The sequence below is a fragment of the Notechis scutatus genome, chromosome Z (genome assembly GCF_049901735.1).
Source record: "Notechis scutatus isolate UNSWTSFEM ecotype Mainland chromosome Z, rNotScu1.2, whole genome shotgun sequence".
Classification (NCBI taxonomy): Eukaryota; Metazoa; Chordata; class Lepidosauria; order Squamata; family Elapidae; genus Notechis; species Notechis scutatus.
The window spans coordinates 2,593,359-2,665,447 of NC_142025.1; the positions used below are offsets into that span (position 1 = coordinate 2,593,359).

At 42.7% G+C, this 72,089-nt stretch overlaps 1 protein-coding gene and 1 long non-coding RNA gene across 2 annotated transcripts; one reads left to right on the plus strand and one right to left on the minus strand.

Annotated features, from left to right (window-relative positions):
- Positions 1-6,684: 6,684 nt before the first annotated feature.
- On the plus strand, positions 6,685-30,593 carry WNT3A (Wnt family member 3A). Its single transcript, XM_026682946.2, has 3 exons — positions 6,685-6,919; positions 28,235-28,500; positions 29,182-30,593. Exons 1-3 carry the CDS (start codon positions 6,793-6,795, stop codon positions 29,659-29,661), a joined length of 873 nt encoding a protein of 290 aa, XP_026538731.1. The 5' UTR covers positions 6,685-6,792; the 3' UTR covers positions 29,662-30,593.
- Positions 30,594-45,846: 15,253 nt separating this feature from the next.
- On the minus strand, positions 45,847-47,095 carry LOC148128748 (uncharacterized). Its single transcript, XR_015745626.1, has 3 exons — positions 47,004-47,095; positions 46,642-46,800; positions 45,847-46,052 (listed from the first exon to the last, which is right to left on the minus strand). It is a non-coding gene; the product is annotated as an uncharacterized LOC148128748 (long non-coding RNA).
- Between the last annotated feature and the right edge of the window lie 24,994 nt (positions 47,096-72,089).

Below are 72,089 nucleotides of genomic sequence, written 5' to 3' on the forward strand. Positions count from 1 at the left end.
CAAAGTCTCAGTTTGGCCTTTGTTTGCAAACATTTATGAATATAAACATAGATAGATAGATAGATAGATAGATAGATAGATAGATAGATAGATAGATAGATAGATAGATAGATAGACAGACAGACAGACAGACAGACAGACAGACAGACAGACAGACAGACAGATAGATAGATAGATATAGAGATATAGAGATATAGAGATATATATATATGTGTGTGTGTGTTTTCTTAAGTTTTCGCGGATATTTATATATATGTTATTCAGCTTTGTTTGGGTATTTTCTCACATCATTATAGTTGTGCTTTTAAAGATGTTGTGCTTTTATAATGATCTGGGAAAATACCCAAACAAAGCTGAATACCATACATATAAATACCCATGAAAACTTAAGAAAACATATATATATGGATCGATGTCTGGGTTTGGCCTTTGCAAACATCTAAATTTATGATATATATTTATATTAATATTAAATATATATATATTAAATGTTTTTATAAATAAATAATATATTTAAGAATATTTATATGCATAAATGTAAGTGGGTCAATGTCTGTGTTTTGGTCTTTGCTTGCAAATATTTATACTTATGAATACCAATATACTTATATATTTTAAATATTTTATTTATAAATTAATAAATATATTTACTTACAGTAAATATATTTATGGATATTTGTATTTAATATAAATATAAACAGATCAATGTCTTGGTTTGGCCTTTGTTTGCAAACATTTATACAGGTGATCCTCGACTTACAACAATTGAGCCCAACACTTCCTTTGCTAACCAAGACAGTTGTTAAGGGAGTTTCCCCCCCCCATTTTGTGACCTTTCTGCACATTTTAAGTGAATCACAGCAGAAAGACCTAACTAAGACCTTGTATAATAACCTTGTTTGGCCAATGATGGTTTGTGTTTCTGTAATGGCTTAATATTTGGTTCCAATCCAGGCTGTTTGGTTCATGTCTGGAGCTGTGCATTGGACGACCCCAGAAATGGGTTATTGCATTGATCGATTGATTGATTGATTGATTGATTCATTCATTCATTCAATTTCTAACTTTCAACTTTCACCCCAAGAGACCAAAATAGCATCAGTCTATTCTTTGCATTTTATTTCGCCCAAAAAAAAGGATTATTGCATTCAGCTATTCGTTTGTTTGTTTGTTCGTTCAACTGGCCTCATTTACGACTAAAATTCCTTTCAAATTCTGAGAGATCAAAACAGCCCAAATGAATTTTGCTTTCCCTGCATTTTATTTTCACCCAAAAAGTAATTGCAATGCTGCATTAAGTGACTCACTCGCTTGCTCGCTAACATAATTCAATAACTTTAGCTAGTTATTTACAACAGTTTAGTAAGCATTCAAATTTACAAGGGCACTGAAAAAAGTGACTTATTATCATTTTTCACACTTAATGACCATTGCAGATATCCCCAAGGTCATGTGACCAATATCCATATACTTGGCCACTGACTCATTTATGACGGTTGCAGTGTCACGTGATACCTTTTGTGACCTTCTGACAAGGAAAGTCAGTGGGGAAGACAAGTTCACTTAACAATCACTAACTTAAGAATGGCAGTGATTCACTTAACAACCATGGCAAGAAAGGTCATAAAATGGGGCAAAACTCACTGAACAACTGTTTTGCGGAGCAACAGAAATCTGGGGCTCCATTTTATTCGTTAAGTCGAGGATTACCTGTACTCGCTAACTCTTTGAGACGTTTTAGAAATGTGAAATTTAAATAAAATAAAAAATAAACTAGTTTTGTTTTCAAACTATCTCAAGAGATCAAATTTTTCTCTTCCTCCTCATTTTATTTTCACCAAAATGATTATTGTATTAAGTTATTCATGCATTCATTCATTCTTTTACTTAATTTATTAACTACAGGTAGTCCTCAATTTATGACCACAAATGACCATAAATTTCCATTGCTAAGCAAGACAATTGTTAAGTGAGTTTTGCCTCATTTGTACAATCTTTCTGGCCATAGTTGCTAAGCGAATCACACGGTTGTTAATTGAATCTGGCTCCCCCATTGACTTGGAGTGTCAGAAGGTTGAAAAAGGGGATTGTGTGACCCCGGGACACAGCAACCGTCATAAATACGAGTCAGTTGCCAAGCCTCTGAATTTTGATCATGTGACTACGGGGGTGCTGTTTATGTGCCATAAGTCACTTTTTTTCAGTGCCCTTGTAACTTCAAACGGTCACTAAACGAACGCTTGTAAGTCCAGGGTTTCTTGTATTTTCCTTTCACCTTTCACCCCAAGAGACCAAATGGCCCAAAATGATTTCCCTTCCCTTGTGTTTTATTTTTCATATCAGTGTTGTGAGGCCAGGTTAAGTTCAGATATTTTGATGTGCTGGCAGGTTTTGAGAGGCAAAATTACTTTTTTTTTTTTTGTCAAAGTTGGAAAAATGCTAACTGTGATTCTTCCCTTTTGGGGCACTGCAAATTCGCCAACTGATTCATCTCGGCTTGGTTTCTGTTGTGACACCGCACAACTTTGCAACCAGCCTTCAGGAATCTTGAGGGATCTTGTCAACCTCTCAAAAATTCCTTGGAATCGCCAACTCATCCTGATTTTATCTCTACAGTCAGGAATTGCCCCAGGCTAGAAAAGAAAAAAAAAAGACATTATTTCCAACCACAGGATGCTGATTTTAGCATTGGATTGCCAATATTTAGGTAAATACATCCTTTCTTCCTCTTTGAAAATTTTTCAATTGGCATCTTACTCATTATCTACTCATTGCTTTGGGAGATGAGATCGAAAAGAAAAGAAAAAAGGATTTATCCATTTTATTTATTTATTTCTACTTATTTAATGTTAACACAAGCCACAATGGCCACAGCTCTGTGCAAAAGCTAAGATAAAACCATTATCATTGTAACAAAACCATTTTAAAAAAAATATCCTTTTCTTTATCTTGATATGGGTAGTCCTCGACTTACAACCACAATTGATCCCAAATTCTCTGTTGCTAAGCCAGACAGTTGCTAAGTGAGTTTTGCCTCTTTCTTGCCCCAGTTGTTAGGTGAATCATTGCAGTTGTTAAGTGAGTAACATGGTCGTTAATTGAATCTGACTTCCCTACTGACTTTGCGGATTAGATGGTCACAAAAGGGGATCGTGTGACCTTGGGACACTGCGAACATCATAAATGCGAGTCAGCTGCCAAGCTGTCCGAATCTTCACCACGTGACCAATGGGGATGCTGCAATGATAGTAACTGTGGAAAACGGTCGTAAATCACTTTTTTCAGTCCTGTTGTGACTTCAAAATGGTCACTAAATGAATGATTTGTAAGTCAAGGACTACCTGAATCAGAGAGTTGGTTCGCTCATGGGAGTGGTAGACATCACGAATTTTGCAGTTGTGACTTGGGCAAATTTTAGGAATGTAAAGAAAAAAAAATTCAAAAGAAGGTTTTGGGGAAAGTTTCCATACTGTTGTTTAAAAAGCATGAAGTCACAAGGAAGCGACTTTGCTCAGAATGGGGGCGGGGGTTGGAGCAGAAATGACTACATACTGTAGTCTCGGTCGTCCCCTGGATCCTTCCTCCCCTGCCTCATTAAAGGATCTTTAATAAATTGCAAGGAACACGAGGAAATAAAGTTCCTAGGAGAACGATCTCTTCCAGAATCAGGATGGGTGGGAATCCAAGGGTGCCCTCTGAGGTTGGTAGTTTTTTGCAAACATTTCCTGACCCAACTAAGGAACATCATCAATGCTAGAAGGGAGGTGGGTTCTGGAGAGGAGGAGGGGGGGGAGGACTGTGGGGTTCTTGGTACTTCCTGAGCTTGGTTGTTTTCTTGCAGACATTTCATGACCCAACTAGGCGACATCATCAGTGCTAGAAGGGGAAAGTTCTGTGAGAGGAAGAGGTAATGGAGGACTGCAGGGTCCATGAATATCACGAAATATCTGCAAGAAAATTTCCAACTTAGAGAGCACCAAGGACCAGTCTTTCTCCTTGTCCTCCTCTCTGTACCCCGCTCCTAGCGCTGATGATGTTCCCTAGTTGGGTAATGTGACGTCTTCAAGAAAACCACCAAACTCGGAGAGAACCAAGGACCCCACAGTTCAACCCAGAGCTAGAAATAAAGCTTTCGACCTAATGGCTGAGACATCTTTTCAAGTTGAGAGATCAAAAGAAAGATGGACATTGAGCCAATTTTACGGAGGATTATATTTTATTTCAAGAAGAGCAACCTGAACCAGATCCAGAGCAAAGAAAAAAAATCCACAAGGTCACAGACGAACTGAGTTCGACTCATCCCTGGGCTGTTTGGGTTGCAGATAGTTCAACCCTTTGTTTTCCATTCTTCCTTCTGGGGTATATAACCTTTTTTTCGATTTATCATAACCGAAAGGAAGCACCACGTAAATGCAAATCTGCTCTTGTTTTGTCTTGAATGGTTGGGAGGGAAAATTGATAATGCATTTCCTTTTTGGAGGGGAAAATTTGTCATCCAATTAAAAATACTGGGAGTCCTGATCTTACAACCACAATTGAGCCCAAAATTTCTGTTGCTAAGTGAGACGTTTGAAAAGGCCCATTTTATGACCTTTTTTGCAACAGTTGTTAAGTGAACCACTGCAGTTGTTAAGTTAGTAACACGGTTATTAAGTGAAACTGGCTTCTGCGTTGACTTTGCTTGGCAGAAGGTCGCAAGAGGGGCATCACATGACACCGCAACTGTCATAAATAGGAGTCAGTTGCTAACTGGCCGAATTTTGATCATGTGGCCATGGGGATGCTGCAAAGGTCGTAAGTGTGAAAAACAGTTGTAAGTCACTTTTTCAGTGCTGTTGTAACTTTAAATGGTCAATTAATGAACTGTTGTAAGTTGAGGACTACCTGCACTAAAATTATAGGTAGTCCTTAACATAACATTTAATGATTGTTTGTAGTTAAAAGAGTAGTGAAAAAAGTAACTTATGGCCATTTTTCACACTTTTGACCAGTACAATCTGATCAAAATTCAGAAGCTTGGCAACTGACTCATATTTATGACGGTTGCAATGATCCCTTTTTGTGACCTTCTGACAAGCAAAGTCGATGGGGGAAGCCAGATTCACTTAACAACTGTGTCATTAACTTAATAAGGGATTCACTTAACAACCACATCAGCATATGTCATCAAATGGGGCCAAACTTGCTTTACAACTGTCTCAGTCGAGGATTTACCCGTAGTTTACTAGAAAAAAGTTAAGAATTTATGCAAAAAAGCGAAGATACATTAGGCAATGCCACTTACGTTGGCTTCAGGAAAATGGGAATGTTGTATGTGTGTGTGTGTGTGTGTGTATTTCATTTGTCACATCCGTTTTACGAATGGTTTTATTTTTTTAAGGAGTCCAACTCATTGACTTTATCAGAAGTTGTCATAATATCTTTCTTCGCTTTCTCATCAGCCTCTGATTCACCCCTTTTGAATGAAGAAAAGGTGGCTTACGAATTCAACATTTCGTGTTATGAAATATTGTCCTTTTTTCATACATGGCTCGTTTCTTTGGAGATTTTCGTTCCCCTGGAATTTTGCATCTCTGGGGTAGAGGAAAGTGCCCGTCGTGATTTTCAAAAGACACCAAATCCTAAATGTGTAACTTTTTTATCCCGCCTTTATTGTTTTTGATAAATAACTCCAGGTGGCAGATATGCAAAAGTCCCTTCCTCTTTCCTTTTTCTCCATAACAATCACCCTGTAAGTTGGCTGGGCTAAGAGACAGGGATTAACCCATACCTAAGATGACACTAGAACTCCCTGGCTCCTGGTGATTGGCCCAAAGTCACCCAGCTTCCTTTCATGCCTAAGGGAAGACTAGAACTTCTTGTCTCCTGGTGATTGGCCCAAAGTCACCCAGCTGGCTTTCATGCCTAAGACGGGACTAGAACTCCCCATCTCCTGGTGATTGACTCAAAGTCACCCAGATTCCTTTCATGCTTAAGGCGGGACTAGAACTCACCTTCTCCTGGTGGATGGGTCAAGTCACCCACCTAGCTTTTATGCATGACAGGACTAGAACTCCCCATCTCCTGGTGATTGGCCCAAAGTCACACAGTTGGATTTCCTGTTTAAGGCAGGTCTAGAACTCCTGGTCTCCCAGCTTCCACCCTGGTGCCTTAACCATATTAGATCAACTGGCCCTCTCTGAATGCCCCAAAATCTATACAATCACAAGTTAGCTCCATGAGAAATGAAACTCACTGGAATCAAAAAAATATTTCTTGCCCAATGAAAAATAAATTCAACACTGATGTCTAAATGGGTGGTCAAACTCAACTCTTCATCTAAGATGATTTGTCCAGGCAAATATTCTGGTTTAAAGCATTGGTCCATCCAACATGCAAAGACAATTATGAATATTCCCAATGTACAGTATCATAAATGACCAAGCCCTCTTCTCAACCTTGTCTAATGTGTTGGTGGTTCACAAATAGTCCACCTGGAAAGAGGTCACGTCAACTCCAAAGTTAGTTATCAGGACCCCGTGCCTTTGAAGGAAGTCCTTGTCCACAAGGTTGGACAGGAGACCCCCATAAGTTCTCAACCACCTTGGTTCTTCTGGTGGAGGCTTCAAGATGAGGCAGAGGGAGACTTTTTTGGGGGGAACTCACTTCTGATTCTCCCCTTTCCTGTTCTTTTGAAGGTCCTTGGCTATCGGTCATCAGTACTCCTCATTGGGAACTCAGCCCATCCTCTGTGGGAGCATTCCTGGTCTAGTACCCAAGCAGCTTCGATTCTGCAGGAACTACGTCCAGATTATGCCCAGCGTGGCCGAAGGAGTGAAGATTGGCATTCAGGAATGCCAGCACCAGTTTCGTGGAAGGAGGTGGAACTGCACCACCGTCAATGACAGTTTGGCCATCTTTGGACCGGTGTTAGATAAAGGTGAGTGTCCAGTTTTAGAATAAGGTCACCCAACTTTTGGGAAGGAGGAGGGGTGGTACAAGGAGGATCTCGGGGGGGGGGTGTAGGAAAAGATGTCTTTGTAGAAATGAAGGAACGTCATCAGCAGGGAAGATAGTGGTAGAACATCTCAGTTCTTCCTTGGTTCCTGTTGTTGTGCAAATTCATGGAAAGATTGGGGTGAAGTTATGTGAACATCTGGAGTATTCATCAGCATTCTTGTATAATTTGAGAGGTTTCTAGCAACAGAGGTCACCTAGGCACATCAGTAAAATGGAATTAAGTTCTGTGGTCTGGTGAGATTAACCAAAGCCACCTTAGATATCTCAAGGAAATGGAATTAAGATCTGTGGTCTGGTGAAACCAAAAGAGGCTACCTTAGGTATTTCAGGCAAGTGGAATTAAGATCTGTGGTGTTGTGAGATCAAACAAAGCCTTGTCTACCTTTTCCTTCTCCTCGTCTATCTCCTCCTCCTCTCCTCTTCACCTTCTCATCTATATTATCCCCCACTCCTCCTCCTCCTTCTCATCCTCCTCTTCCTCCTCCAGATCTAACATTTCCATTCCCTTCTCCTTGTCTAACTTCTCCTTCTCTTTTTTCCTTCCCTTTCCCCGTCCCCTCATCCATGTCTACCTTTCCCTCTCTCCTTGTCTATCTCCTCCTCCTCCTCATTGTTTACCATTCTCGTCTGTCTTCTCCTTGTTGTCTATCTTCTTTCTCCCCCTCCTCTCCCTTCCTCTCCTCTACTTTCCTTCTCTTTCTCCTCGTCCTCCATGTCTATCATTCTCCTCCTGCTTGTCTATCTTTTCCTTCTTGTTGTTGTCTTTCTTTCTCCTCTCCCTCCTCCTCCTCCTCTCCCTCCCCTTCTCTTCCTCCATCTCTACTTTCTTTCTCTTTCTCCTTATCATCTACCTTCTCCTCCTTCTCCTCCATGTCTACCATTCTCTTCCTCCTTGTCTATCTTCCCCTTTCCCTCCCCTCCTCACATTTACTCTTCCTTCTTCTCCTTCTCTTCTTTGCCTACCTTCTCCTCTCCCCCCCCCCCACCAAAGTAATCAGCCAAATTGGGTCGTGAAGGGAGGCCTGCTCAGGGTGGGGGGTGTGATACTATTTCATAACTGAAGAATGTAGTCCCTGGAGGCAGAATACGGGCCCCCCGTTGGTCTCCCTCGCCTACAGCAGCAGCCGGCTGGGTCGGAGTTTGGAGGTGGGAGGTGAACAAGGATTAAACATCTCAGCCACATTCTTTAGGGTGGCCTCGGGGAGAAAAAACATAGGTTTGCTCAGAAGGAAAGGGCTGGATTTCAGCAATGCTAACCTTCTTCTTCCCCAACTCCCTCGTGTCCTATTGACCACATTCAAAACCAGACAAAGTAGAGTGTTATCCTTGCGCATCCAGATTCACAGAACCTCACGCACAACCCAAACCACAGAGAAATTCCTTCGGTTGTTTCCCCCACCCCCACCCCCTAGTTTCAAGTGAGGGTTGATGTCCTCCAGGAATCTTAGAGCTGCCAGCCTTGGCTGCTACCCTGCCCTCTACATGGGGCTGCCCTTGAAAAGCCTCCTTCGACTGATTCCAAAATGCGGTGGTTTTGTGCAAGCCTGGATTTGCACACAAGTCACTTCTCGGCATTGGTTGACGATTTGCTTCCGGGTCTGATTCAAGATGTTGGTGGTCACCTTCCAAGCCCTTCAAAGGTTATTTGAAGGACCATCTTTTTCCCAATTGCACCTATTCAACCCACAGAGCACAGAGAGGGCAGGAGCTGTTATGGGCCCCTTCTTTTAAGGAGGTCCATCGGGTGGGACCCAGAAAAAGGGCCTTCTCCATGGTGGCTCCCTTCCCTCTGGAACATCATCCCTGTGGAGATAAAATTGGTCTCCACCTTGAGACCCTTCCTAAAGGCCATGAAGACCAGGTCTGGCCAATAGGTCTGAGGACTCCAGGGTGATATGGAGTCCGTCATGTGATTGTTGACTGTTGTCTCCAGGAGTGTGTGGATTCATTGGGTTTTTTTATTGGTGTTTTATGGCTGTAAGCCGCCCAGGAGTGAGTTTCATGGTCATATAAACCTCCCTGCTCAGTATGGCTTGGGCAGGAAGGAAAGATAACTAGGTTGTAGGGCCACTCACGTCTATCCTGATCTTCATCTTACAACCTTGAGCTCCATTAAGTGAGAAGCAGGACCAGCAAACTGCACAAGTGGGGCTATACTCTACCTGTTGGATTGTTGAATGAAATTTTGGGATCCTGAGCATCATAATTAAGTGGGGGCTGCATGACACAGGAAATTGCAACACTTCTGTGTGGTTAGCATTAACCTGGTTTGTGGCTTTGTAGCTCAGGCAAATCCAGCCACTTTGATTGTTGGATGGTTTGATGGATTCCTGTTATCTTATAGAGTTGGAAGACATCCTAAAGGTCATCTAGTCTGACCTGTTGTGTATCCAGAAGCCCAATTAGAGCTATTGCATCAAGTTAGCCATAAGGTGGTTTGATATTAGCTTAGGTTGGGGAGATGCTAATGCTGCGGTTTATAAACTCTGCTGTGGAGTTGGTGTGTGGTTGTGGCTTCTATGGCTTGGTGTGATATGTGATACGTGTAATTGTGAACATTATCTGCTGAATCTGGTTGAAAAGGAGATGTTTCTGTGGGTCTCAGGAAGATCTGAATGAAACAAAAAGTTTTGTGGATTTACTTCTTCCTCGCAAATATCTTCATAGGAAGTGTGATTCTATGCAGGTAGTCCTTGACTTACAACCATTCATTTGTGACCGTTCAAGCAATGGCAATGAAAAAAGTGGCTTATGACCGTTTTTCACACTTAATGACCAATGCACCATTCCCATGGTTACAGGATCAAAATTCGGACACTTGGCAACTTGCTCATATTTATGACAATTTCAATATCCCAGGGTCATGTGATCCCCTTTTGCAACCTTCTGACAAGCATGGAGAAACCAGATTCACTTAACAACATGTCGCTCACTTAATGACTGCAGTGATTCTCTTAACAACTGTGACAAGAAAGGTTGCAAAACGGACCCAAATTTACTTAACAGCCTCACTTAGCTATAGAAACGTTGGGCTTGATTGTGGTCGTAAGTTGAGGATTGGTATTATTTCTAAAGCAACCTCAGCCCGGTGACTCTGGATGGCTGACAATGCCTAAAAACACGAGAAAGGATAATTTAAAAATAAAAGAAAGCCCTCATAATTGAAATAACTAATTTAATTACACGCATACGTATAGTGCAGTGTTTCTGAGGCTTCTAGCTGACGAAATCCACCTCAACAACAAACACTTTGGCCTGAGGCAAATGTCAGGTCTTCCAGGCCTTACGGATGGCTAACTTTTAAAATAAAGTATAATCACTTTTAATCAAGCTGGGGGATTTTTAATTTACTGAAAGGAAGGAGAACGAAGCAACCTGGGGGGAAAGAAAAGGAGCACAGATTAAAAACATAATAGCCACGGTTCCATTTTTAAACACATAATTGCCTCTTCATAACAATGCTTTACACACACACACACACACATACACACACGCCTAAAACTGAAATAGAACTAGGTAGGTAGATAGATAATAGATTGAGATAGATGATTGGTAAATGAATGGGTGGATGGATGGAGACAGACAAAGTCATACAGCTATAGATAGAGAGAGAGAAATAGATAAAGAGAGAGAATAGATAGATAGATAGACGATAAAGAGAAATACTGTAAATAAAGATATTAGATAAGAGAGAGAGAGAGAGAGAGATCTAGATTAGGTGACTTTGGGCCAATCACCAGGAGGCAGAATATTACGTATGTCTGTCACCTTGATTTACTCATAAAGTCATCAAGGCAGATAAAAATTAAATAAATAAATGTCATCTGAAACCCAATGTTGTTCCAACCAGTGTAACTCAAGAATTGTGGGGGTCCTTGATGCTCTCTGAGATTGGTGGGATAATTTGCAGACATTTCATGACCCAACTAGGTGACATCATCAGTGCTTGAAGGGAGTGTGAGGTTTGCTCTGTTTATATTTCATTACGTTGTATTTTTATACTATACTATACTATACTATACTCTTACTCTTACTCTTACTCTTACTAATACTAATACTAATACTAATACTATACTAATACTAATACTAATACTATACTATACTATACTATACTATACTATACTATACTATACTATACTATACTATACTTATCATATTAGTTCTAAGAGGGAAATAATTCAATTCAATAATATAAATAATATATAAACAGACAGGCACCCTCAGTTCCTTCTAGCACTGATAATGTTACCTAGTTGGGTCATGAAATGCCTACAAATTATACCACCCAGATCAGAGAGCATCAAGGACCCTACGACCCACCCTTCCTCCTCCTCTTCCTCCTCCCGTGTGAATCCCATTCCCTTCTGGCGCTGCTGATGTTTCTATGAATCCTCGGTTCTCCGTGCAAGCCCAAGCCGTTCTCCTTAATTCAATTAAGTTCTTTTCATGGAACAGCCAAACACAATTTCTAAAATGCTGATTGTTTGGGGGGTTCTTTTAAGGCCACCCATCCTAACTTTGATTAGAAATTCCTGCCTTTCTCAAAGGCCAAGTCGGGCACGGAAGGTGATTAACCCAGAATAAACTATCCCCTTCCTCATCACCCTCCTCCTTTTATTCCACGTCAATGATCTCTCCCCCCTGTATCTAAAAAACGCCCCGATATTCAGTCTTTGCCAGCCCTCTCACTTAAATGGTTCGAAAAGGAAAGGAAACCCATTAATTTTCACTGCCCTCCCAAAGACACCCAAACATTGGACCCCGTTGGGCTGAGAGGTGATCTGGAGCCTCTCTTAATGACCTCAAGGATGGCTGACCAGGGGAAGACCGAAGTCAACCTAATGAAGAAGTCGGATTTGGGCTCTCTGGCTATTGTGGTGTAAATGGGGGTCCTGCCGCCTGCTATTGTTGGACCCTCGAAAGAGAGAGGGTCAGCATCCCGGCTCTGGGTTCCAGTTAATCAATCTGATTGGATTAGGGTCACCATGGTCCCTAATAGGGTCAAGGGTTGTGCCCAAGGGGATTAAGAGCTTTGTCAGAGGGGAGATGTAAAGGACCCTGGAGGAGGCTTGTCAATGGGAAAGGGAGGGAGGAACAGAGGCAGGAGGGGAGGGTGGACCTGCCACGCGTAGGGATGGAGTCTGCAAGTGAGGAATGTAATTCACCTCCCTTCCTTCCTTCCTCCTCTTCCATCCTTTCTTTTCCTTTCCTCCCTTCCGGTTTCCCTTTCCCTCTTCCTTCCTTCCTTCCTCCCATCTTTCTACCTCGCCTTCCGTCCTCTCTCTTCCTCCACCCCCTTTTTTTCCTTTAATTCTTCCTTCCCTTTCTCCCTCCCTTCTCTTCTCCCTTCCTTCTTTCCTCCCTCCCTCCCGTCCATACCGCAGGGGCAATCATCTTCCATAGAGACGGGGCCACCACTGAGAAGGCCCTTTAACATGATCCCACCAGATGTATTATATATACTTTTATCGCACTTTTACTACTTGATAAGGAATTCAAGGTGGTGAACATACCCAGTTCCCCTTCCTGCTATTTTCCCCCCAACAACCCTGTGAAGTGGGCTGGGCTGAGAGAGAGGGACTGGCTCAGTCAGCCAAATGGCTTTCATGCCTAAGGCGGGACTAGAACTCACCGCCTCCTGGTGATTGGCCCAAAGTCACCCAGCCGGATTTCATGCCTAAGGCGGGACTAGAACTCACCGTCTCCTGGTGATTGGCCCAAAGTCACCCAGCTGGCTTTCATGCCTAAGGCGGGACTAGAACTCACCGTCTCCTGGTGATTGGCCCAAAGACACCTAGCCACCTTTTATCCCTAAGGATGAACTACAACTCCCAGTCTCCTGGCTGTTCCTTATCAGATGCAACATATACAGGCCCTGAATTTTCACCAGAAGACCATGTGCATACTGCTATAGTCGTAAGTGTGAGAACCGGTCCTAAGTCATTTTCCCGCGCCAGTGTAACTTCGGGTGGTTGCTAAACAAGTCGTCATAAGTTGAGGACTGCATGCATCCTCATCCCAGGTATTGCCAGAAAAGCACCTCTATTGTGAGGTGGGTTGAACCTTCCTTGGCAGTCCCCAATTCCAGATGATGTCTTGAAAACTCTGCCAATGGCCTCAGGTCTTTAACCCAAGCCATCGTTAAATTTCAGGAATTTCCCTCGTCATAAATCAAGGCTTCATTGATGTCAAGGAGCTCCTCTTGTCAGTTGCAATAAACTCAGGATACTTGCGGATGTCAGGAAAAATAGCTATGCCCATCCCCCAATTTTCTAAGCACTGTAATACGTAAAAGCCAGTCCTTGACTTAGGCCACCGTTGAGCCCAACTTTCCTGTTGCTAGGCGGGAGAGTTGCTAAGTGTGTTTTGCTCCATTTCACCACCTTTCCTAGCACCGTTGTTAAGTGAAGCGCTGCAGTTGTTAATTTAGCAATGCAGTTGTTAAGCGAATCTGGCTTCCCCACTGACTTTGCTCATCAGATGGCTGCAAAAGGGGATCCCGCGACCCCTGGGACGCTGCGACTGTCATAAATACGAGTCGGTTGCTAAGGATATGGATTTTAATCACGTGACCCTGATGTTCGTGAGTCACTTTTTTCAGTGCTGTTGGAACTTTGAACGGGTTGTAAATTAAAGACTGTTGGCACTTCGTGGTCAATGACCATTTACAGGCATGCTTTTTGATGTGCAGTATATTCCAAAATGCTTCCCCCCACCCCCCCGTATTGAATGCCGGTGGGATTTCTTCTCCTTTTCTTCCCCTCCGAGTCCAAATCTGAATTGCAAAATTGGGCATGTGTGAAAGACAGACAAAACACAAAGAATAATTGGATTTCCGTAGGGGAATTTGCAAAGCTGAACTTCCTAAAACATCCTTTTATGGAACTGTCATATTATGGCCATACTCAGAGGAAATTGTGGCAAAAATTAGGCCTGGGTGCAATACACACACACACACACACACACACACACACACACACACATATTGAGTATATATTGCCAGCTGTGAGTCAAGTTGCTTCTCCTGAGTTTCTCTAGAGGTTGGACTGCAGGACCCATAATCCTGATCCAAGTGGTGTGGAGAGGGTCATTTTCACTGCGTGGCTTTTCCGACATAAGGAATGGGCGCTAAAACTATAGCTCAAAATTTCTGTGGCTAACTGAAATGGTTGCAAAGTCAGTTTTGTCCCATTTTACAACCTTTCTTGCCACCGTTGTTAAGTGAATCAGTGCAGTTGTTAAGTTAGTAACATAGGATGTTAAGCGAATCTGGCTTCCCCATTGATTTCGCTTGTCAAAAAGTCGCAAAGGGGGATCCCGTGACCCTGGCAACCATCATAAATACAAGTCAGTTGCCATGCACCTGGATTTTGATCATGTAATCATGGGGACACTGCCATGGTCATAAATGTGAAAAATGGTCGTAAGTCCCTTTTTTTCAGTCACTTTATGACAGCTATGGTGTCCAGAGTTCAAGTGACCCACTTCTGCGACAATCCAACAAGCAAAGTCAACAGGGAAGCCCGATTCACTTAACAACTGGGTTACTTTCTTAACAATTGAAGTGATTCAGTTAACAAAGGTGGCAAGAAAGCTCGCAAAAATGGGGGCACACTTTCACTTAACAACTGTCTCCCTCAGCAAGAGAAATTTTGGGCTTCGTTGTGGTCATAAGTCAAGGACCACGTGCAATGAGGTGCTAATTTGAGGACTACCGTATATTGAATTTGTAGGCTTTGATTTTGGCTCTGGGGAAAAATCCAAGAGAGAACGAGAAAGAGGAAGAAACGAGACATTTTTCAAATCTATTTTTCTGGCATCTTTCTGTTCATTTGAATGTACCCTTTGGATATTTGAAATTTTGCCCAGATGGAACGAAGAGCACTTTAATTAAATTCCTACATCTTATGCACAAAGAAATAGTTAGGCAAATGAGAGACATCATGTCCCAGTGAGTCAATGTAAGGAGGCATTCGTCGATTAACATTTGATAGGAAACACCCTCTGCTTTTTAAAAGAAAAGGTAGAGGATGCTGGAACAAGAAAATGGATAATTAAAAGGAGAGATAACATCACTGAACAATCATGGATAAAGTCTCCCCAGGTGAGAAAACAACTTAGGAAATAGATCAAAACCGCAAAGGATGCTCAAAATCACAGCAAAAAGCTACCAGGTTTAGGGGGCTAGGAATTTGAAAAAGGGTGAAAACATCATGCAGAAAAGGAAGGAGAATGAAACCCCTGGAGAGGGAAATTAGGAGGGTTAAGAGGTTTAGAAATGATGACCCAACTAGATAACATCATCAAGGCTAGAAGATAGAAGCCCTCCTCCCTTGTAGCAGTGAAGATGATACTTAGTTGGGTCATGAAACATCTGCAAGAAACCACAAACAAAGAGCACCAAGGACCCCACAGTCCTCTTCTTCCTCTCCCTCCTCCTCCTCCTCCTCCTCCTCCGTCCCCTCCCCACAAACCCCACTCCTTTCTAGCGCTGATGATGTTCCTGCAGAAATATTTGCAAGAAACCCACCCAGCTCAGAGACCACCAAGAACCCCACAGTTCAACCTGAAGCTACAAATATCCTCCTTTTTCCAAAACCAACCTCCTTTTAGCACTGCTGATGTTCCTTAGTTGAGTCAGGAAACGTCTACAAAACAAGTCACCAAGCTAGAGAGCCCCAAGGACCCCACAATCCCCTTCGTCCTCCTCTAAACCCCTCCCTTCTAGCCTGATGCTGTTCCCTAGTTGGGTTCTGAAACATCTCCAAGAAAAACACCAAGCCCAGAGAGCCTCAGGGACCCCACAATTCAAATGGTTTACAACCATCACATTTGCTTAACACTGCTGCAAAAAAAAAAAAAAAAAGTTGTAAAAGGTCATGATGATCCACTTTAATGACTGGCACAACTGACTGTTGTAATTCCAGGCTCAATTATGATCATAAGTTGAGGAGTACCTGTCTATCAAAGTCACTTAGTTGATAGCACATGACGTGGGGTTTTGTTTAAGGCCAACTGCAATGCACTGAGGCCCAGAATTTGATGAGCAATGAAAAAGGGCTCAAAGTAGTCCTCAGACTTACAACCATTTATTTAGTGACTGGTCAAAGTTGCAGCAGCACTGAAAAACGTGACTTATAACTGTTTTTCACGCTTATGACCATTGTAGCATCAACACAGACATGTGATCAAAATTCGGACGATTGGCCACTGACTCATATTTATGATGATCGTAGTGTCCAGGGGTCACACGCTCCTGTTTTGCGACCTTCTGACAAGCAAAGTTGATGGGGAAGCCAGATTTATTTAATAACTGTGTTACTAACTTAACAAACTGCAGGGATTCAAATAACTGTGGCAATGAAGGTGGTAAAATGGGGCTAAACTCATTTAACAGCTTAGCAGTGGAAATTTGGGGTTCCGTGGTGGTCATGTCGAAATGTGGTCATGAATCAAACATGCATTTTAACAGCATGGCTGGAGAATTTTGTGAGTCTAAGTCAATCCATCTTAAAGCATGCTGGATGGAGGATTCTGGGAATTGGAGTCCCTGCATCTTAAAGTTGCTAAACTTGAGGAAACCTGGCCTCGCCTGATCCAATTATTCTAGAAAATAGGAAAGTGAGTGTCTTTTTTTGAACTAAAACAGCAAACAACAAAAAACCCCAATCCAAAAGTTTTTGCCCCCCCCCCCCCCATGTGGAAAACATCCTTGTTTTAAATTTGGCTAAGAAAAGCATCTCCGCTCAGCTTACCTGAGCCTAAAATTCAAGATTTCATCCATCTCGGTTTGACTCCCTCAGATGACCGAGCTGGGAGGGCTTGCAAAGTTGGCCCCGGATACCTGCTGGGGTGACTTTATCCCTATTTTGTGACGAGAACGTCATGGTGCGTTAAGCTCACAATGGCCCGGAGATATTTTATATGAAGATGGCTTTGGTCCCTGATTAGCAAGACCCCGAAGTAAGTCATAGCAACGTAAAACTATGCGTCGCTCGCCGGCAAATGGGAAATTCTCCATTCAAATGGTGGCATCGAACAATTGCGAGGGCGTGTGAATTGTGGGGAGGAAAACACATTCTGCTTGATACCCGGGGCCTTAATCTGCTCGTCGCTGGGATATTGTGCTCCAAGCAGACCCCAGCAGGGTGGTGGGACGAAGGCCCCCCTCCACGGCCCCTTTTTCTTGGCCTGAGTTAATGATATACTGATGTTGTAGCCTCCCCCAGCAAGACGAAACAAGGTGTGGGTGAAAAGTGGGGTCTTGTGAACACATCCTGAAAGACTGAACATTTTTGACAGAGGGGTTTGCAGGTCACCACCTATGGTGGGGCAGGGAGGGGACCCTGTGCAAAACATGCCCAGTGCTCCACTTTGCCACAAGGCTAGGCTTAAATATACTGAAAAAGAGGGTCCCTCGGCCTACGACACCAATTGAGACCAAACTTTCAGTTGCTAAACGAAACAGTTGTGGGTGTGAGTTTTGCTCCGTCTTTCTTGCCCCGGTTATTAAGTGGATCACTGTGGTTGTTGGTAACGCGGTTGTTAAGTGAATCTGGCTTCTCCGTTGACTTTGCTTGTCAGAAGGTGACATGACCCAGGGATATTGCGACCGTCGTAATATGAATGTTGCCAAACACCTGAATTTTGATCACATGACCATGGGGATGCTAGAACGGTTAAGTCTGAAAACTGGTCACATGTCACTTTTTCCCCTATCTGACCCACCAGAGAGGAGAGGGAGGTATGCTATGAATCTCATTTAAGGAGGTCCATCCAATGTTATGTAGAAGAAGGGCCTTCTCTGCAGTGGCCCCTTCCCTGTGGAACAGCATGCCTGCAGAGACAAGGTTGGTTCCTCTTCCTCCTCCTCCCAAACCCTCTTCCCTTGTAGCCTTGATAATGTTCCCTAGTTGAGTAATGAGACGTCTGCAAGAAAACTGTCCAGTTCAGAGAGCCCCAAGAGACCCACAGTCGTTGTCTTCCTCCTCCTCCTCCTCCTCCTCCCTGCAAACCTCACTCCTTTCTAGCATGATGATGTTTCCTAGTTGGGTCATGAAATGTCTGTAAGAAAACCACCAAGCTCAGAGAGCACGGAGGACACCCACAAGAGACTGATTCGATTGTTGTCACTGGAGATATCTGTATATTGACTTTTTCCCCCGGGGCTCTTTTGTTCCTATAAGCTTTCCTCAGTCACTGTGACTGAACCCTAATCCTGGCCTTAAAGAAAATCAGAATCAACTTAATTGATTGATTAAGCAGAAACCTGCTGTGATATGATGCCTGCTCCATGATCGGAGCCTATTTGTGTGTCCATGTCAAAACAACAGGAATAAAAAGCGAATTGTCTCTGGAGTTAATTTTGGAAGTTCCCCAGATCTGATTTTTGGGAAATCAAATTTTGATCTGAAGGTGCGCAATTAGCCATGTTCTTACAAACTTGCCATGTTGCCTAAGTAACATATGTTCCACCTACCATGAAGCAGATACACCATTTCTTGGCAGGGATCTCGGTTTTAATAACTTTCCTGAAATTATTAAATGGGTTATTTATCTGAAACGAGCATCAGGTGCCCTGAGGATAATTTCATGCACCCATTCAAATATGACAAGGTCTTATCAAACAGTTTCAACAAAGCTCAAACATAAGATTGAATTTTTGGATGCCTGTTAGAAGCTACAGCCATCCTTGACTTTGTTCAGCAACTGTTCAAAGTTACAGCGGCACAGAAAAGAAGGGGGACCGTGCCTCGTACTTATGACCATCGCAGCATGCCCATGTTCACGTGATTAGAATTCAGGTGCTTGGCAAATGGCACGTATTTATGATGGTTGCAGTGTCCTGGGGTCACGTGATCCTCTTTTGCAACCTTCCCAGACGGCTTCTGATGAATAAAGTCAATGGAGGAAGCTGGATTCATTGAACGACCATGTGACTCACTTAACAACTGCAGAGATTTGTATGAGAATTGTGGCAATGAGGGTCATAAAAGCAGGCTGCCTTGGTTAGCAATGGATATTCTGGCCCCAACTGCAATTGTAAGTCGAGAGCGCAAAATGGGGCAAAACTCACTTAACAGCTGTCTCACTTAACAAAATTTTCAGCTCAATTGTGATTGTAAGTCGATACCAGCTACACTGTACAGGGAGTCCTGAAAAAGTGAATTATCACCGTTTTTCACACTTATGACCACTGTGGCACCCATACGGTCACATGATCAAAATTCAGATGCTTGGCAACAGATTCATATTTATGACGGTTGCAGGGTCCTGGGGTCACGTGATCCCCCTTGTGTGACCTTCTGACCAGCAAAGTCAATGGGGAAGCCGGATTCGCTTAACGACTGTGTTAAATTAACAATGGCAGGGATTTACTTAACAGTGGCACAATTCACTCAACAACTATCTCGCTTAGCAATGGAAATTTGAGGCCCAATTGTGGTTGTAAGTTGAGGACTACCTATACTGCAGCTTTTTCAATATTAGCTTATTTACCTTGGAGAATATCTTAAGTATGAGATGAAAATTAAAAGAATAATATTTGCATCTCTTATTATCCATTTGTTGAATGCATTTTGGAGCACTTTCAACTTCTTTCCTTTGCCCTTTTATTTCAGCTTATATCTTAATGTTTCATTCTGAATTTACACACACACACACACACACACACACACACACATATGGGCTACCACCATTTTGAATTTTTTGCCCTGCTTCCCTTTATTGTTAAGGATTTTTTTTAATTATACAAATGCTTGAAGCGAACAATCTGTTTCTACAGATCCCATCGCGATGAAATCATGAAGATACATGGAAAATTTCCTTCCCTAGACACCTAGGTTTCTCGGGGCAAAGGGAGAGAGATTGTTTTTTTGTTTTTTTCAAACAAAAAAATAAAATAAAATAATAATCTCTTATGATTCCTCAGGAACATATAATGCAGCAATCAAAACTATTAAACTTTGGCAAGGCACCAGGTTGAGGTGGAAATTATCCCAGGAGGAAAAAAAATAGAGAGACTTGGAAGTTTTTTTAACCTGCCTGTAATTTATGGAGAATGCCATAGATGCGTGGGAAGCCAAACCTGAAGGCTGGAAGGGAATTAAACAAGATGGGAGGAATAAAACCGCAATTTTCAGATCCTTGCTTTCGGCGAAAATATTGAGCGCGTTGGAAACCAAATATTGATTCGGAATTGCTTTTCGCTTTTTTCTTTTTGTATGCCAAGAGCAAATGCCTGCCTAGATAGGTGCTGTCGAAATGCATTGACTCTCAATTTCTTCAGGCCGAGATGGATCTGAGTTGTGGTTGTGGATCTGAGTTGTGGTTTTTTTTGGCAATTTTTATTATATGTAGGGTTAGGGTTGGAGGGGGTCCTTGGTGCGCTCTGAATTTGGTGGTCTTGCAGAGGTTTCGTGATCCAACTAGGGAACATCATCAGTGCTAGAAGGGAGGAAGAGAGCTGTGGGGTCCTTGGTGCTTGATTGCAGACCTTTCTTTACCCAACTAGGGAACATCATCAGTGCTAGAAGGGAGTGGAATTTGCTCCCGATTTATATACAGTAACTTGCCCTGTGGCCAGGGTGCGGTGTTCTTGGTAGAACCTTGAGGATTCTGTTTTCTGATGAATTGTTTGTCTGGTCTTAATCCCTACCTATCTGGAGAGGACGTATTTGGATCTTTTTTCCTTTCCTTCGTCACTTTTGTCTCTTTTGAACGCTGTGTAAAGGTGGCTTATCTCAATGTGTCCGTGGATGGCTGAGGTGTCTGAATGTCAAACTTCCAGGAATTCCCTAGCCTTTTTGGAGTTAAATTGGTGTAGGGTACTCACAGATACACAATCGCAGATACACAATTCACTTAGCAACTGTGACAAGAAATATCGTAAAATGGGGCAAAACCCACTTAAACAGCTGTCTTGCTTAGCGACATAAATTTTGGTCGTAAGTTGAGGACCATCTGTATCAGACATTGGTGAATATTGTGTGAATATAAACCCTGCTGTACTGGCTGGGGATTATGGGAGTTGAAGACCCACCTTACTCGGGGCCTGAGGTTAGGAAGATTGCTTTGGTGCTCTACCAAAACCTGTCTAACCGCCTTCCGGAGTTGGCTAGGATTAAGCAAGCATTTGCTGTTTCTCCTTAATTGCCTGCTTCCTGAATTAATCTGTTTGGGGGTTCATATAATCCAGGGAGCCCTCTGTTAACCAAGCAGGCTGGACGGAGTACTAACCATGCTTTGCAGGTATGCAACATAACTGCTAGAAGATTAACCAACATGTTTCTAAGGTGATGTCAACTTAGGCAACAAATAATTTTAGTGTGATATGCAAACTTATTTTGCATTTTAATTCCTGTTTTGGAGTGAAGCCCCAGAGCCGTAAAGTGAAATAAATACAAATGGAAGTGTCTTTTTAAAAAAATGACTGTAACTCAGGACAGACAGTCCTCGAACTACGGCCACAATTCAGCCCAAAATTTCTGTCGCTAAGCAAGACAGCTGCTGAGTGAGCTTTGTTCCATTTTACGACCTTTCTTGCCACAGTGTTAAGTGAATCCCTGCAGTTAAGTTAGTCATGTGGCCATTAAACGAATCTGTCTCAACCCTTGGCTTGGCTTGTCAGAAGGTTGCCAAAGGGGATCACATGACCCAGGGGCACTGTGACCGTCATAAATATGAGTCAGTTGCCAGGTGCCTGAAATCTGATCACGTGACCATGATATTGCTGTTGTAACTTTGAATCGTCTCTAAGCGAACAGTTGTAAATCAAGGACTACCTGTGAATCAATAAAAATAAATAAAATAAAAATAAATAAAATAAAATAAACAGAACAATGGTCATAAGCCACTTTTTATTTATTTAATTATTTATTTATTTTTGTCAATTGCTTACAAGATAATAGGTATATGTAAAAACATAGTTATGAATACATGGATACATATAAGAAAAATAAAAGAAACAATAGGACAGGGATGGTAGGCGCGTTGGTGCGCTTATGCACGTCCTCTACAGACCTCTTAGGAAAGGGGTGAGGTCAATAGTAGACAGTGCCATGTAACTTCAGTCATTAAATGAACTGTAGTAAGTCTTGGACTATCTGTAGAAGTGAAGGGGAAACACTATTGTTAAAAATTCTGTTTTATTTATTTTATTTATTCATCAAATTTTTACATCATCCATCTTACCTTAAGTGGCTCTTGGCACTTTACACACGATACAGGGTAGTTCTCGAGTTATGACCACAATGGACCCCAATATTTTTGTTGCTAGGTAAAACATTTGTTAAGTGAGTTTGCCCCATTTTACGACTTTTCTTGCCACAGTTTTTAAGTGAATCAATGCAATTGCTACCGTACTAAAACATTTGTGAAGTGAATCCAGATTCCCTGTTGACTTTGCTGGTCAGAAGGTCTCAAAAGGGGATCCCATGACTCCAGGAGACACTGCGACTGTCATAAATATGAATCAGTAGCCAAGCATCTGAATTTTGGTCAGGTGGCCTCAGGGATGTTGCAATGGTTGTAAGTGCGAAAAACGGTCATAAGTCACTTTTTTCAATGCTGTTGTAACTTTGAATTGAAAGTGTAACTTTCACTAAATGAACTGCTGTAAATCGAGGACTATCTGTAGAAGTGAGGAGAAATACCTTTATTATCAATCTTATATTATCAATATAATATAATCAATCTTAAAATATCTGTTTTATTTATGTTATTTATTAATCAAATTTCAATATCGACCATCTTATCTAAGTGACTCTGATAACTCACAATACAATAAAACCATGTAAAAGGATGGTTAGAGGAACAGTTAAAAGAAATTTAAAACAAGGTTTAAATTTGCAAGTTAAAAGATAATCCTGTGGTGCCCTTAAGCAGGAGGTGAGAGCCTAAATCATTGTTTCAACCATCCCCTTCATGATGGGTGGACTTTAACTCCCAGAATTCCCCAGCCAGCATGAAGTTAAAGTCCATCCATCTTATGGTTGCCAGCTTTGAAGGACACGATGCTACAGCTTTGGCAGCCTAGCAAATGTCCCAAGAGGTCATTGGTCAAGAAGGTTTCATTCTGTGCTGAAGATACTCTTCAAACTGAATTCTACAGACCTTTCTCGTCCAAGGAGAACTTTCTTTTCTTAAGGGCTTCTATCTCCAAGGTCACCCTTCAGAGAACAAAACTTTCACCAGCCCCTTGGATGGATGGATGGATGAGACTATGGATGGGATGATGGATGGGATGATGGATGGATGGGATGATGGATAAATGGATGGAGGGAAGTATGGATGGGTGAGATGACGGATGGGATGATGCATGGATGAGATGAGGATAGGATGGATGGATGCATGGGATGATGGATGAGAATAGGATGATGGATGGATGGATGGATGGGTAGGTAGGTAGGTAGATAGATAGATAGATAGATAGATAGATAGATAGATAGATAGATAGATAGATAGATAGATAGATAGATAGATAGATAGATAGGGTGGGGTGACAGATGGGATGATGTATGGATGAATGAATGGATGGTATGCTATCAAGTCATTTTCAACACTAGTGATCACCTAGACATAATTTCTCCAGGATGATTTGTCCCTAAACTGGTCCTGCAGGTCTTCCATCGATGCACCCATTACAACCATAATTGATTTGATTCACCTTCTCCTGGTCACCCTCTTCTTCTCTTTCCTCCCATCTTTCCCAACATTGTTGACTTCTCAAGGAAGCTGAGTCTTTGCATTGATTGACTGATTGATTATCTGCTATCAATTTGGTGTCAAGTTTCAGTGTCCAAATAGATCTTCTCCAGGAAGATCTTTCCATAACCTGGTCCTTCAAGTTCCATCAAGTGCTTCCATCCTGACTGTAACTCAGTCCATCACATTCATTCCTGGTTGTCCTCTTCTACTCTTCTTTTCCACCTTTCTTTTGCACTATAGACATCTCAAAGGAGCTGATTGTTTGCACTAATTTATAGATGATGTACCAAGTCACTATTGAGTCTTAGTGACCAGATAGATCTATCCTTTCCTGGAAAGTCTGTCCAGGCCCTGCCCTCCAGGTCTTCTTTCATTGGTGGCCCCCCATCATCACTGTTATTGAGTCTGTCTACCTTGCTGCTGGCTGTCTTCTTTTTCGTTTCACCTTTACTTGCATTATGGACTGCTCAAGGGAGCTCACTGTTCCCATTGGTTGATCGATGGCATACCATCAGTGTTGAGTCTTAATGACATTCTGTAGTTCTACCTTCTCCTGGAAGGTCTGTCCAAGGAGCTGATTGTTTGATTAATTGATGAAGTCACTGTTGACTCTTAGTGACTACACAGATCTGTCTTCTCTTGAAAGGTCAATCCTCATTGTGGTCTTTCAGATCTTCTGACGGTGTCTCCATCACTACTATAAGTGAGTCCATCCACCTTCCGCTGGTCTTTCTTTTCTTCTTTTCCATCTTTCCTTGCACTATGGACTTCTCAAGAGAGCTGATTTCTTGCCTTGATTGATGGTGCACTATGAATCGCTACGGACTTTTAATGACCACACAGATCTATCTTCTCCAGAAAATCTGCCTTCATCCTTCAAGTCTTCCAAAGGTGCCCCTATCACCAGGGTAAACTGAGTCTAACCACCTTTTCATCGCTGTTTTTTTCTCTTTCCTTCTACCTTTACCAACATAATTAAGGTCTTCTCCAGAAAGCTGGCTCTGTGCACCAATTGAATGTTGGATGGATAATGTGCCTTCAAGAGTGTTGACTTTGAGCAGCTACCCAAATAGAACTTCTTGATAAGGACCTGTGTCCAACCTAGTCCTTCCACTCTTCTACCGATTCCTCCGTTACCACCATAACTGAGTCCATCCATCTTCTGCTGGTCCTCTTTCCTCCCACCTTTCTAAGACATGTCCAACTGCTCTACAAGGTTCCTCCACAGTGGCTCTGATGCACAGGGAGAGAACTCTGTCAAATTGTGGAGGCTTTGCATACCCTTGTTTCAAAAGCTTTGCCTTCCACCCCCTTCTGCCCATTCCCGGCCCACCCCCAGTCCTTCCAGAAGGCCTACCACGAACATCTCAAGTCATGACCTGCTTCTTGTCATGGCTACACCTCTGGCGAACCACCCAGGCTGGCTAACAAATATGCCCCCAGCCCCCTCAGCTCTTATCTCCGTCAAAGGGCTTACATTTTTATATGGCATCTTAATAACCCTTCACTTCCATTACAACTGCGTTCCTCTCATCCTCTTTCGCTCTTCTGCAAAGCCTGAGGCACCTCACTGGAGCTCAGAAGGGTCAGGTCTGTTCCGAAGCATCCGGGCAGGGGTGGGTGAGAAACTAGAAGGCCTTTCGGAGACCCCGGGGGCTTTGTCTCGTCTTTCTCTGTCCCTGTTCAAAGCTGCAAGAAAGAGGAGATCCTTTCAAAGATATTTTGATAGGGCCACCAAGAAGCCTCTTAAGAAATAGAGCCCTAACTATTTTGGATTTTCTATTGGTATGGCACGCTGGAACAGTGTATCTCCACCTTGGCACCTTGAAAGTGGGTGGACTTCAACTCCCAGAATTGCCCAGCCAGCGTGAGGAATTGTGTGATGCAACAGTGTGATGCATACTGCCTGGGGAATTCTGGGAGTCCACACATCTTTAACCTGCCAGGATTGAGAAGGTGGCTTTTGAGAAAACCTTAGAAAGGAGTAATCTTTTCCTTTCCTTTCCTTTCCTTTCCTTTCCTTTCCTTTCCTTTCCTTTCCTTTCCTTCCTCCCTTCTTTCTGCCTCTTTCTCTTCCTTCCTCCTCCTTTATCTTCCTCCTTCCCTCCTTACTCCCTTCCACTTCCTTCCCTCCCCCTTCCCCCTCCTTTCCTTTTTCCCTTTCTTTTTCTCCTTCCCTCCCTCCTTCCCCCCCTCCTGTCATTCTCTCTCCTTCCTTCCCCTTCCTTTTTCTCTCTCTTGTCTTCTCTTTTCTCTCCTCTTTCTATCCATCATTCTGGCTGGGAAATTCTAGGAGTTGAATTCCACACATCTTCAGGCTGCAGGGAAACACCAGATTAAAGCAATGTGTGAATGGGCCCATTCAAGAGAATGACCCGATTTGTTTAATACGAAATCAGATTTAAAAAACAAAACAAAAACATATACACTTGGTCAAACAAGTGGATATGGTCTGGCTCGGCCTTAAACCGCAATAAGTGGGTTACATTCACTAAGATAAAAGTAGCTACCCACATTATGGTTAAGCAAACAGTATGGGTGTGAATTGTCTCTTTGGATATGTGTCTGAGATGGTACAATTAAAATGAAAATCCTGGAATCTTCGTGATTTTGAAAAAGCTGTAAATTACATTTACTAAATGTAAAAATTTAGAACGGCCTGTTAAGGTAGCATAATGGAATTTCGGTTTATCTTTGTACAAGCCTGAGGGAAACAGCCAGAGGGCAGGTGTGAATTTAAAGATATCATAAAACGGCATTTTTTAGTGTGGCTGATAACCCTTTCCAGGTCAAGCGGGAAATTTCCATTTGCTGCTACCTGTTTGGATCAGTGCACGACTATTTTATTTTATATGTAATATAATATTATATTATGCTATATGATATTATGCTATATAATATATGATGTTATATTACATGTTATATGAGATTACATTTTATTTTTCATTTTATTTTATTTTTCATTTATTTTATTTTATTTTTTATTTATTTCATTGTATTTTTATTGTCTTATCATATTTATTTTATTTTACTTTATTTGGTTTTATTTTCTTTATTTTGTTTTCCTTTCCTTTCTGCTCTGCACTGGTTTGCTTTGCTTTACAGGCAGTCCTTGATTTACGACCACAATTCTGCTCAACATTTCTAGTGCTAAGTGAGATACTTGTTAAGTGAGTTTTGCCCCATTTTACGATCTTCCTTGCCACTGTTGTTAAGTGAATTACTTCAGTTGATCAATTAGTAACCCCGGTTGTTAAGCGAATCTGACTTCCCCATTGACTTTGCGTGTCAGAAGGGGATCACGTCTCCCTGGGATGCTGCGACCTTCATAAATACGAGTCAGTTTCCAAGCGTCTTAATTTGGATCACGCGACCCTGGGGATGCTGCAACGGTTGCAAGTGTGAAAATGGTCATCAGTTCCTTTTTTTTTTTTTTTACTGCAGTTGTAACTTCAAACAGTCACTAAGTGAATGGTTATAAATTGAGGATTACCTATAATCCCAGCCAGAAGGGGCAATAATCACTTGTTCCACACCCCTAGACTTCAATACTGGCAGTTTTTAAGAAGAGATTAGACCACTATTGGTCTGAAATAGTATAGGGCAGGGATGTCCAACTCAAGGACCAGGGGCCAGGGCCGGGGCCGGGTAGATCTGGCCCACAGGGACACCCTGGAAACAGTGAAGGACTGGCCCACGATGCCTCTGCCAGCGAAAATGGAGCCTGGGAGGGCCGGCCTTGGCCCACCTGGGCTCCGTTTTCAGCTGTGATGGCCTCCTGAAGCCCTCTTGCAGCGAAGCCTCCCCAAGCTCCATTTTCATTGGTGGAGGGCTGCAGAAAGTCATCGCAGCCAAAAACGGAGTCTGAACGAGTGACGTCAAGCTGCCCCCCCCCCCCGCCCACCCAGGGCACTCACCCTGGGCACGCCCCTCCCCCAGGCCAAACACAACCCTGACGCGGCCCTCAGTGAAATCGAATTTGATACCCCTGGTATAAAGTTTCCTGCAAAGACCTCCAGGGTCTCCTCCAACCTTGTTATTCTGTTACAGGTAGTCCTTAATTTACAACAGTTCATCTAATGACCGTTTAAAGTTACAAGGCCTCTGAAAAAAGTGAGTTATGACCATTTCTAACACTTATAGCCGTCGTAGCATCCCCATAGTAACGTGATCAAAATTCAGGTATTTGGCTGTGGGTTCACATTTAGGATAGTTGCAATATACTGGTCACCTTTTGCGATCTTCTGACAAGTAAAGTCAGTGGAGAAGCCAGGTTCATTTAACAACCATGTTAAGTGACAACTGTTAACAACTGCTGTGATTCACTTAACAACCCTAGCAAGAAAGGCCGTGAAATGAGGCAAAACTCAATGTCTCACTTGGCAACAGAAATTTGGGCCTCAGTTGTGGTCGTATGTCGAGGACCGGCCGTATTCTTTCAGTCGGCAGGTTGAAGAGATGGTTGATTGCAGTGGTTTCCCACACACACACACCCAATCTCAGTGGAGCTGTTTCCTTTTTTCCACAGCCACCCGGGAATCGGCCTTCGTCCATGCCATCGCGTCAGCCGGAGTGGCCTTCGCTGTCACCCGATCCTGCGCAGAAGGATCCTCCACGATCTGTGGCTGCGACAGCCGTCACAAAGGTCCCCCTGGAGAGGGGTGGAAGTGGGGCGGCTGCAGTGAGGATGTGGAGTTTGGCAGCATGGTGTCGCGGGAATTTGCGGACGCACGAGAGAACCGGCCGGACGCTCGCTCGGCCATGAACAGGCACAACAATGAAGCAGGACGGACGGTAAGGATTATGGTCCTCTTGTCTGCGTTCCCTTAATGGGGTCCGCATCAGACTTTTCCTTCGGATTTGAGATTGACGTACAGACATGTCCGCGCATCATGGCAGGGACACACAAACCATCTATTCCACTTCCAGTACAGGTAGTCCTCGACTTACGATCACAATCGGGACCTGAATTTCAGTTGCTAAGTAAGGCAATCGAAGACCCTGGGACACTGTGACCATCATAAGTATGAGTCAGTTGCCAAGCGCCTGAATTTTGAGTCATGTGACCTTAAGGGATTCTGCAAGGGTCCTAAGTCACTTTTTTTTTCAGGGCTGTGGCAACTTCCAACGGTCACTAAACAAATGCTTGTAAGTTGAGGACTTCCCGTACAAATATTATGCTCAATTAATCTTCTGCTTCTTTGTCCCCCTCTTTCTTTGTTTCTCTCTTTCTTTCCTTCATTCTTTTTCTTTCTTTCCTTCTCCCTCCCTCCCTTCCTTTTTCTTTCTTTCTTTCTTTCTTTCTTTCTTTCTTTCTTTCTTTCTTTCTTTCTTTCTTTCTTTCTTTCTTTCTTTCTTTCTTTTTCTTTCTTTCCTTCCTTCCTTCCTTCTCTTCCTTCCTTCCTCCTCCTTCTCTCCCTCTCACCCTCCCTCCCTCCTTCTCTCTCTTTCTTTCTCTCTTTCTCTCTTTTTCAGTCCATCATAGACCACATGCATCTCAAATGCAAGTGCCACGGCCTGTCTGGCAGCTGTGAGGTCAAAACCTGCTGGTGGTCTCAACCAGACTTCCGGGTCATCGGCGACTACCTTAAAGATAAGTACGACAGTGCTTCTGAGATGGTGGTGGAGAAACACCGAGAATCCCGCGGCTGGGTTGAAACCCTGCGCCCCAAATATAATTTCTTCAAAGCGCCCACGGAGAAAGACCTGGTCTACTATGAAAACTCCCCCAATTTTTGCGAACCCAACCCTGAAACCGGCTCATTCGGCACCCGCGACCGAATATGCAACATCACCTCGCACGGCATCGATGGCTGTGACCTGCTGTGTTGCGGCCGCGGACACAACACGAGGACTGAGAAGAGGAAGGAGAAGTGCCATTGTATCTTCCACTGGTGCTGCTATGTCAGCTGCCAGGAATGTATAAGGATCTACGACGTTCACACGTGCAAGTAAAAAGGAATAACCTGCTCCATCGTCGGAGATGAACCAGAAGGAACTTTTCTTTTCTTTTTTTTTTTTTAGTTGGGGAAAAAAAAAACACAACTTCTTGAGAGTGAATGAAGACAAACGGGGAGAGAGAGACAGAGAGAGACAGAGAGAGAGGGAACGAGAAGTTAAAATGGGTGGACTTAGGATAGTTCTAATGTCTTCTGGGTCGTCACACCTGGAAGTTAACTTTGCAATGCCATCAACGAGAGAAACGAACAAATGGGTCATTCATTCTCACTATCGTTCTACAGAGAAGAGATGGTGATTTCTTTAACTAGACATAGAATTGGGTCGGGGGTGCTCTGTAGTTGACTTCTGGGGGTGTCACCCCTTCCTTCTTTGAAACCACAAGTCACCAGATCTGTATGTGAATTCTGAACTCGGAAGACGATTCTACGCAAGGATCCTCCTGTTACAGCACCAACGTCAACCAGGACTTTAACTGTTGTATAGGATTGAAAACGGTCCACAGGTGATGGTTTATCAAAGATCTCCCGTAACTTCTTGAGGGAACTAAAAGCATCTGAAGAGACCTTTTACTCTGTAGATGGGCCATGTGTGTTGTCTCCCAAACTGGATGATAACAGTGTCTCGTACCATTATTGGAGGTGATATTTCCACCACACTTTGAGGAGACAATTGTGTTCGTACAGCATGTTGGAGAAAAGACACACATACACACACACACACAGGCACAGACACAGACTGTGGGTCAAGTAGGACTCTCTCGTGCTGCCTGGAATCAGTCTCGAGGACATTTGTTTATTCTCGTTCAGGCTGCAAGAAACCGTCTCGTAGTGCTGGGCTTGATAGCTATGCTTGGACAATATGGATCCAATAAATGGTTCTCTTGTGATCGATGCCTTATTGTATGGTTAGCCAACAAATATTGTATTGCCGTGGTAGAGAGAAAGGGGAAACCGGGTCCTTCTCTCTGAATAGTCTTCATCTTTATTTGAGCCATGCAAGACATGAAATAAAATGTTGAATCCATGGTCATCACTGATTTGATGGGTTTTTTATTTCAAGTTAAAATGTCCGCCTGCTGTGCGCCCGTTGTCCCGCGTCAAAATGCTTCTTCCACATGTCCGCACCTGGGGTACAGTTAGTCCTCAACTTATGACCACAGTTGAGCCCAAAATTTCCGTTGCTAAGTAGGACAGTTGTTAAGTGATTTGTGCCCCTTTACCTGAACTTTCTTGCCCCCATTGTTAAGTCAATCACACAGTGAGTTAAGTTGCTTCCCCTGTTGACTTCCCTTGTGAGAGGTTTGCAAACGGGGACCGTGTAACTATGAGACACCGCAAGCATCATAAATATGGGCCAGTTGCTAAAATGTCCAAATTTTGATCCCTTGACTCTGAGGATGCTGCAACAGTTGTGTGCAAAACAGTCATGTCCTTTTTTTCAGTGCCGTTGTAATTTTTGGACAGTCACTAAGCAAATGGTTGTAAGTCGAGGACTACCTGTAGTTATATTCTGGCAGATTCTAGAATAGAGTTACCTAAATCTTTTCCTGCACAATTAATTACAACCGAGTTGTGTACTCCCAGTTGCATTCAGAGAGTGTCCAGATTGGAAAAGAGAAAGGATTCATGAAGACCAAAAGTTCCTCAAATATGTATTTTTGGAATCATGCACAACAGATAAACACAGATGACCTCAGGGCATAGAATTACAGAATAACAAAACTGGAAGAGACCTTGAAGGTCTTCTAGTCCAGCCCCCTGCTTAAGTAGGAGACTCTATATTATTCCAGACAAATTCTTGAAAGCCCCCAGTGTTGGTACACCCAGAACTTCTGGAGGCAAGCTGTTCCACTGGTTAATTGTTCTCAATGTTAGGAAAATTCTCCCTAGTTCTAGGTGCTTCTCTCCTTGATGAGTTTCCATCCGTTGCTCCTTGTCCCCTCCTCAGGTGCTTTGGAAAACAGGTCAACCCCCTTTTCTTTGGGGTAGGCCCTCAAATATCGGAGCACTGCTGTCATGTCACCCCCCAGTCCTTCTCGTTTTTAAACTAGACATACCCAATTCCTGCAACCGTTATTTAAAAGTTTTAGCCTCCAGTCCCCTAATCATCTTTGTTGCTCTTCTCTGCACTCTTTGCAGAGTCACAACATCTTTTTTTATATTGTGGTGACCAAAACCAGATGCAGTATTCTAAGTGTGGTCTCACCAAGGCATTATAAAGTGACATGAACACTTCACATGATCTTGATTCTATCCCTCTATTAATGTAGCCTAGACTGGCTATGGAGTCCAGAGAGGCTTCCCAAGTATGCTTAGGTAGCATTTCTGCACAGACATCTAGGGGAGCACACACTTTTGAGAAAAAAGCGACACAAATGCAGAGTTGCACGCTCATTGTGCCTGTTCTGCACCTTTGTGTTCGTGCTCATGGTGTCACAATACTGTACACCAATGAAAGGAAGGTGCTTGTGTTGCTGTGGTGGAACACTTATTTGAAGGCCCAACAAATATTAGAAATAGTGCTCCAGGGAACACCTATATGGTTAAACACCACCATCTCCACAGGTGCACTGACCCCAGGCAATGGTCAACTAACTTCCAAACAGATAGCATAAATTGAATCCCAGAGACTGAACACTGATATGATAAAATATTTGTTGTTCAGGATTGAACTAGCGGGTCCTTAATGCTCTCTGAACTTGGAGGAGGAGGAGGAGGAGGAGGAGGAGGAGGAGGAGGAGGAGGAGGAGGAGGAGGAGGAGGAGAACTGTGGGGTCCTTGGTGTTCTCTGAGCTTGGAGGTTTTCTCGCAAACATTTCATGAGCCAACTAGAGGACATCTTCAGTGCTAGAAGAGAGGAGGAAGTTTCAAGGAGGAGGAGGAGACGAAGGAAGAAGAGGAGGAGGAGGAGAAACAAGAGGTGGAGGAGTGTTTGGTCCTTGGTTCTCTCTGAACTTGGAAGTTTGCCCGTAGACATTGCATGACCCAATAAGGGGAACATCTTGAGTGTTCATAGGGAGGAGGAGGAGGAGGAGGAGGAGGAGGAGGAGGAGGAGGAGGAGGAGGAGGAGGAGGAGGAGGAGGAGGAGGAGGAGGAGGAGGGTTGGGTCCTTGGGTGCTCTCTGAGCTTGGAGGTTTTCTTGTAGACATTTCATGACCCGATTTTGGAACATCTTCAATGGTAGAAGGGAGTGGGGATGTTGCAACGATTGTCAGTGTGAAAAATGGGCATAAGTCACTTCAGTGCATTGTAACTTCAAACGCACTAAACCAATGGTTTTAAGACAGGGACTGCCTCTAGCAGAGCCAGGCCTGCAAGGCAGCCATCAACCATGTCCAAACAATCCACTAGATTGTGTGTAATTTTCACAACATGAGTAACATAATTGGACAGTGGTTTGATTTTTTTTGGTCACGGTTAAGTGAATCACTGATTTGTTAAGTGAAACATGTCATTAGCAAATTCAGCTTCCTGCCCCCTCTTAACTTTGCTTGTCGGAAGCTGGTTTGGAAGACCACCCCTAGTATTCACCGGGATGCTGCAACTGTCATAAGTACATGCCAGTGGCCAAGTATTCAAATTTTGATCATGTGGCCATGGGGATGCTGCAACCATTGTAAATGCAAGGACTGGCCCTGAGTACCTTCTTCCAGTTCTGCTATAACTTTGAATGTATGCTAAAAGACTGGTTGTAATTTGAGGATCACCTGACCGTGAAAATTCTGCAATAATTATAAGTGCGAAGACCTTAAATAGAGGTAAATGGAAGGACTAGTCATAAATCTAAAATGGTATAAGGTTTCCTGCCTGAGCAGGAAGTTGGAGGAGAAGACCTCCCAGGTCCCTTCCAACTTTGTTAACCTTTTCTATTCTGTCACCTTTTTCAATGCCATTGTAACTTTGAACAGTCACTAAATGAATGATTGTAAGTTGAGGATGATCGAGTAGAATAGAATAGAATAGAATAGAATAGAATAGAATAGAATAGAATAGAATAGAATTCAATTCTTTTATTGGCCAAGTGTGATTGGACACACAAGGAATTTGTCTTGGTGCAAATGCTCTCAGTGTACATAGAATAGAATAGAATAGAATAGAATAGAATAGAATAGAATAGAATAGAATAGAATAGAATAGAATAAGGAATAGAGTAGAATAGAATATGGAATAGAATAGAATATGGAATAGAATTCTTTTATTGGCCAAATGTGATTGGACACACAAGGAATTTGTCTTGGTGCAAATGCTCTCAGTGTACATAGAATAGAATAGAATAGAATAGAATAGAATAGAATAGAATAGAATAGAATAGAATGAGAATAGAATAGAATAGAATAGAATAGAATAGAATAGAATAAGGAATAGAGTAGAATAGAATATGGAATAGAATAGAATATGGAATAGAATTCTTTTATTGGCAATAAATGTGATTGGACACACAAGAATTTGTCTTGCTGCAAATGCTCTCAGTGTACATAGAATAGAATAGAATAGAATAGAATAGAATAGAATAGAATAGAATAGAATAGAATAGAATAGAATAGAATAGAATTCTTTATTGGCCAAGTGGGATTGGACACACAAGGAATTTGTCTTTGGTGCAAATGCTCTCAGTGTAAATAGAATAGAATAGAATAGAATAGAATAGAATAGAATAGAATAGAATAGAATAGAATAGAATAGAATAGAACAGAATAGAACAGAACAGAATTCTTGATTGGCCAAGTGTGACTGGACACACAAGGAATTTGTCTTGGTGCAAATGCTCTCAGTGTACATAGAATAGAATAGAATAGAATAGAATAGAATAGAATAGAATAGAATAGAATAGAATAGAATAGAATTCTTTATTGGCCAAGTGGGATTGGACACACAAGGAATTTGTCTTTGGTGCAAATGCTCTCAGTGTAAATAGAATAGAATAGAATAGAATAGAATAGAATAGAATAGAATAGAATAGAATAGAATAGAACAGAATAGAACAGAACAGAATTCTTTATTGGCCAAGTGTGACTGGACACACAAGGAATTTGTCTTGCTGCAAATGCTCTCAGTGTACATAGAATAGAATAGAACAGAATTCTTTATTGGCCAAATGTGATTGGACACACAAGGAATTTGTCTTGCTGCAAATGCTCTCAGTGTACATAGAATAGAATAGAATAGAATAGAATAGAATAGAATAGAATAGAATAGAATAGAATAGAATAGAATAGAATAGAATTCTTTATTGGCCAAGTGGGATTGGACACACAAGGAATTTGTCTTTGGTGCAAATGCTCTCAGTGTAAATAGAATAGAATAGAATAGAATAGAATAGAATAGAATAGAATAGAATAGAATAGAATAGAATAGAATAGAATAGAATAGAACAGAACAGAATTCTTTATTGGCCAAGTGTGACTGGACACACAAGGAATTTGTCTTGGTGCAAATGCTCTCAGTGTACATAGAATAGAATAGAACAAAACAGGACCTGGAAGGGACCATGGTGATCTTCTAGTCCAACCCCCTGCTCACCCTGGCCTATACCATTTCAGACAACTGACTGTCCGGTCTCTTCTTGAAAACCTCCAATGATGGAGCGCCCATGATTTCTGAAGACAAACTGTTCCACTGGTTAATTGTCCTCACTGTTAGGAAGTTTCTCCTTAGAATAGAATGAATGAGCTGGAAGGGACCTTGGAGGTCTTCTAGTCCAGCCCCCTGCTCAAGCAAGAGAACCTATACTATTTCACGAGTGGCTGTTTTGTCTCTTCTTAAAAGCCTCCAGTGATGGAGCAACCATAACTTCTGGAGGCAAGCGGTTCCACTGGTTAATTGTTCTCACTGTCACGAAATTCCTCCTTAGTTCCAGGTTGCTTCTCTCCCGGGTTAGTTTCCATCCGTTGTTAATTGTCCTGCCTTCAGGGGCTTTGGAAAATGGGTTGACCCCCCTCCTCTTTGGGGCAGCCCCTCAAATACTGGAAGACAGCTATAATGTCACCCCTGGTCCTTCTTTTCTTAAGTTTAGCCAAACCCAAATCCTGCAGGCATTCTTCATATGTTTTAGTCTCCAGGCCTTTGATATGTTTAGATGGTTCTTTCCTTAGAAATGTGCTAGTTTGGTAATGGGGGAAAATAAATACAGGTATTCCTAGACTCACAACTATTTGTTTTGTGACCGTTCGAAGTTACAACAGCGGTGAAAAAAGTGACTTATCAACATTTTTCACACTTACGGCCATAGTAGCATCCTTCTGTGATCGCTTGATCAAAATTCAGATAGTTTACAACCGACTCATATTTATGATAGTCGGGGTCACGTGATCCCCTTTGGCAACCTTCCAATAAGCAAAATCAATGGGAATACCACTTAACAACCGTATGACTAAGTTAACAACCGCAGGGATTCGCTTAACAACAGTGGCAAGAAAGTTTGTCAATTGGGACAAAACTCACTGATGTCTCACTTAGCGACACAAATATTGGACTCAATTGCACTCGTAAGTCGAGGACTACCTGTATACCACTGCTCTGTATACTATTTTAAGGATAGTTAGCAAATGACAGCACATTTCTTGCATGCAAGAAATTAGTGGTGATTGATTGATTGATGCTTACCATCTGTTTGGCATCTTAAACATGGGGAAAAAATAAACACAGGTAGTCCTTGACTTACAACCATTCAAAGTTACAACAGCATTGAAAAAAAGTGAGTTATGAACGTTTTTCAGAGTTACAACCTATGCAGCGTCTCCACGGTCACATGATCAGACTGCAAACGCTTGGCAACTGACTCATATTTATGACGGTCGCAGTGTCCTGGGGTCACATGATCTTCTTTTGTGACCTTCTGACAAGCAAAGTCAAGGGGGAATCCGGATTTAATTAACAACCAGGTTATTGACTGAAAAATTGCAGCGATTCGCTCAGCAACGGTGGCAAGAAGGGTCGTAAAACTCACTTAGCAAAGGTCACACTTAAGAACAGAAATTTTGGGCTCAATTGCGATCATAAGTCGAAGACTACCTGTACAAAGAGAGACCGGGTGGGTGTATGATACGGATACCTGGGGAGCTTACTTGCTCTTGCTCTCTGACCTGTCTACCTTTACCTGTCTGTTGAAAGACACCTACCGTGTTTCTCATATAATAAGGCTGGGTCTTATTTTTTTTTGAGCCCCGAAAAAATGACTAGGCCGTCTTTTCGGGGTGACTTAATTCCCCCCCTTTGCATCTTCGGAAGGCGGGCAGCGGTATGGCTTGGATGTTGACCTCGGCGTTGGTGGGGCACTTCGTATTGGGATCAACGCAGGCAGCACCATATCGGGGTGTGCAACAAAAGTACTTCCTAATGGCAAGCCCCCACCATTCCCCCATTTAGCATGTTTTAATATAGGCCTTAATTTGGGGGAGGGCTTGAATTTCATTTCATGCCTATAAAACATGCTGGGACTTGCTATTGGGGGAGGCCATATTGTTGGAGAAACAGGGTAGCTAGAGCTGGGCTTTGCCTAACTTTTGAACAGGGTTGCCAAACAGATTTGAGGACCACAGCTGGAAGGACCGCAAGGTGTGTGTTCCAGCCCGGGCAGGTTTTTGACCCCCTAGGGGGATGAATGGACCACGCTGAGGTTCACCTGGGTGCAAGGAGACTTTCAAGAGGTGAGGCATGTATAGCAACCAACTCTTTTGAAGAGGGCCCAATGCCATCCATCACAGAAGCGGCTCAGACAGAGAAAAAGCAACCAGCTTGCCTCTGGCTGAAACCACTTGAAACAGACCGGAGTGTTGACAGATTTTGTGGGAGGTGTCCTTCAACCACACCTGGGTGGCCAGGTCTTGGTTCTCTGGCTCAAAAGGTGGTCTGTTCGATTACCGGTCATTATCATCCTTGTGAATATAGTCTCTCTCTCTCTCTCTCTCTCTCTCTCCCTTTCCACAAGAGGCTTCGAGCCGGGCATGGATTCAAATCCTGCCCTGTCTCCATCAGGGCCTCTGAGATCCATGAATGTGTGAGGAATAAAATTAGGAAGAGGGGGCTTTTGTTCCAATCGACATGTACATTAAGAGTTGGTCACAGCTCTTTATCAAACCAATTCCAAAATGCAATCCAGGTGGTAAAATTAGAACAAGGCTGTCAAATTCCCAGCCCACAGGTGTCATGCGCTGGCCAGGGCCATGCCCGGTTTAGCAAAGGGGGAAAAAAGTCCCGATACATCACGTGACTCCGCTGTGACAATGTGAGTTTTACACCCCTGATCTAGAAACAAGTTTTTAAATCTTGGCTACTTTAAGGTGGCCAGGCTTCAACTCTTAGAATCCCCCAGCCGCTTTGCATGATTTCCACTCCCAGAATTCCTCAATTCAATGCCTTGGATTTTAGATTGTGCCTTAATTTTTAGATTCAGATTTTTAGCTTTAATTTTAAATCGTGTTTAGATTGTTTGTGATTAAGTTTTTAGATGGCTGCCACTGTCTTTTAAACAGGTTTTAACTTAGTTTGCAGATAGGTCATGCCTTCATTTTATAATAGTAATAGTACAATAGTACTAATAATACAGGTAGTCCTTGACTTACGACCACAATTGAGCCCCAAAATTTCTGCCACTAAATATTTGTTAAGTGAGTTTTGCCCCATTTTACGAACCTTCTTGCCACAATTGTTAAGTGAATCACTGCCGCTGTTAACTGAGTCACACAGTTGTGAAATGAACCTGGCTTCCCCCGTTGACTTTGCTTGTCAGAAGGTCACAAAAGGGGATCACATGACCCCAGGGCCATTGCAACCGTCATAAACATGAGTCAAGCATCTGAATTTTGGTCACGTGTCTATGGAGAGGCTGTAATGGTCGGAAGTGTGAAAAACAGTGCTAAGTCAGTTTTCTCAGTTGTAACTTCAAATGGTTGTAAATGAACTGTTGACTCCCTGTATTTTGCCTTAATCTTTTGCCATTGGAACATACATTCCGCACAATTTTTTGTTTAAAGTTTGGAAGTTCGTTCCTGCTCTTCCTCTCCAATTTTGTACTGTGTTTCCCACTCCCCTTCTCCATTCCTGCCTCTCACAGAAACCCCATCACCAACCCCTTCATGGGCCATCCCTGCTTTCCTGAGGGGTGCCACGTGGGGGGGGGGGAGCACATCAAAGGCCAGCCAGAATTTTATCCTGCCCTTTCTTACAATGTGATGTTTAATTTGGGTTGGGGGCAACTAGAGTCAGACACTTTTCGACCTGCAGGGGGTAAAGGGTGGGGGAAACACTTTTTTGAACTAATTAGCATTCTGCAAAGAGGTTGCAACTTGCAAGACCTGAGACATCCCCACAATTGGGCATTAGAGTGGATTTTCCTCCTCCGTTCTCTCGCCTTTTTCCTCTATACACCCGGACCCCCTCACTTTTTCCTTTTCACAGCCTCTCAAGTACCTGCTAACCTCTGGCTGCCTCAACCACTTGGGGGGCTTCCCAGATGAACAGCCCCCCCAGGGGAAGCGGCAATACAAAGGGAAGAAGAGGGGAGGCACATCTACCCAAAACTCCAGCCATAAAATTCTTTTCAAGGGCTTGAAGGGTGGAGAGAAAAGAGAGATTGATAGGTTGGAGGTGTGAGAGGGAGGGAGGAACGGAGGGAGGGGAAGAGAGACTTTGGGAGAGGGGTCTGTAGGGTTTCACTTCCAGCATTTGGGAGAAGGGGTCTTGGGGGTCTAGCCCTGGCCTCTCAGCCAAGCCTACCTTGCAGGGTTGTTTTGGGAGAATGGACAGGGATCTACAAGTCTATTGAAATATAGATAAATGCAGGAAGGCTGGGCTTCAATTCCCAGAATCCCTCAGCCAACATGAATGGACTTCAATTCCCAGAATTCCCTAGCAGCCATGTGAGTTAGTTTGGCCTGACAGACAGGGATTGGCCCAGAATCACTCAGCTGGTTTTCATGCCTAAGGCGGGACTAGAACTCATTGTATCCTGGTGATTGGCTATCCAGTCGGCTTTCATGCCTAAGGCGGGAGGAGAATTCATCATCTTCTGGAGATTGGCTGAATCACAGCTGGCTTTTATGCCTAAAGTGGACTAGTATTTACCGTCTCCTGGTGATTGGCCAAAAGTCATCCAGTCTGCTTTCAAGTTTAAGGTAGAATAAGAACTTAGCCTCCTGGTGATTGGCCCAAATTCACTTGTGTGTGGGGGGGGTGTACCTAAGGTGGGACTAGAACTCACTGACTCCTGGTGATTGGCTGAGTCACGCAGCTGGTCTTTTATGCCTAAAGTGGGACTAGAGCTCACCATCTCCTGATGATTGGCCCAAAGTCAGCCAGCCAGCTTTCAGCTCTAAGGCGGGACAAGAACTCATTGTCTCCTGGTGATTGCGTGAGCCATCCAGCTAGTTTTTTGTGCCTACGGTGGGATCAGTTTCTAGCCTGCTGCTTTAACCACTATACCAAACCGATTGCAGCATTCTGCATTCACGTGACTGTGATTTGTGACTTTTTTTTTTTTTTGCTGGTTTCTGACATATTTTGCCAATTTCTGGCAAAAAAAGACCCTTCCCATTTAGAAGAAGGAATTCAGAGTTAAAACTGTGTGATTCATTTAACAACAGCTGTAAAAACAGTCATAAAATCAGGTCTGGTCATATGGTTGCCTCAACACATAACGATCATAGCATGACCATAATTCCAGTCCAAATTGCAGTCATAAGTTCTGGACTACCAGCAGTAGCAAAAGAAATTGTTTTTTGAAAGAAATAACTTTTAAGACAAAATCTCATGGAAGATTAGAAACAAGCCAATCATACATCTGTATGCTGCGATATACTGGTTGAAAACCACTGATCTAGGCTATAATACAGGTAGTCCTTGACTTACAACATTTATTTAGTGACCATTTGAAATTACAACAGCGCTGAAAAAAATGATTTATGACCATTTGTCACATTTATGATTATCCTCATGGTCATGCGATCAAAATTCAGATGCTTGGCAACTGGTTCAAATTTATGACGGTTGCAATGTCCTGGGGTCATGTGATCCCCTTCTAAGATTCACTTAGTAACCAGGTGACTAACTTAACAACTGCAGTGATTCGTTTAACAACAGTGGCAAGAAAGGTGGTGAAATGGGGTAAAACTCACAATAACTGTCTTGCTTAGCAACATAATTTCTGGGCTCAATTGTGGTTGTAATTTGAGGACTACCTGTAATAGGATTTGAAAAGCCTCTTTAAAAACCTGTCCCCTTTTCTCCTTCGTATGCCCCAGAAAATCAAGATAGAAAAATCTTAGAGTTTCTTTCTCAGCCATCTTCCTGACTTTTGCTAATGTTTTAGTCCCTTATATCATCTTTAAAATTTACCATTGATTGATAAGTTCAATTAATTCTATGTTTTGCCTAACATAAAATGATTTTCCTTTGTTCCTTATATATAGGTAGTCCTTAATTTATGACCACAATTGAGCTGAACATTTTTGTTGCTAAGCGAGAAAGTGAGGGGTTTTTAATGACCTTTCTTGCCACAATTGTTGCGAATCACTGCCATTGTTAAGGTAGTCACACAGTTGCTAAGTGAATCAGGCTTCCCCATTGACTTTGCTTGTCAGGAGGTCTTTAAAAGGGGATCACGTGACCCCAGAACACTGTGACGGTCGTAAATACGAGTCTGTTGCCAAGCATCTGAATTTTTATCATGGATCCACGGGAATGCTGCAATGGTCATAAGTCACTGTTTAGTGCTGTTGTAACTCAAATGTTCACTAAATGACCAGTTGTAAGCCGAAGACTATCTCTGCTGTTTTTTAAACACAATAAAATGTATTCCTCTTCCTCCTCACTACAACACAGCATAAAACACCACAATGTTGCTTTTGTCATCGGGCTGGCAACCAGAAGAAAAGAAATCCATATTGTTTTCTGGGCAACTTTATGAAAATTATTTGCCATGTTTTGTTTTTGAAGATTTTTCTTCCTTCTAGTCCAGAGGTCTCCAAACTTGGTAACTTTGAAAGTTATGGACTTCAACTCCCAGAATTCCCTAGGTAGCCAGACAACATGTCTGGCTGATGAATTCTGGGAGTTGAAGTCCATAAGTCTTAAAGGTTCATGGCTGGCTAATGAATTCTGGGATTATAAAGTCCACAAGTCTTAAAGCTGCATGGTTGGCTGGGGAATGCTGGGAGTTGAAGCCCCCAACTCTTAAAGCTGCCAAGTTTGGAGATGTCTGTTCTAGTCCAAAGCAGAACACCCTTTTGTGGTGGTCTCCCCTCCTGTTGCTAACCAGAACCAGTTAATTGTTCAACATCATCCCCCAGCAACCACAGGAGACCATTTGCAGTGGACCCCAAGGAAGACTGCAGGTTGAAAGATCTGGATGACAAAATGACAATCTGGACCAGCCCGTTTTTCGAGATTAAAAAAACAAAACAAGATTTTTTTTGGTCCTGGAAAAAAGAGAAATGAAGAAAAAAATAGATACTTACTGTTTGGAGGATGCAAGTCGATTTTGTGTCAGGCGGTAAATAGATTGTGTAAATATTGCGGCAAAGGATTTGGTTGCCCACAAAACTGAGAAAAGCCAGAGGAATGAGTCAGCCAGACATGACGATTAAAATGAAAAGCCGGAGGTAAAAATGTTACTTTCCACCTCATTTTCACTCCCTTCCTTCTTTGTAGCTCCAAGCTATAAAAACATCTCTGCTCAATCTTTTATTTTTTTTTATTTTTTGCTGAAATGAAAAAGAAAAAAAATTAACTAAAAGATGTTAAGAGATTTGGGTCTCAGCCAGCCTGTTGACAGAGCTCTGACACGCTTTTAATGACTCTGAATTGGGTAGCTGTTGCCCAAACATTCCTGAGATGGTTGGATTTAATCACCCATCCCTTCTTCTAAATTATTTTCTTCGCCTCATTAATTTTCAGGTTCCTTCTGCGACGTCTGAGGAGGGAGAAAAAAATGTAATTTTTGTTTCTTTGGGTGCCTGGGAAAACAAACAAACAGATGTGGTTCTGCAACGGTTTGATAGTTTAGAGGTGTGTGTGTTTGTGAGAGGGAGGGAGGGAGGAATCAGGAGTGGATGGATGGATGGATGATAGATGGATAGATAGATAATAAGAGATGATAGATGATAAATGGAGAGGGGGATGGGGAGAGAGATAATAGAGCTATGGAGGAGGGAGGGAGGGAAAGAGGGAGAAATAATAGGCATAGATGGATAGATAGATGGATGGACGGATGGATAGATCATGGATTGATGGATATATAGAGAGAGATAATAGCATGATAGATGTAAATAACAGATGGGAGGAAGGAGATATATATATATATGAGAGAGAGAGAGAGAGAGAGAGAGAGAGAGAGAATGGGTGGATACAGAGAGAGAGATATAATAGTGAGATAGACGATAGATGGGAGGAAGGGGGAGAGAGATATATATATATTAGATAGATAGATAGATAGATAGATAGATAGATAGATAGATAGATAGATAGATAGATAGATAGATAGATAGATAGATAGAAAGATATAGATAGATAGATAGAAAGAGAGAGAGATAATACAGATATAGACAGATATATATATAGATAAATAGATAGATAGATAGACAATAGAGATAGATGGATGGATGGATGGATGGATGGATGGATGGATGGATAGATAGATAGATAGATAGATAGATAGATAGATAGATAGATAGATAGATAGATAGATAGATAGAAAGATATAGATAGATAGATAGAAAGAGAGAGAGATAATAGAGATATAGACAGATATAGATAGATAGATAGATAGATAGATAGATAGATAGATAGATAGATAGATAGATAGATAGAGATAGATGGATGGATGGATGGATGGATGGATGGATGGATGGATAGATAGATAGATAGATAGATAGATAGATAGATAGATAGATAGATAGATAGATAGATAGATAGATAATGGGTAGATACAGAGAGAGATATATAATAGTGAGATAGACGATAGATGGGAGGAAGGGGGAGAGAGATATATACTAGATAGATAGATAGATAGATAGATAGATAGATAGATAGATAGATAGATAGATAGATAGATAGAGATAGATTATATAGAGAGAGGCGGGAGCGAGAGAGAGAGAGAGAGAGAGAATAGAGAAAGAGATAGAGATATTGCACCACGTGATATTGGGGCGATGAGCATCTCCGGGTGCAAACATCTCTGCCCGATTTTACATGGGTGATGAACTGAAATTCAAATCCTATGGCTGAACCCCAATAGGTAACCCATAGGTCTGTTTGTCCTCGATCCATAAGACCCAACAGGTTTTTAAAACCGAGTTAGACCTCCCCTGCGCTTAGTCTCCAGCGGAGTTTGTATATCTATGTGTGCAGAACATTAGCTATGCCTTTTTCCCCTGTGCAAATTTGGGTGTGCAGCAATTCACAATTCCGAGTTGATCTGCTTTTCAGGAAGCGAGGAATTCCTTAGGGGGCACTCTAAACCTTGCTGGAAAAAAAAAAGAAAAAAGAAATTAAATTAAAATTAAACCCCCTTTCCTTTGCGACGCAGCCTTCCAGCTCGGCATCCCTCAAGGTCCATAATGGTGTAATTGAGGCGGTTAGTCTGGACTCTGGTGTGATATTGTGCGGACATGAATGAAGCTGGCTACTCCAGGCTGGGACACACTGCGAGGATCTGCCCGGCTCTATTCAGGCTGTGGCTAATCTGTTTCATTGCTCCTCGCCCCTCAAATTCCTGGCCCAGTGGTGGGTTTTTCTCTGGGTTTTGTTACTGTTTCTTAAAGACCTCGGCGGGCTGCCGGGCCTGAAAGGAATCAAATTATTAAAGATTTTGTGGAAAATCCAAGGAGAATGGAACTATTCTATAAGAAGGATGGCATTGTGTCTCCGGAGGGGAAGGTTCTCAGCTGCTCTTTGCTGTGTGGTGTTCAAGTCGGCTTTTGTAGCCTTAACCCTTTCGAAAGGAAGAAAATATTTAACTGAGCACAAGATGTGCTCTTCCCAACTCCTTTCTTTCTGTTTTTGTTTTTCTTTCTTTTCCCTCCCTCCCTCCCTTCCTTCCTAACTTCCTCCCTCCAGTTCTTCCTCTCCCCTTGTTTGTTTATCTATTTTTCCTCCCTCACTCCTTCTTTTCTTCCTTCCTTTCTTGTTCCCTCCCTCCCTCCTTTTTCCTTCCTTTTTCCTTTTTCTTTCTTTCTAACTTTCCCCTTCCTTCCTTCCTTCCTCCTATCCTGTTCTTTCCTTCCATCCATCTTGCATTCCTTCCTCTCTTTTTCTCTCCCTCACTCCCTCTTTTCTTTTTCTTTTCAATCCTCCCTCTCTCTTCCCTCTCTCTCTTTCTTCTTCCTTTCCTTCCTTCCTTCCTTCCTCCCATCATAAGGGTTTTTATCAGTTCGTGCTCTGCTCCCTATCTAGTTTCACCTTATTAATTTTTTTTTCAACACCCAAGAGAAATTTGGGTCCCCTGGATATTTTCTTTTCAAAGCTGGCCCAAAGGGATGTAAAATGAAGAACTGAACTAGGAACCAGGATGGCAATGGCTGAATAGATAGGTGGGAAGGAAGGAAGAGGGATCAAGCCAAGCCCAAGATAATTAATTGTTTCTTCCAGTCACCTTGATGCACTGTTTAATCTAAACATCAATGGAAAAATTATCCAGGCCTATTCCTTTGGATTTAACAGAATAACAGAATTAGAAGGAACCTTGGAGGTCTTCTAGTCCAACCCCCTGCTCAACCAGGAAACCCTCTACCATTTCAGACAAATGGCTGTCCAGTCTCTTCTTTCAAACCTCCAGTGTTGGAGCATCCACAACTTCTGGAGGCAAGTTGTTCCACTGATTAATCATTCTCACTGTCTGGAAATTTCTCCTCAGTTCTAGGTTGCTTCACTTCTTGATTAATTTCCATCCATTGCTTTTTCTCTTGCCTTCAGGTGCTTTAGACAACAGTTCGACTCCCTCTTCTTTGTGTGCAGCCCCTCAAATACTGGAAGACTCTATCATGTCACCCCTAGACTAGACAGACCCAATTCCAGCAACCGTTCTTTATGTGTTTTAGCCTCCAGTCCTGTCATCATCTTTGTTGCTCTTCTCTGCACTCTTTCTAGAGTCTCAACATTATTTTTTACACATGGAGACCAAAACCAGATGCAAACATTCCAAGTATGGCATTACCAAGGCATTATAAAACGGTATTGACCCTTCACATGATCTTGATTCTATCCCTCTGTTGATGCAGCCTAGGACTGTTGGTTGAATGGAATGGGTTGAGCTCGGCTTGGCCGTTCTTGCCTTTTCTTTCTTAGCGACCATTGAGGGCCGTTCAGCCATCTCAGATGCCAGAGTTGGCGCCATGAGCCTGTTCTCTCTTTCACATCCTGCTGTTTGCGGAAACAATGTCAAGCTAACCCACCTGCGGAGCAGATAACAACATGTTAACATCGGTTAAGAAGCCAGGCTGGGTGGTAGAAGGGATTCCCGAGAGTTTGCATGGAGACTCTGGGGAGGGGGGCAGGGTCCACGGCCAGGCGCTTTGTGTGGCAGGCAACACAATTTCATGGCCCGTGATTGTTGGTGGTGCAGGGTAGGGGTGGGAGATGGATTTGCACCAAGGCTGGTTTTTCTCAGGGGGAGCCGTGCACCAGTGCTTTTTTTTTTGCAAAGCATTGCAAATGGAGAGGGGGAAAATGCAGCAAGGAAGCCCTTGACTTACAACAGTTCATTTAGTGATGGTTCAAAGTTACAACAGTACTGGGGAAAAAATGACTCATGGATGTTTTTCAAAACTTACGACCATTGTGGCATCCCCAAGGCCACACGATCAAAATTCAGATGCTTGGCAACTGACTCATATTTATGATGGATGCAGTGTTCCAGGGTCATGCGAAGCAAAGTCAAAGGAGAAACTGGATTCATTTAACAACCAAGTGACTGAGTTTACAACTGCAATGATTCACTTAACAATGGTGGGAAGAAAGGTCATGCCATAAGGCAAAACTCACCTAACAACTGTCTTGGTTAGCAACAGAAATTTTGGGCTCAGTTGTGGTCGTACATCGAAGACTGGATGAAAAGCCCTTGTCTCATCTTGAGACGGATAAACCAACGATTGTCAGCCGGAGAAACAAATCAAAGCATCAGACGGCTTGTCTCTTTAAAGTCTGGGAGGATTAAAAAGAAAAGGATTTTTTTTAAAAAAAAAGCACAACCAAGGTTTGTGCTTTGCCTTAACCACAGAAAAAAGTATCTCTCCCCCCCTCGAACAACAAAATGAAAGAAAGGAAGAAAGAGCAAGCAAGAAAGAACATCTTACATTTGGAGCCATAATCGTAAAGTGCGGGATTAGGAAGAAAATTTCGCTTACCACATCTGTCAGCCAAACGGCAAAAGGCAGGTTTTAATTGCTGGGATCTTCCTGCATCTGCTTGGGTTGTTGAAAAGGAACAGAGGGATCCCTGCTCAAAGGAGAGGCTCTCTTGACACTTGGAGGTTGCGCGATGCAAAAAGGAAAATAGCCTTTTTTCAGGTGTGCAGAACTCACCTAAAGCAATTCATATTCATTCTCTTTCTCCCCAACCCTTTCTCTTTCTCTCTCCCACGCTCTCTCTCTCTCTCCGCACTCGTCGTCCTCCACCTCTAACTCCACTCTCTTCTATCACTGATGATGTTACCTAGTTGGGCCATGAAACGTCTGCAAGAAAACAAGTAAGCTCAGAGAACACCAAGGACCTTCTACAGTCCTCCTCCTTCTGCTTCCCCTCCTCCTCCTCTCTTCAAACCCCATTCCCTTTCAGCATTAATGATGATATCTCATTGGGTCCTGAATCATCTGCAAGAACCTAGTTCTGAGTGCATCAAGGACCCCACAGTTCAATCCTTAACAACAGATATTTTTTCTGACTCTGAGTTCCAACACTCCTAAACTCATGTTGCCCGCTTCTTCTGAATGCTGATCTTGATCAGCAAAGTTCTGTTGCTGTGACTGCTGGTTCCAATTGTCCAGTTATTGTGTATCTCAGCAATTCTTTTCAAAGGCCTCCAGTGCACAATTCCATCAAATCTTGCTTAAAGATTTGTTGGCAAAGTCACCTAACAAATGTCCACTTCAGATCCAATTGGGAGTGGGGTGGGAGTGTTGAGAACCTCAAGTTTCATGAACCCTACTCCTAACCATCTTAAGTAGCTTGTGGAACAGTTCAAACTTCATGAACAGAACTTCAAGTTTCATGAGCCATAACCCTAACCATCTTAGGTGATTTGTGGAACCTCAAGTTTCATTAATTAGCAGAAGCATCAGGGGCAAAATTCTAACAAAAAAAAAAAAAAGAAGGATCTTAAAGGAACTCATCAGGAATTGGGTGTAGAATGCCAAACTTCTAGAAGACAAAGGAAAATGGAAGGATACAAGGAATTTTAGAAAAAGAGTTGGTTGGAAACCCCGAGGAGAGGAATTCCATCTAAATGAGGACATGTTACTGCAAGCATTATGTTACTTGACTATTTTAAATCAGATTTAATTTCAAGAAACCATTAAGAGATGTTCTGTGGTTGTTAGAATGGCAAATAAATGGTACATTGAATTGTGACCAAGCTGGAGGAAGCTATGGTGCCTCTCTCCCTTGCCACAATGGCTTCCTTCCATAAATGAAAATATTTGGGGCTAGACTGAGTTTCAAAAGGATCTTGACAGACTTGAACACTGGGGCCTATCCAACAAAATGCAATTTGATGGTGAGAAAAGTAAGGTTTTGCATTTAGGCAGGAAAAAATAAATGCTCAGGTACATAATAGGGGGGACCTGTCTCGACAGTAGAAATTGTGAGAGGGTGGACAATTGGAGTTATGGTGGACAACCACTGAAATATGAGCCAGCCATGTACTACAGCAGCCAAAAAAGGCTAATGCAATTCTAGGCTGTATCAACAGAGGGATAGAATCAAGATCACCTGAAGTGTTAGGGCTGCTTTATAATGCTTTGCTAAGACCACGCTTGGAATACAGGTTTGGTTGCCATGATATAAAAAAGATGTTGAGACTCTGGAAAGAGTGTAGAGAAGAGCAATGAAGATGATTAAGGGACTGGAGGCTAAAACATATGAAGAATGGTTGCAGGAATTGGATGTATCTGGTTTAATGAAAAGAAAGACTAGAGGAGACTTGATATCAGTGTTCCAATATTTGAGGGGCTCTTACAAAGACAAGGGGGTCAAACAATTCTCCAAAGCATCTGAAGGAAAGACAAAAAGCAACAGATGGAAACCAATCAAGGAGAGAAGCAACTTAGAACTAAGGAGGAATTTCCTGACAGTGAGAACAATTAATCAGTGGAACAACTTGCCTCCAGAAGTTGTGGCTGCTCCAACACTGGAAGTTTTTAAGAAGAGACTGGACAGCCACTTGTCTGGAATGGCATTGGGTCCCCTGCTTGAGAAGGGGTTTGGACGACAACCTTTCCAACTCTGTTATTTTGTTACATGATGGTTAATTGGAACTCATTCCTTATTTTTTGCTACTATGCTTTTATCTTTTAAATTTATTTTGGGTGCATTTTAATACAATTTTCGTGTAGCAACCATTCAAAGTCACAACATCACTGAAAAAAGTGTCTTGTACTTACAACCGATGTAGTACTAGTTCTTGTACTAGTTCTTGTACTTACAACCGATGTAGCATTCCCATAATCACAAGATCAACATTCGGATTCTTGGCAACTGGTATGTTTTACAACCATTGCAGCATCCCAGGGTTGCATGCTCACCATTTGCAACCTTCCTAGCTGGCTTTCAACAAGCAAAGTTAATAGGGGAAGCCAGATTCACTTAACGTCCGCACAATTCACTTAACAACTGCAATAGTGCACTTAACAACCAAGGGAAAAAGTTCATAAAAGAGGCGCGGCTCGTTTGATCACAACCCAGCTTAGCAATGGAAATTCTGGTTGCCATTGTGGTCATTAAATTGAGGCCTCCCTGTTATGACCACAATTGAGCCCAAAATTTCTCTTGTTAAGCGATACGTTTGTTAAGTGATTTTTGCCCCATTTTATGATCTTTTTTCCCACACTTGTTAAGTAAATCCCTGCAGATATTAAGTCAATCACATGGTCATTAAGTGAATCTGGCTTTCCCGTTGACTTTGCCAGGTTGCCAAAGAGGATCACGTGACCCCAGGAAACTGCGACCGTCATAAATATGAGCCAGCTGTTTAGCGTCTGAATTTTGATCATGTGACCATGGGGATGCTGCAATGTATAAAGTGGTCATCAGTTTTTTCAGTGCCATTGTAACTTTGAACAGTCACTAAACGAACTGCTGTAAGTCAAGGACTACCTGCACTGTGCGTCCTTGCACCCTGGAAGGAAGGGCAGACTCTGAACCTTACTTTGCAAAGAGGAAGCAGAGCAAGACCTCACCTCCGGCTTGCAAATTCTGACGGTGATATCCATGTAAGTTCGACAATTGTGCGTTTCCAACACAAGATTTGTAAAAACCAAGCCAAGCCAGGCTCCTGGGCAACTGCCTGGTGAATTCATGCTGTGGTTCCTAAGGAAATGTATTGTCTTGCTCTGTTTAATAGTCCATCAACGAAGTCCAAGGCCTTATCCTGTTGCCGGTTATTTTATTTATTTATTTACTTTTTAATCCACTGCAGTTCGATATGTTGGGAAGATTAAATTGCCATCTGTTTTCTCCAACTTCGGCCAATTTTATTTATGAAAAGGGGTTTAAATGATGAAGGGTTTAATGCTAGCATGAAGTTGGTTTCCGGTTAGAATAGACACTCCAAAGGACCTTTAACAGAACAACAGTTGGAAGGGAACCTGAAGGTCTTCTAGTCCAACCCCCTTCCTTCAAGAAGGAAACCCTATACCATTTCATTTTGTAAATCATGTTTCAGAATAGGATGAGGCGAGGGATACTGGATCCAGCCATATGGAGAGTTCTCGACTTACAGTCACAATTCAGCCCAAAATTTCAGTTTGTAAGCAAGATGGTGAGTTTTGCCCCATTTTACGACTTCTCTTGTTGTTAAGGAAATCGCTGCAGTTGTTAAGTTATTAAGCAAATCTGGCTGCCCCAATGACTTTGATTATTGGAAGGTCGCAAAAACGGATCACAAGACCCTGCAACCATCATAAATACGAGCCAGTTGCCGAGTGTCTAGATTTGGATCCTGTGATCATGGGGAGGCTGCAAAGGTTGTCAGTGTGCAAAAAATGGTCACAAGTCACTTGTCTCAGTGCCGTTGTTGTAACTTTAAACGGTCACTAAATGAACTGTTGTAAGTTGAGGATTTCCTGTACTGTTTTGGGATTCTGGAGGGCTTTGTCTACTTTTTTTTTTTTTTTTTGCTGTGTCTATAGATGTCAGCAGGGTTGAGTAAAAAAATTCAAGATGGCGGCTACAGGGGTGTGGAGGAAGCTTTGCCTGTTTGAGTTCCTTTTGTGGCTACTAACTCGAGATACATATAGTCCTGGCCTTATAACCAGTTGTTTAGCGGCTGCAACTCACATTTATGACAGTTATGTAGTATCATGCGGTCACATGATTGTGATTTGCGTCCTTTCCCATCAGGCTTCTGACAAGCAAGGTCAGTTTAGGAAGCCGGATTTGTTTGACAACCACATGAGTCTCTCAAGGACCATAGTAAAAATCATCATAAAATTGGGTCCAATCACGTGATGACTCACTTAACAACCAGATTACTTAGCAACTAAAATTCTGGTCCCAACTATGACTATAACGTGAGCACTACCTATATTAGAAACATACAGATAAGTGCAGGGTTAACAACCACACAACATCTGTCCAAACACTTCTTCAACTGTGCTATTGCGGCATTCTTTAAATTGGTATTTCTGCACTTTGGCATCTTTAAAATAGGTGGATTTCAATTCCCAGAATTCCCTAGGCAACCATGATAGATAGAGACAAGCCATATTTACACACCAATCAAAAAGGGCAATAAAAAAAGGTAAGGAGGAAACAAAAAAGACCAGAACAAAATTATCCAACAGCCAGTTGCTAGATAAGAGGGGATTAATACCTGACAAACAATCCAGTAGAAAATAATATCCTAATCACAAAACTGCGAAGGAGAAAACATGTACTGTGATGCCTAGGGAATTCTGGGAGTCGAAGTCCTCCCTCTTAAAGCATGCTGGCTGGGGAATTCTGGGAGTTGAGGCCCACCCATCTTAAAGTCACCGAGGTTGAGAATCCCTGCTCTCCATAAATCCTCCCCACTCCAAATTCCACCATGCAGATCCCCCCCCCATTATCTTCACCTGCACCTTGCCTCCAACAGCTGATCTCCTTGGGTGGGGGCCTCTGCTTTGCAACGCAGCCGTGATCTCATCCCATCCACCCGTGACTTCTCTCTCTCTCTCTCTCTCTGTCTCTCTCTCTCAATTCCTTAGACCTGAGAGAGGCCAAAGGGGTTGAATAGGCACCCTTGTCAATTAGAGAAAGAGCGAGCCGAAAGGCACAAGAGGGCCCCTTGTTGGCTCATGCAACAGGTCATCTCAGGGATCTTCAACCATCTCACCCTCGTCACCTGAACTTATTACAGAGGAATTCCACCTTGAGACTCAGCTAATTTCTGGTGGGAGACCCTTGCTAGAACCTTCAAGTGTGCTTTTCGGCAGAGGGGGGAGGAAGACATGAAAGAAGAAGAAGCTATTGAGAAGACTTCAAAGGGAGGGTGACGTTCCTCCCAGATGTGAATAATTGCTGGGTCAGTGTTTTAATCACAGGTGAGCCAGCCTTATAGGGAAAATGTATCTCTGAAGGGGAGAGGGGGCAGGAGAGACGTGGGAAGGGTGGGCGAAAATGCACCGAGGGGGGAGAAGACCCACCGAGCCCCTAAAACAAGGCTTTGATACGGTGCAGAGGGTCTACAAGCCCAAGAAAAAATGTATTTTGTGAGGTATGATGGAAATCGTGAGTCAGCCTCTCTCTCTCTCTCTCTTTTTTTATTAATAAGGACTCCTTGACCCCTATAATTGAAGAGGGCAGTTTAATCAGAGAGGGCAGGAGAGGATGAAGAGAAGACATTTAGAATTGGGCCCTTCTTTGATTTCATGATAACCTGTGGGTCCTCCTCTTGCCTGATCCCAGGCTTGAGTCGTCTCATCCTAAGGTGGTCGGGCATTTCCATGGCTGGCTGACTAGAGAGCCTGTATTTGGAAGCAGGCTCCCATTAAAGGTGGAGGGAAACATGTGGTTTTCTTGGTTGGTACCGTCTCTGGTTGATGGGAAGAAGAGATCCACCATGGTCAAGGTGGTCCTTCAGCAGGACAAAATGTCCCAAAATGAATCTGGTCTTGCCTGAGCTTGGCAGTTTTCTTCCAGACCTTTCAGGACCCAACTAGGAAACATCATCAGTGCTAGAGGGGAGTGGTGTATACAGGGAGGAGGAGGAGGGAGGCTTGAGGGGGCGGGGTCCTTGGTGCTCTCTAAACTTGATTGTTTGGTTGCAGACTTTTCATCAACCAAGTAAGTAGCTTTATCAGGTAACGTCAAAATGAATGGTGTCCCAGGACAACATTAAAAAATCCTACAAAAATCCCCCTAACTTGACAAATATGTCACATTGGATGGAGAAAGGAAGGGAGGGAGGGAGGGAGGAAGGAAGGAAGGTAAGAAAGAAAGAAAGAAAGAAAGAAAGAAAGAAAGAAAGAAAGAAAGAAAGAAAGAAAGAAAGAAAGAAAGAAAGAAAGAAAGAAAGAAAGAAAGAAAGAAAGAAAATACATCCAGAGAGCAGACACAAGACAGATGGATGGGTAAAAGACTCAGTTGCTTCTCTCCTCTGTTTTCAAGGCTCAGCAACAGCTGTGTTTAGGTGGGATTACCTTTTCTCTCTCTCTTTTCTTTCCATAAACATGACCGTGTCATTTTTACAGCATAGAGGTAAAGGACTCCAATTCAGGAATCCGTTAACTCTCTGGGGCAGTTTATCAATTACCTGCTATCTTTTTCTTTTCTTTTCTTCCTTTCCTATTTTTCTTTTCCTTTCCTTCTCTCCATTACTCCTCCCTCCTCCCTCCTTCTTCATTACTTTCCTTTCTTCTGTCTTTCTTTTCAACCATTCCTCTCCCTCCCTCCCTTCTTCTTCAATTCTTTCCCCTTCTCTTTGCCCTGTTTTCACTGCCGTTGTAACCTCAAATGGTCATTAAATGAACTGTTGCAATCTGAGGACTACCCGTATTATTTATTAAATATAAGCAGCTGCCCTCCTCATGTTGGGACTCCCCCTCTCTTGCCCCTCTCTTTCCAATCATTGGGGGGGTGGGGGCTGAGTACACACAGACCCCCGAAACCGGTCCTTTCATCTTCCTTGTTCAACAGCTGGGAAGGTGTTTTTCTCCCTTCTGGACCGCAAAAGGATCACGAAAAGCTCCGTTGCAAAAGCTGCAGTAATGATGCATTTGGACCTCAACCCCTTGGATAAACAGTGATTTGCCCTCTGCCAGCTTCTAAATTGCTGTTTATAACCAAAACAGACCGCAAACTGGGGAAAAACAGAACTGCAACCTAAGCAAGGTGATTTGACACCCTCCAGAAAAGCCTCTCACTCCTTGGCGAGAGGGATAAGTCACTCTCTGCGTAATGCCCAGATGATTGCAACCATCATCTCTGGGGGCAGATCTAGACAAAAACGGACCCCCTTCCTGCATTCCCAGGGTGGTGGAAGGGAAGAGATGGGGACAAAGTGCTTGTGGTTTATTTATTTGTTCTTTTATTTATTTTTGATCTCATTTATACATCACCCCACTGGCCAAAAAGTCCACCTTGTTACAAAGGGAATTGTGGATGCTTGTGCAGAGTTTGCAAGTTAGATTTTATTTCTTTTTATTTCCTTATTGAACGAATATGCTGCTGCTCGAGAATTCCTCCGCCAAAGTGCTTTAAGAAGGGCGGACTCCAACTCCCAGAATTCCCCATCCAGCATGCTTTTTAAGAGAGGTGGGCTTCAATTCCCAGGATTTCTTAGCCAGTATTCAACATTGTTGCAACTTCAAACTTAGGTAAACAATTATTTTAAATTGAGGACTACTTGTACTTTCACTTTTTTACTTTTAGATTCATTAAAACTGGCTGGGTGACTTTGGGCCAATCACCAAGTGTCAGTGAGTTCTAGTCCTGCCTTATGCCACTTGGGCAACTCCCCCCCCCCTCTCCCTCCCTCCTCCCTCCCTCCTACCTTAGAGAAGGTCCTTGTGTTCAGGAAAAGAGGGGGAAGAAGCATATCTGAGTTATTAAAAGAATAATAAAGATGGGATATAGGTATACATAAACAAATAAATAAACATGGCCTTCCTTCTTTCCCTGGGCAGGTCCCTACTTGGTGCTCTTCTTTCCATTTGGATTGTTCTTTCTAGCATTTTTGACCAAAAAATCGTTTTCTGTTCCTCGCAGGACCGATGAGCCAGCCTCTTAACGGAGCTGCCTCACAGCCTCCCCAGAGAAGGTGATGGATGAAGATGTCGCTTTGGTTTGCATCCCTGGGGATGCAGAGGTGTGAAGATTATCGACTTCCAGGCTGAGTGGGCAAACAAGGATGTGTGAGAATTGCCCCATAAAACATCAACTGTTGGGAAAACCTACAAGGGCAGCAAACAGAGTTCCCAATTTTGAGGAGCAGATAGACCAACGTCCCTTGCACATTTCCCCCCCAGGAAAATAGCCAAGGAGTTATACTTCTGGGCAGAGTTTTTTTTTTAATCTGTTTGTTTATTCAATTTATATGTAACTGATTTCTGTCAAGGGATGGCTTACAGCATCCTAGAAGCAAAACATCAGAAAATACTCATTTCCTCTCTCTCTTTCCCTTCCCTTCTCTTTGCCTCTTATCTTATTTTCTTTCCCTGTTCTCTTCTCTCCTTAATTTCTGGATAGGTTTTTCTTCTTGATTAGTCTCCATCCATTGTTTCTTGTCCTGCCCTCAGGTGCTTTGGAGAATATGTGGACCCCCTCTTCTTTGGGACATCCCCTCAAATATCAGAACACTGCTATCATGCCACCCCCAGTCCTTCTTTTCATTAAACTAGATCCAATTCCTGCAACTGTTCTTCATATGTTTTAGCCTCCAGTCCCCTAATCATCCTGGTTGCTCTTCTCTGCACTCTTTCTAAAGAGTCTCAACATCTTTTTTTACATCATGGTGACCAAAACTGGATGCAGTATTCCAAGTGTGTTCTTAGCAAAGCATTACAGAGTAGTATTATCACTTCACGTGATCTTGATTCTATCCCTCTGTTAATGCAGCCTAGGATTGTGTTGGCCGTTTTGGTGGCTGCAGCACTCTGCTGGCTCATATTTAAAGAGAAACTGGAAAGCATTTGATCAGCTGATCGCATCTTCTACCTGTCCAGTCCTCCTGCTTGGGCAAGACCTCTTTAGGTCTGCTGTTGGGAAACCAAGTCAGTGAACATCATTTATCTCCTGTGGTTCCTTGATCATATGTTTTATCTTGGCTTTGTCTGCATCCTCCTTTTATTAACGGGGGAATACATGACCTAAGAGGCTAATTCTAGCATTGGCAGACATCAAATGGACTCTTCAGCTCCATCTTGACCCCCATCTCCCCTTCTCCCAAAAGCTTTGGCAAATGTCCCCTGCTAAGCACCTCCAAAATTACCAGGTTCACAAGTTGACTCTGCATGTGGAAAAGCCTTCTCTTTGATCCCCCAGATCTGGCAGCCTGCCACTCACAGTAAGTGATTGATGGCAACCAGAGGGGTGTTAGATCCCCTCCGCTCTCTTTTGAACTTGTAGGTGCTGCTAAGCTAGGAAGATAATTAACCTTAATTAACCTTCGGGGTTGACATGAGTCATGAAAACTTGTCTTGGAAGGACAAGAGCAAGAAGAAGGTGAAACTTAGCTGTAGCTTTTCAACTTCACTTCAGTTTTTGAGTCTTATTATGTTCCCTTTGCAGAATCAGAATGGTAGTGTCCAGTGGGTTGATCTGACCCTGCGTTGCACTGACAGTCTACCAAATCAATGATATAGGTGAGGAGATAATGAGGGAATTCATCAAATTTGCAGAGGACACCAAGCTGGCAGGAATAGCCAATACCCCAGAAGATAGGCTTAGGATACCGAAGGATCCTGACAGACTTGAAACACTGGGCCCTATCCAACAAATGGTAAGAGAAATAAAATTCTACATTTAGGCAAGAAAAAACAAATACACAGGTATATAGGTCACGGATATCAAACTTGTAGCGTCACATTGCCACGTCACATTGCTGTCACGTGACATTTCACAATATTTTCCCCATTTGCGGGCACATGACACATCTGGCCCATGGGCCACCAGTTTGACATCCCCCTGATATAGGTGGTACCTGGCTCGACAGCAAGAGGGATCATAAAGTCTTAGTGGACAGTCACTTAAACATAAGCCAGTTGTATGCTGCAGCAGTCAAAAAAAAGCCAATGCATCAAGAGACAGGCAGATGAGAAAGCAGAAAGGGAGAAGAGGAGAAAAGAGACAAGGACAAGAAAAATGAAAAGGATAAGAACCTGAAGGAGGAGGAGAAAGGCACCTAGGGAGAGAGTGAGGAGGAGGAGGAGGAGGAGGAGGAGGAGGGGAACATGCAAGAGAAGAAGGTGGAGAAGGAAAATGAGAAAAAGAGGGAGTTGGAGGAGAAGGAGAAAGAGAAGGAGATGGAGAATTACAATGAGGTGGGGGAAGAGGGGACAGAGAAGGAAAAGGGGGAGGAGATGGGGAAGATAGACAAGGGGGAGGGGGAGGAAGCGTCAGCTCCTTGAAGCAAGCTGCCTCCAGGTTCTAAGTCAGATAAAGACACCAGAAATCTCAGCCTGCCTTGCTGTATTCCCCTCTCCCATCCAGACCTTTGCTTCCCCCTTCCCACCCCACCCTGGAACCACTTCCCTTTTGCATGTCTGTGAGAGCTTCTTCAGGGCTCATAAACCTGGCCTCGCCCCAAAAATAAAGGGAAGGTGACAAACGGAACTTCCCGTCACCCCCTTGAGCCCAGCCATTGACAGCTGGGTGCCAAGCCTGGGCTTGGCGGCTGCCCAGACAGAAAGACAGACGGGCAGGCGGGCGGATGAGGAGAGTGCAGGTCAGCAAAGGGGAAAAGACATCCCGGTATGAGACCCTTCCTCTTCTGGAGCATTGGGGAGGGGCTTTCCTGGGCATTTATTTTTACAAACAGAAATGATGAGAAGCAGGAGATTTTTCCCCCCAGAACTTCCAAAAGGGAAAGATGTGGTCTTAGCTGCATGAGTGCTAATGGTTCAGGGGAGGGGGAAGAGGGGGGAGAGAGAGACTGAATAAAGAAGCTTATAAGGTTACCCTTCATATGTTCCTGATGTGTAGGAGAGGAAGATATTTAAATGCCAAGAGACATTTCCAGGCTTTCAGAAGTATTCCTGGGAAGGAAGGAAGGAAGGAAGGAAGGAAGGAAGGAAGGAAGGAAGGAAGGAAGGAAGGAAGGAAGGAAGGAAGGAAGGAGAAAGTAAATAAAGAAAAGAAGGAAAAAAAGAAAGAAAAAGAGGGAGGGAGGGATGAAAAAGGAAGAAAGAAAAAGGGAGGAAGGGAGAAAAAATAAAATCAAGGTAAGAAGGAGAAAAGAAAAAGAAAAAAGGAAGGATGAAATCAAGAAAGGATATGGAGGAAGGAAGGAAGGAAGGAAGGAAGGAAGGAAGGAAGGAAGGAAAGAAAGGAAGAAAAGAAAGAAAGAAAGAAAGAAAGAAAGAAAGAAAGAAAGAAAGAAAGAAAGAAAGAAAGAAAGAAAGAAAGAAAGAAAGAAAGAAAGAAAGAAAGAAAGAAAGATTTGGTCTTTTTCATCTCTATCCAGCCAGGATGGGAAGAATCTTTCCTGTCTCTCATTGCAACTCCAGCATCTCATGGAGAAAGGAGGGAGATTCTGAGGATGGTGATTGGCTAGCCAGTAGCCAATGGGATGCATTTTCCACCCCCCTTGTAAGATGCAGGCACCACTCCTGGAAACCTTATCAGTGATCGATCAAAGCTACTCTAGTCACAGATGATTGCAGCATCCCGGGTGACACGCCGTTTGCCCAGCTGGCTTCTCACAAGCAAAGCCAATGGGGAAAAAAGCCAGATTCATTTACCAACTGCAGGATTCACTTAACCACTGTAGTGATTCACTTAACAATGATGTCATAAATAGATGCCAGTTGCCAAGCTCCTGAATTTTGCTCACGGGGATGCTGCAAGAATCATAAGTGGGACTGGTTCCAAGTCACTTTTTCAGTCCCATTGTAACTTTGAACGGTCTCTAAATGAATGGTTGTAAGTCAAGATCTCCCCATTCTCCAGTGAGGGATATTTGGCTACTTTTTAAAATCTCCCTCTCTCCCCCCCTCCCCTCTCTCTGTCACACCTGACTAGCTTGCAGGCACAAAGATTCCACTCCTTGCTGGGTTTGCATCTTTCTGCATCGACTGGACCACCTGGGAAACATCAGGCGCCTTGACTGGAGGGGTGTGAAGGGCCTTTTGAGAACCCTGAGGCAGGAACTACAACTCCCAACACTCTCAACCAGAACTGTGTAAGTCTTCCTCCTCCTCCTCCTCCTCTTTTTCCTCTCTCCTCCTCTTCTTCTTCCTCCTTTTCTTTCCTCTCCTTCTCCTTCTTGTCTTCCTCCTTCCTCTCCTTCTCCTCCTCTTCCTTTTTCTCCTCTCCACAAACCCCACTCCTTTCTAACATTGATGATACTCCCTAGTTAGGTCACAAAGCATCTTCAAGCAAACCACCAAGCTCAGAGAGCACCAAGGACCCCATAGCTCAAGTCAGGCATTTGGTTTTGTTGGAAATTAGATTTCAGACACCTGTTGTGTCCTCAGGGCTGGTGTTTTGATCAAATCCTGGCTAGCACACCCATGGTTTGTGGACCATGTGAGAAAACATGCAACATCAACTCAGGAAAATCCTCCAGAGAATGAAAGTTCATTAATGAAATTGGACAGCCAATACTACTAATAGTCAGAATTTCCATTTTGTTTCTTGGCTTTTTGCATTTGCATTTAAAAATGTGCCACATGCCCTAGGACTGGTCATCTTAAGACCACAGTTGAGCCCAAAACTTATGTTGCTAAATGAGACAGTTATTAAGTAATTTTTGTCCCATTTTATGACCTTTCTTGCCACCATTGTTAAGTCAATCACTGCAATTGTTAAGTTAATAGCACGGTTGTGAAGTGAATCTGGATTCCCCCATTGACTCTGCTTGTCGGAAGCTTACAAAGGGTATTACTTGAACCCGGGACACTGCAACCGTCATAAATATGAGTCTGAGTTTTGATCACATGATCACAGGGATGCTGCAACAGTCGTAAGTGTGAAAAATGGACCTGAGTCCCTTTCTTCAGTGTTTAACTTCAAACAACCATTAAATGAACTGTCAAGGACTATCTATCTATAATAATACACAATAATAATCAGTATTAGAAAACATTTCTTGTTTTGTTTTTGTTGCTTAAATTACAGCTTATTGTATTTTTTGTACATTATTTTTTAGAAATATGATTTCTTCTGGAAGGCTGCGGAGAGCTGGGTGTGTATGTGTATGTGTGCAAAAAGTGAGATTATTTAATGAATAATCTGGAGCTCTGATCTGATCTGATCTGGAGTGTCAGAAAAAGCCAAAAGAAAAAGAAAAAGAAAGAGAAGATACAGACAGTCTTGACTTACAACAGTTCATTTAGTGACACTTCAAAGCTACAACAACACTGAAAAAAGTGACTTCTGACAGTTTTTCACACTTATGACCGTTGCAGAATCATTGCAGGTCATGTGATCAAAAGTCAGACGCTTGGCAACTGATTCGTATTTATAACGGTTGCAGTGTCCTGGGGTCACGTGACTCCCCTTTTGCGACCTCCTGACTAGCAAAGTCAATGGAGGAAGCCAGATTCACTTAACAACCATGTGACTGACTTAACATCTGCAGGGATTCACTTAACTACTGAGGCAAGAAAGATCATACAATGGGACAAAACTCATTTAACAAATGTTTCACTTAGCGACATAAATTTTGGGCTCAATCGTGATCGTAACTTGAGTACTACCAGAAAAAACAAGAACAGCAGAAGAGAGAGAGGATGGCTAACATTAAAAGCTGGTGTGATTCAAACTTGAACTGCTGGGGAGAACAAATTTTGATTTTCAATATATTTTTTTTGCTCCAAAAACAACAGAAAAACAGAGTTGAAAGGTCTTCCAGTCTAACCCTCTGCTTAAGGCTGGAGACTTTATACCATTTCGGAGAAATGGCTGTCCAGTCTCTTCTTAAACACTTCCAACATGGGAATATCCACAACTTCTGGAGATAAGCTGTTCCACTGTTTAATTGTTCTGTCATGAAATTTCTCCTCAATTCTAGGTTGGATCTCTCCTTGATTAGTTTCCATCTATCGCTTCTTGTCCTGCCTTCTCGTGCTTTGGAAAATAGGTTGACCCTCCTCTTTGTGGCAGCCCTGAGATACTGGAAGACTGCTATCACGTCACCCCCTACTTCTTCTTTTAATCAAAGTAGACATATTCAATTCCTGCAACTGCTCTTCATATGTTCTAGCTTCCAGGCCCCTAATCATCTTTGTTGCTCTTCTCTACACTCTTTTCAGAGTCTCCTCATCTTTTTATAATATGTTGACCAAAGCTGAATGCAATATTCCAAGTGTGGTCTCACCAGGGAATTATAAAGTGGCAGTAACACTTTGCATGATCTCGATTCTATCCCTCTGTTCATGCAGCTTAGGACTGTGCTGGCTTTTTTGGCAGCTACAACACACTGCTGGCTCATATTCAAGTGATCTCTCCTTGATTAATTTCCATTCCCTTTTGTCCTTTTGTCCTGCTTTCAGGTGCTTTGGAGAATAGGAGAATCTTCTCTGTGATAGCACCTCAAATATTTGGAAGACTGCTATCATGTCTCCACTGGTCCTTCTTTTCATTAAACTAGACATACCCAATTCCTGCAAGCCGTTCTTCTTATGTTTTATCCTCCAGTCTCCTAATCATCTGTGTTGCTCTTCTCTGCAGTTTTTCCATAATTTCAAATCTTTTTTACATCGTGATGAGAGCAGGGAAAGTTAAAGGATGTCAGCAGGGAAGAATTCAGCATTTTTGTGCCAAAGTGATCCCAAGGTCTTAAAGCTTATGCACCAGCTCCCTGAATCTTTTTACAGCTAAGGAGATGTTTGGATGTAAGCCAACCTGGGACATCTCCGGAGTGCCTTGCTCAAGCTGGCTCCTTCCTTCCACATCCTGCCAAATCAGACCTGACATTTCATTTAAAAATTTTGGTTTAGTGACGGGGATGGGTGGCTTGCATGGCAGCATCAAAATCCTTCACAGCGGAAATGAATCTAAACAGTTTATATCTGGCTTGGTTCTTTCCTCATTCTCAGCCAGGAGACAAGAGCTATTCTTAGAAAGAGACCCCCCTTTATCAAAGACCAATAGAGATTTTTTTGGGGGGCGCGGGGGATTAAAAACAGGATCTGTACTGACATCCTGCCCCCTTTTAAAGGAACCTGATGTAATCTGTGGTGGAAAAAAGGCATTTTTTTTCCTCCTTTCCTATCTTGTAGGCACATCCTTGCAAAATTGGGATGGCCCATTCAACAATTTAATGGATCAGTGAGAGGGAGACCCCAAAAGAGCTCTCCCTCTCCCACCTAATTATCTTGGATGGCCCATGGCAATAGAAGATGGAGAAGAAGCAAGAGCCAGAGAAGGAAGTGGAAGATGAGGAAAGGGAAGGAAGGAGGAAGATACAGGAGGAGGAGGAGGAGGAGGGGAGGAGGAGGAGGAGGAGGAGGAACAGGAGGAGGAGAAGGAGGAGGACTGTGAAATACTTGGTGCTCTCTAAGTTTGGTTGGTTTTTTTGCAGACGTTTCATGACTTAACTAGGAAACATTAAGGGAGAGGGGTTTGCAAGAAGGAGGGGGAAGGAGGAAGAGCACCCAACTAGATACCATCATCAGTGTGAAAGAATATTGGGTTTACATACTGTAGGTTGCCTTTCCACTGCTGGTTTTCTCCTTGGTAATGCCTTGATTGTTTTCTACTTGGTTGTTTATCTGATGTCAATCCCTGCTTATCTGAGTGTCACCTATAACATACAATGTAAGGATTGTTAACAGCCACTATGTAGAACAAACAAGAAGATTAGAAGAGTGCATCCGTGAACACCAACTAGCTATCAGAAGATACAATGAAAACTCCTTAATCTCACAACACATGGATACTCCCAACTGGGAAACTGTGAGCATTTTGACCAAACTAATTCCAAAATTGTTAGGGAATTCCCAGAGTTATGGCATTCAGATACTTTAGCTATCAGCGGACTCATTGAGATAAATCACATTTACCCGCCATTCAAAAGAGACAATGAGAAAGCTAAGAAGGAAACAAAAGGACTGGAACACATTCTTTCTGGCAGTCAACACTGTGTTAAGTTAAATTGGATTTGGGGCTAAAATAGATTGTGTGAACCCAGTTGACAATCAATGAAATTAACAATGGTCATTTGCTTCAATGACAAACATAATTCCATAATGTTGGGTTTTTTTTATAATACAGGTCATCCTTGAGTTACAATTGTTCACTCAACTATCATTTGAAGTTATGACTGTTCCAAAGGAAGGGACTTAACAACCAATTCATCAAGCACGATAAGATTTTCTGAAAGGCAGTTTGGGGTAATGAAAGAAAAAATATTTTGCTGAAAACTGCTTTTAAAAGGAGAGTAGCACACTCGCATATCCTTTTAGCTTTGCCTAACTAGTGTGTTAGAGTTGATGGGATTCAAATCTTTACAGAACAAGTAAAGCTAAGCAAGACAAACCTGGTTAGAGAATGGATGGGAGACCAATACGAGATCCCTAGGCCTGGCTAGGCTAGAAAGAAGATCATGACAAAACATTGGCTTCTCAAGAAAATTACATGGTCCCTAGGAATGGAGCTCATCTTGAGGGAAATGTCCTGCCTAGCTGAGCAGAAGCATGGCTGATATCAAAAGACTGATCATGACTCTTCCTTGGATGGGAGACCACCAGGAAATCCAAGAAGCTAGCTGGTTGGAAATTAAAAGAAGGAGATGATAGCAAGTCGTTTCTCCTTGGTTGCCAAGAAGATGTCATCAAGCCTCTAGGACTTGGTGTCATCTGAAAGATTGGAAACCAACCCCATTCCTCTACCATTATAGATAGTCCTTGAATTGCAATGACCATTGAGCCCAACATTTCTATTGCTAAACAAGACAGTTGTTAAGTGAGTTTTGTTCCATTTTTAAAATCTTTCTTGTCTCAGTTGTTAAGTGAATCACCACCATTTTTAAGTTAGTCACACGGTTATTAAATCTGGCTTCCCCATTTATTTTGCTTGTCAGAAGTTCGCAAAAAGTGATCACATGATCCCAGGACATTGCAACCGCCATAACTATGAGTCAGTTGCCAAGTGTCCGAATTTTGGTCCCACAGCCATGGGGACACTGCAACTGTCGTAAGTGTGAAGAACAGTCTTAAGTCCCTTTTTTCAGTGACATTGTCACTTTGAATGGCCATTAAAGGAAGGGTGATTATCTGTAATACTGCCAGGATGGTCAGCTTTGGGTCTGAGGCCTCCAATTTGGGAGAGCAAAGGATCATTTTAAAGATGGATCCTTGCCTACCTCCCAACGACAGGTGGTCCTCGACTTACAACAGTTTGTTTAGTGACCATTCAAAGTTACAACAGTACTGAAAAATGTGACTTACAACTGTTTTTCAGTTACAACCTCTGCAGCATCCCCATGGCCATGTGATCCCCATGGCCACGTGATGCTTGGCAACTGACTCGTATTTATAACGGTTGCAATGTCCCGGGGTCACGTGATCCACTTTTGCAATCTTCTGACCAAGCAAAATCATTGGGGAAACCAGATTCACTTAACAGCTGGGTTACTAACTTATCAGCTGCATGAATTCACTTAACAGCTGTAGCAAGAAGGGTCATAAAATGGGGCAAAACTCACATAACAAATGTCTCGCTTAACAGCAGAAATTTTGGGCTCAGTTGTGGTTGTAAGATGAGGATTACCTTGTAACACGAAGCAATTTCCGCTCTGCAGAATTTTCTGCCAAATCAGTATAGGTAATCCCCACCTTATAACAGTTCCTTTAGTGACCATTCCTAACAGTGAGAATCACTTGCCTTCAGAAGTTGTGGGTGCTCTATCACTGGAGGTTTTTATGAAGAGACTGGCAGCAAATTGTCTGAATTGTATATGATCTCCTCCTTGAGCAGGGGGTTAGACTAGAAGACCTCTAAGGTCCCTTCCAGTTCTATTCTGATTATTATTAGTGATGACGGCACTGAAAACAGTAACATGACCATTTTTCACCTTTATGATCATTGTAGCATCCCCATGATCATGTAATAAAAATAATAAACAGATGCTTGGCAGCTGACTCATATTTATGACTGTTGCAGTGTCCTGGGGGGGGGGTCATGTGATCCCCTTTTACAACCTTCTGACAAGCAAAGTCAACGCGGAAGCCAGGTTCACTTAACTGCTAATTTAACTATTGCAGTGATTCACTTAACAACTGTGGCAAGAAAGTTGGTGAAATGCGACCAAACTCACTTAATGAATGTCTCATTTGTTAGCAACAGAAATTTGGGGCTCAGTGGTGGTCATAAGCCAAGGACTGCCTGTAAATTTAAGTTTTTGAATCCCAGTAGGGTTTTCTATCTCCTTGGGGCAACTGGAGGGAGAGATTTTGGGGGAGGAAGGGAGGGTTCTCCCCCTTTCTTGAGTTTCCTTTGCAGAAATGTCTGTGGCCCCAGGCAGTGCTTAAGACATGCGCAGGATGAAACACACCAGTACTTCCAAGCTCCGGGGATGAAAATCCTTTAATGCTTCATGAGTGGTGTGGAAAAAACCCCCAAAATAACGCGATCGCACTTCCCATCAAAGACTTCCCATCAATTTGGAATTTCCAACCGCTAAGCTCCTCCAAAGTCAAAAGTAGCAGGGAGAGGTCTGCGGCAGAAGCTGCATTTTCCTCCACCCTTTTAAAGAAAAAAAAAAAACCCGAGATTTCACAGAAATAAGGATTTGTATATGGCATCGCCTTTTTTTTTTTTTTTTAGATAGGGACGAAAACGTCTGCTTGGGCTGGGGGCGGGGGGGAGAAGCCGCGAGCTCAGATTTGACAATAAGAGGATTGTTGGGCTGCAAGGAGGGGTCAAGATAATGTAAACGGCAGAGCGAATGAATTTTATAGGGATTTTTTTTTTGCGGAAAGGGGGGGCGTCACCTGCAGCCAAGGAAGGATAAAGATTCAGGGCCTCAAAAATGGCAGGTGAAGAGATGCCCTTTTCCCTATCAAATGCAATACAGGATTGGGGGGGGGAAAGCTACTTTGGATCAACAAGGGGGAAGAACCAGTGATTCATGGGTTGGATGATTAGAAAGAAGAGAATATGGAAAGAAGAGAGACAACTACAAATATGGAGAGGGAGGGGGAGATGAAATACATTTGTAACTGCTGTAAAGGAAATCAGAAGTCTCTTCTTTTCTTGCTTTCTTATTTATCCCTTTTTTAGAACGATCCTTGGTTTAAATTTGTTTTGTTTTGATTCTGTAAAATGTTTCTCCCATAACAAAATTAATTACTCAACTGGTATTTGGTAGATAGATGGATAGATAAAGATGGGTGGATGGACACACAGATAGACAAAGATGTAGATAGATATGGAGATGGATGGATGGATGGACAATAGACAGATTCAGATACATATACATATGCAAGCAGTTCTCAACTCAACAATACTTCATTTAGTGACCATTCAAAGTTACAATGACCCCCAAAAAAGGGACTTATAACCATGTTTCACACTAAAGACCTTTGCAGCATTCCCATGGTCACATGATCAAAATCCAGCCGCTTGGCAAAAGGTAATCATGTGACTCCTAGGACATTGCAACCGTCATAAATATGAGCCAGTTGCCAAGTGCTCAATTTTGATCACGTGACCATGAAGATACTGCTCTGACCGTATGAAAAACGATCCTGTCATTTTTTTTTCAGTGCTGTTGTGATTTTGAACAGTCACTAAATGAACTCTTGCTAGTTGAGGACTACTTGTATTACACTTTCCTTGCCAGAAAAGTATAAAAATGTGGTCTTTGTGATTATGAGGAGGAGGAGGAAGAGAAGGAGGAGGAAGAAGAGGACGGAGGGGGAGGAGTGCCTGATTCTTGGTGATTCCCAGTGCCAGGTCTCTCCATGTGTTCCAATCTTGCACTACTTCTTTGAGTTGATTTAAGCTCTGAATGGTGTCAGCTTTTATGCTATTCAACCACTATGTTCTTGGGTGGATTGGTTTCCTTTTACCGTTAATCCTTCCAAATAAAATTGCTTTCTCCAGGGAATTACCCCATACAATTTAACAATCCAGGCTAACTAAGGTTTGAGATTGAGGGTTAGGAATTATTCAAGATTGGTCCTCCATCAAACAACAAAGATTTGAGTCTGAGACTTCAGAGTCGTGGAAGATTCATCTTTTGCCAGGGAACCAAGATTTGAGATCAAGGCTCAAGAGTTGTGCAAGATTGTTATCTGGATGAAACTACCAGATCCAAGCAGAAGGGTCCCTCCATTTGATCCAGAACTCTCAAATAGGCAAACCAGGAATCACAACACTGCCATCGAAACTCCATCTTAACCGAGGCCCACCAGGAACTGGCATAGCTTCCATAGCAGCTGAGCGCTTGCCATTTTCCCTCACATCCTGCAAACACCTCTGGACTTGGGCTGATAGCCCCAAACTGAGGAAGGCAAGGATTGACAACGAGGATATGATAATTGTAAATGGTTTACTGATTGATAGACCTCTGCTTGCATGAAAAACAAGAACCCCAAATGTTTGACCAAACTTGGGTGAAGGAGACCCATTCTCCAAGTGTCCCCCATTTTGGTCCCCAGGCTATCAAGTGAGAGGCTAGAGGCACACCACACAACACCCCATTGCTGCCCCTCCCCGAAAGCCTCAGCCTGCTGTCCAAACGCACCGGATGTCTTCATTGAATCAATATGGCCTTCGAGATAGTAGCGTCAGACAAAATTCGGGAAATTGGCAGGCCTGAAGCGAGATCGTTTAGGGATATTTTTTCCTGACTTTTATCTCCCTTTATGCAAATATCCCTCAAAAGTCTTCAGAGCGCCATGCATGATGATATATCTATTTTTTTTAAAAAGAGCATATTTTCCAAGCGATGCAGGATGCACAATTGATATTTAAAAAAAAAAAAAATCTCTTCCAGCCAACTACTTTCTTTGCAGGGGAACTGAACAGCTATCATGTTTTACCCCCTGCCGGGTTGCCATATTTTCCATATTATCTCTCCAACTGCAGGCGGAGAGTGTTGCGCGCAATGCTCTTTTACATGTAGATTGAATTTTGCACCTCGTTTCGGGACTTTTGAGATTAACCGTATATCTCCAGCAGGGCTCGGTCTGGACCAGGGTGGCTCACAACAGTGGTGGTGCCATCCGTCACAACGCCAACCCTAAAGAGGCTGTGGGGAAAAAAATGGGTGGGTTGCCTTGACTGCAGCATCTCTGCTCAAAAATGTCAACGGAGCAAAACAAAAAAAGGAAAATTAAATTGAAGGGAAAATCGAAGGGCTGGCTCAGTAGCGGGCGGGGAGAAAGAAAATGGGGTGAATGGCAGCCAGGGTTGGAACATGATTAGGCCGACTTAAGGACCACTCTTTTGGGAGGCCCTGAAAGATGGGGAAGGGGAGGGCTTGACTGAAGCTCTACTAAAATGCAATGGATGATGGTGATGTAGTGTCAATTGGGTGCCAGCAGCTACGAGTGATCCTTAACTTATGACCTCAACTGAGCCCAACATTTCCAGTGCTATGTGAGACATTTGTTCAGTGAGTTTTCCTCATTTCACAACCTTTCTTGCTACGGTTGTTAAAAGAAGCACTGCAGTTGTTAAATTAGCGACACGGCTGTTCAGTGAATCTGGCTTTCCCCATTGACTTGGCTCGTCAGACGGTCGGAAAAGAGGATCACATGACCACCGGGGCTCTGCAACCATCTTAAGTACAGGCCAATGGCCTAGCATCCGAATTTTGTTCATGTGACCATGGGGATGCAGCATAAGTATGAAAAATGGGCATAAGTCAGGGGTGTCAAAGTCAAGACCCAGGGGCCTTATCCAGCCCACAGGGTGCTTGGATCTGGCCCGCGGGGCCATTATGGAAACCGGGAAGGGCCAGCCTGCGCCCTCCTGAGCTCTGTTTTTGCTGGCAGGGGATTGCAGGAGGCGTTGCAGTTGGAAATGGAGTTCAGGAGCCCGTTTTCACTGGCAGAGCGCTCAGGCCACCACAGGCGGCCCAGACAAGAGTGATGTCGAGCTGGCCACACCCACCCCAGCCCACCAAGGTCAAACACAACCCTGATGCGACCCTCAATGAAATCAAGTTTGACACCCCTGGCATAAGTCACTTTCTTCAGTGCTATTGTTACTAAGAGAACTACCTGCATTGAGGATGAAACGTCTTGTATCCTTCTTGATGTAACAGATTCTGCTGGGTTTTGAATAATGTCCTTGAATATCAGGAAAGCAGACATTATGCAGTTCTTGATGCTCTTTGAGCCTGGTTGTTTCTTTGCAGATATTTTACTAATTAGCTAACATCTGCAAACGAGCAGAGGGAAGCCATGAACTAGTAATCAGAAGACACAATAAAAACTGAGTGTCTTAGACCAAGCCTAATCCAAAAACATTAGAGAATTAAGCCTGGAAATCTGACAAATCAGCATCAACAGGCACACAAACATTAAGAACATCTACACACCATTCAAAAGAATCAAAAACCTAAAAAGCCCAGATAAGGAGAGATTAACACAAAAATTAATACTAGACCAACAATCAAGCAGTTAGCAATACCCTAACAATGAACTAACACTCCCACCCACAATGACAGGGAAAGCCACTTGTGTATAAACCATGAGCAAACCATACTCCCTTCTACCACGGAAGATGTTACCTAGCTGGGTCATAAAAGCCTGCAGGAATACAACCAAGCTCAGGGAGCACCAAGAACATCACAGTCATCCTCCCCCCCGCAAATCCCGCACTCATGTTGTTACCTAGTTGGGCCATGCAACATCTGCAAGAAACAACTAAATGTAAAGAACACCAAGGACCCTCAATTCAACTCTGAGCAAATATTCTCTTGTGTAAGCAGACTTTTTTGTTCAAGGTTAGGAAAACTTTCCATTGCATTGGTTTGCTTCTGGGCCCAATTCAAGGCATTGGATATGACTTTTAAAGCCCTACATGGTGTGGTACCAGGTTACCTGAGGAACTGTCTCATCCTCATCACATCAGCCCATCCCACCTGGGCAGATAGGGAAGGTATGTTATAGACCTTAGGGATTAAAGAATTTTTTACTTCTGGAGTCTAGGAGCAAGGCCTGCTCTGCCGTGGTTCCCACCCTTTGGAATATCCCTCCCCCGGAGATGAGGCAGACCCCTACTTTCTTGGCCTTTGGTAAAAGTTTGAAGATCTAGCTCTGACAACTTGATGTTCTGCCCCCAGCCTTTTAAAAACTTAACATATTTATTCTTTTTCTGTGGCTGCTTTTGAGATAATGTACAGTAGTCCTTGACTTACAACAGTTCATTCAAAGTCACACTGAAAAAAATGACTTAGGACCATTTTTCACAATAGATGCAACATCCCCAGGGTCACACAATCAAAACCCGGGCGCTTGGCAACTGGTTGCGGTGTCCTGGGGTCACATGAACCTCTTTTGCGATCTTCTGGCAAGCAAAGTCAATGGGGAAGGCAGATCCATTTAACAGCTGTGTTACTAACTTAGCGACTGTAGTGATTCACTTAACAACTGTGGCAAGGAAGATCGTAAAATGGGGCAGAAATCACTTAATAAATGTTTCACTTAGCAACAGAAATTCTGGGCTCAGCTGTGGTCATAAGTAGAGGACTACCTGTATTTTACAAGGTTTGGGTGGGTTTCAATCCCCTGATTATACATCACTCAGAGTTTTTTGGTAGGAAAAATGGGCTTTATCTGAATTTGCTAAATAAACAAAGCAAAAAATAAGCATTAGAGCAGTTTATGAGGAACACAAAAGTGAGGGGGTAAGCTACTCTTTTCTGGATGTGTTCAAGCAAAAATTCAACATAACTGCATTAGATTCCTGCACAAGCTCTTCCAATTCTAATCACTGCTTCCAATTTGATCTTTTTACTTTGATCGGACAGCTCAGCCCTTATTTTAACACAGTCATTCTCATTTGGAGTCATATAATAACATAATTTAATAGGAATTATAAAAATTTTCTGAGTCATATAATGGAAGGCCTTTTGAGTCATACTATAAAATTGCACAGTCTAGTTCATGCTAGGAGATGTGGTAATTCTCCAGCAATGAATGTCTGGTGGATGGAAAAAAAATATTCCTTTTTCATTTCTCTTATCTTGCTACTCCCCCTAGTGTTCCAAAAACTTCCACCCAACTCAGTCAGGGACCTGAACTGGCTTGGGAATTTTTTTAAAAAATTAAACTTTAAAGGAAAAGTACAATGTCAGGTGAAAAGATGACATTACACAGATGAATTTTCAGTCCTCATCTCAAAAGATCAGATGGGTGTTGCATGAAATTCAGAACTTAGGCTATAGGCAGCGAGGAGGAAGAGAAGGAGGAGGAAGAGGAGGAGGAGGAGAAATAACAACAAAGTATGAAATTTAGAACCTAGGCTATATAGGCAGTATTGTGGAGGAGGAAGAGGAAGAGGAGGAGAAAGAGAAAGAGGAGGAGAAGGAGAAGGAGAAAAAGGAGCAATATGATAGCAGTCTTCCAATAGATGAGATTGTCAGAGAGGAGGAGGTGGGGCTCAATCTATTCTCCGAAGCAACAGTGGGTAGGACAAGAACAAATGGAGAAAATCTATTAAGGAGAAAATCAAGCAAAAACTTCAGAGAAATTTCCTGACAGTGAGAACAATAATCAGTAGATTATTAATAATGGAACAATTTGTTTCCAGAAGTTGTGGGTGCTCCAACACTGGAGGTTTTCAAGAAGCAACTGGACAGTCATTTGTCTGGAATGTTATAAATAGGATCTCCTGCTTGGGCAGGGAGTTGGACTAGAAGACCTCCAAGGTCACTTCTTCCCCATTATTTTATGTTCTATGTTCCAAGCCAGTTGGGAAAGTCACAAATGGTGACATTAGGATGCTACAACCATCTTAAAATGTATGCTGGTTGCCAAGCACCTGGCTTTCAATGACCATGGTAATGCTGCCATGATCATAAGTATTAGGACTAATCATAATTCATATTGTTCCACACTCTTGTAATTTCAAATGATTGCTAAACAAAATGTGATCAAAATTCAGACACTTGAAAA

Excerpts from the sequence above, each read along its gene's own strand:
- WNT3A (XM_026682946.2), top strand. The coding sequence starts at position 6,793 with ATGCCCAGCGTGGCCGAAGGAGTGAAGATTGGCATTCAGGAATGCCAG. Across the intron at positions 6,920-28,234 it reads TGGACCGGTGTTAGATAAAG|CCACCCGGGAATCGGCCTTC; the intron begins GTGAGTGTCCAG and ends TTTTTTCCACAG. Across the intron at positions 28,501-29,181 it reads ACAATGAAGCAGGACGGACG|TCCATCATAGACCACATGCA; the intron begins GTAAGGATTATG and ends TCTCTTTTTCAG.